This window comes from Gorilla gorilla, chromosome 21, assembly GCF_029281585.2.
Source record: "Gorilla gorilla gorilla isolate KB3781 chromosome 21, NHGRI_mGorGor1-v2.1_pri, whole genome shotgun sequence".
Lineage (NCBI taxonomy): Eukaryota > Metazoa > Chordata > Mammalia > Primates > Hominidae > Gorilla > Gorilla gorilla.
Window position 1 is genome coordinate 57387056 of NC_073245.2, and position 52580 is coordinate 57439635.

Consider the following 52580-nt stretch of genomic DNA (forward strand, 5'->3'; position numbering starts at 1 on the left):
TGTCCACACTGAAATCTCATCTTGAATGGTTGTTCCCATAATCCCCATGTGTAGTGGAAGTGATCAACTGGTAGGTAATTGAATCATGGGGACAGTTACCTCCATGCTGTTCTCATGATAGTGAGTGAGTTCTCATGAGATCTGATTGTTTTATAAGGGGCTTTCCCTGCTTTTGCTCTGCACTTCTCCTTCCTGCCATCATGTGAATTAGGACATGTTTGCTTCCCCTTCCACCATGATTGTAAGTTTCCTGAGGCCTCCCCAGCCATGTGGAACTGTGAGTCATTTAAATCTCTTTCCTTTATAAGTTACCCAGTCCCAGGCAGTCCCTTATAGCAGCATGAGAATGGCCTAATACAGTACATTGGTACCAAGTAGTCAGATGCTGCTGTAAAGATACCCCAAAATGTGGAAGTGACTTTGGAATGGGGTAACAGGCAGAGATTGGAACAGTTTGGAGGGCTCAGAAGAAGACAGGAAGATGTGGGAAAGTTTGGAACTTCCTAGAGACTTGTTGAATGGCTTTGACCAAAATGCTGACAGTGATATGGACAATGAAGTCCAGGCTGAGGTGGTCTCAGATGGAGATGAAGAACTTGTTGGAAACTGGAAGAAAGGTGACTCTTGCTATGTTTTAGCAAAGAGACTGTTGACATTTTGCCCCTGACCTAGAGATCTGTGTGAACTTTGAACTTGAGAGGGATGATTTAGGGTATCTGGCAGAAGAAATTTCTAACCACAAAGCATTCATGATGTGAATTGGTGTTGTTAAAAGCATTCAGTTTTATGTATTAACAAAGATACGGCTTGGAATTGGAACTTATATTTAAAAGGGAAGCAGAGAATAAAAGTTCAGAAAATTTTCAGCCTGATGATGTGCTAAGAAAGAAAAACCCATTTTTGGTGGAGAAATTGAAGCTACTGCAGAAATTTGTGTAAGTAACGAGAAGCCAAATGTTAATTGCCCAGACACTGGGGAAAATGTCTCCAGGGCATGTCAGAGGATTTCACAGCAGCCCCTCCCATCACAGGCCTGGAAGCCTAGGAGGAAAAAGTGGTTTTATAGGCTGGGTCCAGGGCTTGCTGCTTTGTGCAGTCTTGGGACTTGGTGCCCTGCATCCTGGCCATGGCTAAAAGGGGCTAAGATACAGCTCAGGCCATGGCTTCAGAGGCTGCCAGCTCCAAGCCTGGGGAGCTTCCTTGTGGTGTTGAGCCTGTGGGTGCACAGAACTCAAGAATTGAGATTTGGGAACCCTTGCCTAGATTTCAGAGGATGTATGGAAATGTCTGGATGTCCAGGCAGAAGTTTGCTTCAGGAGCAGGGCCATCATGGAGAACCTCTGATAGGGCAGTGTGGAAGGGAAATATGGGATCAGAGTCCCCACACAGAGTCCCCACTGGGTCACTGCCTAATGGAGCTCTGAGAAGAGGGCCATCATCCTGCAGACCCCAGAATGGTAGATCCACTGACAGCTTGCACTGTGCACCTGGAAAAGCCACAGACAATGCCAGCCCATGAAAGCAGCCTGGAGGGGGGCTGTACCCTGCAAAGCCACAGGGACAGAGCTACCCAAGGCTGTGCAGCTCACCTCTTCCATCAGCATGACCTGGATGTGAGACATGGAGTCAAAAGAGATTATTTTGGAATTTGAAGATTTAATGACTGCCTCATTGGATCTTGGACTCGCATGGAGCCTGTAGCCCCTTTGTTTTGGCCAACTCATCCCATTTCCAATGGGTGTATTTACCCAATACCTGTACCCCCATTGTATCTAGGAAGTAACTAAGTTGCTTTTGATTTTACAGGCTGATAGGTGGAAGGGACTTAATTTGTCTCAGATGAAACTTCGGACTTGGACTTTTGGGTTAATGCTAGAATAAATCAAGATGTTGGGGGACTATTGGGATGGCATAATTGTGTTTTGACATGTGAGGACATGAGATTTGGGAGGGGCCGGGGCAGAATGCTATGGTTGGCTGTGTCCCCACCCAAATCTTATCTTGAACTGTAGTTCCCATAATCGCCACGTGTCAAGGGAGGAACCCAGTGGGAGGTAATTGGATCACGGGGGTGGTTACTTCCAGGCTGGTCTCATGATAGTGAGTGAGTTCTCATGAAATCTGACAGTTTCATAAGGGACTTTTCCCCCTTTTGTTTGGCACTTCTCCTTCCTGCCAACGGAAGTGCCATCCTTTTTTTTTGGCACTTCCCCTTCCTGTGGAAGGGGAAGGATGTGTTTACTTCCCCTTCCACAATGATTGTAAGTTTCCTGAGGCCTCCCCAGTCATGCAAAATGGTGAGTCAATTAAATCGCTTTCTTTATAAATTCCCCAGTCATTGGCAGTCCTTTATGGCAGTGTGAGAACAGACTAATACAGAATCAATTCAGAAATGTATGAGAAAATGTTAACAGAGAGATTGAATATAATTTTTGAAGATCAAACAGAATACTAGACCTGAAAAATGCAATGAATAAAATGAAAAAGATACAATTAAGAATGTCAAAGGCAGACTTAATCAAATAAAACAAATAAGAAAGAAAGGAAGAAAAAAGGCAAACAACAATAACAACAATAAAAATGCAGCTTCTTTTTCTTTTTTCCTTGGAAGGGGTTTATGACACACTCTTCCAGTGGCTACTTAGTGGCCTGGCTTCTAACTAACTTGCATTGGGGAGTTAAAGAGGCAGACAAGTGTTAACCTGAGAAGTAGATAGCCACTTTTCAAGCTTTCTTCTCCAGCTCACTCCAGTGATAATTAAGTCTATTAATTCCACCTGGAAGGAATTTTGTCACACATTTCACACATCAAGTGCCCCAACTTTTACAATTTCCACCTGAGGGACTATATACTAACCCTCCTAGTTCTGGGAGTAGAGGAGACTGGAATGCATGTCTCTTCAAACCACAGTTAAAAAAAGTGACAGTTTTATATGGGCATGTGAGCACATCCGGGGTTACATCACCCAGGAAGAGTAAGGAGAAGAGGTATAGAAAAACCCTGTCCCATTTTTCCCCAGAAGGTGTTTATGCCATGTATCGGTTGCCCCAAATCAGACAGTTACCTCCTGAAGGACTCCTTCTTAAACTTCTTAGCTCTGTGAACAGGGGGACAAGCATATTCTAATCTTTCTAGATCATGGAACAAAAAAGTTGGTTTTAAATGGGAGTGCAACAAATTCCAGGGGCTACTCCCCCTTGAAGAAGTATAGAAAAGGAGCAAGAATGTGCAGCTCTTATTTTCTCTCCAGAAAGGGCTTATGGCACACTCTTCCAGTGGCTTAGTGATGGCCTAGTTATTAATGAACTTGCATTTGGGAGTTAATGGGGTAAACAAACAAGAGCCCTCTGACAGCCAGAGCAAGGGTTTGGCACTTCTTGAGCCTTCCATCCAGCTTGCCCAGTGATAAATCTAGGCTTACTCATTCTTCCTGGAAGGAGTTTGGCTATGGAACAAGTACTGCAAGTTTTATAGCTCTCACCAAATGGACTATCTCTTTAACAACCTAGCTGTGAGAGTCAATGGGGCTTTGTATTCCTGAGCTGCCCTAGACTACAGAAAACAAAGAAGTGGTTTTACAACAAGTTCGTTCCAGAAGCTGTCTATAGCAGAGGGTGTTATGATCAGAGGGTGCAGCATCAGTGTGAGCACAGCATTTCCCACGATCAGAGGGTGCAGCCTGAACATGAGCACAGCATTTGCCACAGATTATCTCCCTGGCTTAATGCAAAGAGTTTTGGACCATAATGCCCATGCTCAGCTTCAACGTGAAGATAGATGAAACTGGAACACACATTCAGCATCCCAATCCTTTCAGTTACATCTAGAGAGTCAGGCTTCTACCTTACCAGTCTCTGGGTACAGATAGGAGGAGGCACATCCTAAGCTCTATGGAGACATCAAAAACAGAGCAAGCAGTCTGAAAAAACACAAATATTTGAGAAGCATCTTAAAATCTCTGACCAGGTGGATTGGTGGAATTCTTTTCCTACAAAATCACAGTTTGACAGGACTGGAAGTTGTAGTTGTCTTATCTAATATGCAGAAATCAACACAAAGAGTCAAGAAAGACAAAGAAACATGGGAATATATAAGAACAAAACAAAACAAATAAATAAACGGAACAAAATCAGGAAGCCAGCCCAAATGAAATGGGGATATATTATTTACCCAAAAGAGAATTAAAAATAATGATTATAAAGATGCTCAGTGAGGTCAGAAGAGGAATGCAAGAAGAAACTCAGAATTTCAACAAAGAGATAGTATAAAAAAGTAGCAAACAGAAATCATGGATCTGAAGAATACTATAACTGAACTGAAATATTCAATAGAGAGGTTCAATAGCAGACTAAATCAAGGAGAAGGAAAAACCAGTGAATTAGAATACAGGCCACTGGAAATCATCCAATCTAAGGAGAAAAAAAAAAACAAAAAACAAGAAAACAAAAGCAAGAGTGAAAAAGGGTGAAGGTAGCCTAAGTGACTTCCAGGACACTACCAAGAGGAAAAACCTATGCATTATTGGCATGTCAGAAGTAGAGGAAGGAGAAAAGGGAACAGAAAACACATCTGAAGAAATGATGGCAAAAACTTCATAAGCCAAAGGAAAAAAAAAGCCTGATCCTAGTAGTAAGCCTAAATGACACCAACTAAGATGAATCCAAGGAGACTCAAACCAGGAAGCATTATAATCATATTGTTAAAAGTTTAAGACAAAAATGGAATGTTTAAAGCAGCAAAAGAGATACAAATCACCATGTATAAGGGAACCCTCATAGACTAACAGCAGATTTCTCAGCAGAAAACTTGCAGGCCAAAAAGAAATAGAATAACTTATTCAAGGTCCTGAAAGGCAAAATTGCCAACCAAGAATACAGTACCCAGAAGACCTATCTTACAAAACATGCTAAAGAGAGTTTTCAAGCTGAACAAAAAGGATGCTGATAAGATTCACGAAATAAAATGAAAATATAAAACTCATTGGTAAAAGTAAGCACACTGTCAAATTGTAAACACTTTAATACTGTAATGGTGGTGGGCAAATCATTTATACCTCCAGTACAAAGATTAAAAAGAAAATATATTAAAAACAAATAGAGGTACTATAATTTGTTGAGGGATACAAATTATAAAAAGATATAAATTGTGACTTCAAAAATATAAACATGGGAATAGAGGGAGCAAAAACTAGAGGTTGTATATGTTATCAAAATAAAGTTGTTATCAATTTAAAATAGGCTGTAATAAGTATGTCTTATGCAAACATCAGGGCAACCCCAAGCCACACCTTAAAATAGCTGTAAAATAAATAAAAAAGAAAAGATCCAAAGAATACCACTAGAGAAAGTCATCAAACCACAAAGGAAGAAAACAAAAGAGGAAGAAAGGAACAAAGGATCTACAATTGAACCAGAAGACAATTAACAAAATGGCAATAGTAACCCTTTACCTATCAATAATTACTTTAAGTGTAAATGCATAAAATTATCCAATTAAAAGTCATAGAGTGTATGAATAGATGAAACAAAGACTCAATTCTATGTTGCCTACAAAAGACTTATTTTACCTTAAGGGAGACTCATAGACTGAAGGTAACATCTTTTTATTATAAAAACTTGCAAGAAATGAGGTATAGAAGAAATGTTCCTCAATGCAATAAAGGCCATATATGACAAGCCAGAACTAAAATCAAGATGGTGAAAGGCTTTTCCACTAAGATCAGGAACAAGACAAGAATGCACTCTCCCACCACTTGTCAACATAGTATTGGAAGTCCTAGTCAGAGAAATTAGGGACCAGAAAAAATAAAAGGCATCCAAATAGGAAAGGATGAAGCGAAATAGTCTCTGTTTGCTGATGTCATTATCTTATATATAAAAAAATCCAAAAATACTACAAAAATCAGTTGGAACTGATAAATAAATCCAGTAATGTTGCAGGATACAAAATCAACTTACAAAATTCAGTAGTGTCTCTAAACACAGTTCAATGTTTAAAACTGTCTGAAAAAGAAATTTAAAAAACAATCCCATTTATAATAGCATAAATACTTAGGAGTAAATTTAACAAAAAATAAAATATCTGTATATTGAAAACTAGAAAACATTGATTAAAAAAACTGAAGATGACACAAGTATATGGAAACATATACCATATTCATTAATCAAAATAATTGTGTTAAAATGTTCATTCTTAAAGTGATCTACAGATTCACTGCTATCAATATCAAAATTCATGTCATTCTTTACCAAAATAAAAAATACGATCTTAAAGTGTGAATGGAACTAAAGGAGCCCCCCATAACCAAAAGAATCTTGAACAAGAAGAACAAAGCAGGAGGCATCACACTGCCAGATTTCAAAATATATTGCACAGCAAAGTAATCAAAACATCATAGTATTGGCATTAAAAACAGACATTTTGGCTAATGAAATAGCATGAGGAATAACCCCACATATCTACAGTAAATTGATTTCTGACAAAGGTACCAATAACACACAATGAAGAAATGGGAGTCTCTTCAATAAATGGTGTTGGGAAAATGGAATATCTACATACAGAAGAGTGAAAATGGACTCTTATCTCATCCCTTACACAAGCATCAATTTTAAATGTATTACAAACCTAAATGTAAGACCTGAAACTATAAAACTATGAGAAGGGACAAATACTGTAAAAGAAAAACTCCATGACATTGATCTGAATGGAGATGTATTGAATATGATGCCAAAAACACAGACAATGAAGACAAAGATACACAAAGTGTTAGTTTTTAGAGAAAAGCTCTCACTCTGTCACTCCATTGCCTATGCTGGAGTGAAGTGGCATGCTCACAGCTCACTGCAGTCTTGACCCCTGGGCCTGAGGGATTCTCCTGCCTCAGCCTCCCTAGTAGCTGGGATAATGTCTAGCTAAGTAAAAAAAAAAAAAAAAAAAAAAAAAATTAGTAGACAGAGGGTCTTGATATGTTGCCCAGGCTACTCTCTAACTGTGAGACCCCATCCCCCAACCTGGTCAATGACCACTGCCTTGGCCTACAAAGGGCTGAAATTACAGGTATGAGCCACTGCTCTAAGTCAAGACTTAACTTTTTGATGGGCTGGTGGATTCAGTTTGCTAGTAATTATATTGAGGATTTTTGGGTATATGTTCATCAGGAATACTGGCTGGAAGTTTTCTTTTTCTACATGTCTCTGCCAGATTTTGGGATCAGAATGATGCTGGCTTCATAGAAAGAGTTAGGGAAGAGTTGTCCTAGATTTTTTTGGAATAGTTTCACTAGGATTGGTAGGACCTCTTCTTTGTATTTTTGTTAGAATTTGGCTGTGAATCCACCTGGTCTAGGGCTTTCATTGGTAGGTAGGGTTTTTTTAAAAATTACTGATTCAATTTCTGAACTAGTCTTTGGTCTATTTAAGTTTTCACTTTCTTCCTTATTCAATCTTGGGAGGTCATTTGTTTCCAGAAATTTACCCATTTTCTCTAGATTCTCTAATTTATTTGCATATGTTTATAACAGTCTTTGAGGATATTTTCTATTCTCGTGGGATCAGTTTTAATATCATCTTGGTCATTTCTGATTGTGTTTATTTGGATATTCTCTTTTTGTCTTTGTAATCTAGCTAATGGTCTATCAATCTAGTTTATTCTTTCAAAGAACCAACTTTTGGTTTTGTTGGCTTTTGTATGACTTTTTACATCCTAATTTTATTCAGATCTACTTATTTTAGTTATTTCTTTTCTTCTGCTAGCTTTGGGTTTGGTTTGCTCTTGTTTTCCACGTTTCTCTCAGTGTGATGTTATATTGTTAATTTGAGATCTTTCTAACCTTTTGGTTTAGGTCTTCAGTGCTATAAACTTTCCTCTTAACACTGCTTTAGCTGCCTCCCAAATTATTTTAATAATGTTGTTTTTGTCTATTTTCATCAATTTCAAAGAATTTTTAAATTTCTCACTTAATGTTGGGAAAATGGAATATCTACATAGAGAAGAGTGAAAACGGACTCTTATCTCACCCCTTATACAAGCATCAATTTTAAATCTATTACAAACCTAAATGTAAGACCTGAAACTATAAAACTATAGCTTTTTTCATTCAGGAGCAAGTTGTTTAATTTCTGTGTAATTATTGACATCTTGACTGTGTAAAGTCTTACTATTTAGGATCATGATACATGTTTATTCAAGCATTTTTAATGTACCTCTGAAAACAGGACATTGGCCAGTAGACCTCATGTTTTTCTGGATATGATGGCAAAGGCCAGAAAGCTAAGGTGTGGGCTCCAGTGCTGCCTATTTCTCCAGAAGTGCCACCTGTCTTGACCCAGGAGACTCCAGAGAGACTATTGTTTGTCCAACCCAGTCCCATCAGGACATCTGTTCACTCATCTCCCATTACAGCTGCCTCTACTGCCAGTGTCCTAAGGATGAGGACCACCATTGGGACCAAGAAGCTGCTGGCTTTCATATTGTCAGTAAGGTGCTTGACAAAGAGCTGAGACCAAATCTGTCTTTATGCAGTCCCAGCTTGGCCTGGCTCCAGGGGTGGGTCTGGTATCTACAAGGAACAAGACATAGCCTTAGCTCTATCAGGAAATATCCACCCCTTTATGGAGGGCCCTGGAATCTTTACCCAAAAATTATTCACGGGGATAAGCGACAGACATTACATTACATCACATCACCACTGATTCTCCCAAGAGCTTTTCTACTTTCTTGCAGAGAAGAAGTGCTGGCTCACTTCTCAGGCAACATTGCAATCAAATTCTTAATATTTTGAAACACTCTGAGACCCAAGAATAGAAGAGAGTTACCCAAGGTCATTCAGCTACTCACTGGGAAATCCAGTCTTGATTATAAAGCCAGGGTGTTTCCCTATTATGCCCTCATCCTACAAACCCCACCCAGATCTACCCTATCATTTTACTCCTCCCAGTATCAAACTGGGCTTTTCTTTCCTTCTTCTCTGGTCTTGAGAAAAACTTTGTAAGGAAGTTTGTTTTAAAAGCTTAATGGCTAATCATTGTGAAACTCTAAGCACAAGAGAAAGAAAAAATGTACTAATGAGATTCAAAATATTTGGGAAGGCAAGAGAAAGTATCAGTAAACTTCAAGATATGTCTTTTGAAATGATCCCATCTGTAGAACAAAGGAAAAAGGAAGAAAAAAGAACATGCCTGAGAATACTGTGGGACATCATCAAGCTTACCTACATAGGCATAGTGGAAGTCCCAGAACAAGAAAAAAACAAAGGGGAAGAAAAAATATTTGAAGTAATAATGGCAATAGTCACATTCTTGATGATATATGTGACTCTATATTTCCACGAATCTCAAAGAACTCCAAGCAGGATAAACTTAAAGAAACCTACATTTATGCATATTATATCCAATTGCGGAAACTCGAAGACAAAGGGAGAAGCCATAAAGCAGCAAGAGAGAAGTAACTCACTACATACAATAGATTCTTAAGATATTAGCTTCAGATTTCTTACCAGAAACCATGTTTGTCAGAAGGCAATGAGAAAACATTTTCAAAGTGCTGAAAAAAAAAACCTATCAGCCAAGAATTCTGTATGTAGCATAATTATCCTTCAAAAAAGAAGGAGAGATGAAAACATTCCTAGTATAAAAAAGTGAGAGTTTGTAGTTAGGAGACTTACTCTATAAGAAATGCTAAAGGGAGTTCTTCAGGCTGAAATGAAAAGAAACTAGACACTATTCAAAGTCATACAAAGAAAGAAAGAACACTGGTAAAAGTAACTACATAGGTAAATATAGAAGCCAACCTTATGAATTACTTGTAACTTCCCACTTTTCTATAAGATTTAAAGGCAAATGCATGAGAATATTTTTATAAAGCTCATTAATGGGTACATGATGTGACAATAAAAACATATAGAAGGTTATACTAATGTGTGAGTGAGCATGAATCCCACTGCCACTGCTTAATGAAGTGCTTTGGCCAGTACCACACATTGGAATATTATGGCCAGAGGACTGGGAACACCTCAGCAATCCAGAGCAGCAGGTTTCTAACTTTGAGGGGCCCAAGAATAAAGCCAGGGGCCTGTTACCACCCCCACTCCAGAGTTAGAGCATGCAGTCCAGGGGTCCTGAACTGAGCCTTGGGCCTTAAAATCATTCCAGAAATGAACCCAGTTGACTGAACTCAACTTATAGCAAAATCAACCACCCAAGGGCATCGAAGAAGATAAAAGCAAACAAAACAAAAAACAACTCATCCAAAGGACAGCAACTTCAAATGTTGAAGGAACGTTGCCTGCAAAGATGAGAAAGAACCAACGCAAGAACTCTGGCAACTCAAAAGGTGGCAGTGTGTTTTTACCTCCAAATGACCACATTAGTTTTCCAGAAATGGTTCTTAACCAGGCTTAAATGGCTGAAATGGCAGAAATAGAATTCAGAATATGGATAGGAATGAAGATGATTGAGATTCAGGAGAAACTAAAAACCCATTCCATGAAATCTTAGGAATACAATAAAATGATACCAGGAATAAAGATATAGTGGCCATTTCAAGAAAGAACAAAACTGATCTGATAGAACTGAAAATCTGACTTCAAGGTTTTCAGAATACAATTGCAAGTATTAACAGCAGAATCAACCAAGATGAGGAAAGAATCTCAGAGCTTAAGACCTCAAAGCTATTTTGGTTCTTCAAAATAACTCAGTCAGACAAAAATAAAGCAAAAACGATTATGAAAAATGAGGAAAACCTCCAAGAAATATGGGAATATGTAAAGAGACCAAATCTGTGACTCACTGGTGTTCCCGAAAGGAGGGAGAGAAAGTGAGGAACTTGGAAAACATATTTGAGAATATTACCCATGAAAATTTGCCCAACCTCATTAGAGAGGCCAAGATTCAAATTCAGGACATGCAGAGAACCCCTGCAAAATATCATACTAGATGACCAACCCCAAGATGCATAATCATCAGATTCTCCAAGGTCAAAATAAAACAAAAAATGTTAAGGGCAGCTAGAAAGAAGAGGCAGGTCACCTACAAAGGGAAGCCCATCAGGCTAATGACAAACCTGTCAGCAGAAACCGTACAAGCCAGGAGAAATTGGGGGCCTATATTCAGCATTTTTAAAGAAAAGAAATTCCAACCGAGAATTTAATATCCAGCCAAACTAAGCTTCATAAGTCAAGGAGAAATACAATCTTTTCCAAGGAAGGAAATGCAAAGAGAATTCATTACCACCAGACCTGCCTTACAAAAGGCCCTAAAGGGAGTCCTGAATATGGAAAGGAAAGACCATTACCAGCCACTAAAAAAACACACTTAAGTACACAAACCACTGACACTATAAAGCAACCACACAACCAAATTTTGTATCAACCAGGTAACAATACAATGACAGGATCAAAACCACACCTATCTATATTAACCTTGAATGTAAAAAGGCTAAATGTCCCAATTAAAAGGCACAGAGTGGTAAGTTGGATAGAGAATCAAGAGCCAACTCTATGCTGTCTTCAAGAGTCCATCTCACATGCAATGACACCTATAGGCTCAAAGTAAAGGGATGCAGAAAAATCTACCAAACAGACACAACACAGAAAAAGCCAGGTGTTCCTATTCTAATTTCAGGCAAAACAGACTTTAAACCAATAGAGATTAAAAACACACACACACACAAAGAAGGGCATTAGAGAATGGTGAAAGGCTTAGTTCAGCATGAAGACCTAGCTATCTTAAATATATATGCATCTAGCACAGGAGCACCCAGATTCTTAAGTCAAGCTCCTAAAGACCTATGAAGAAACTTAGATAACCACACAATAATAGTGGGAGACTTTAACACCCCACTGACAGAATTAGACAGATCTTTGAGGCAGAAAATAACAAAGATATTTGGGACCTGAACTCAACGCTGAACCAAATGGACCTAACAGATATCTACAGAACTCCCCACCCAAAACCAACATAATACTCACTCTTCTCATTTGCACATGCCACATACTCTAAAATTGACCTCACAATTTGACATAAAACAATCTTCAGCAAATTCAAAAATACCACATTCATACCAACCACACTCTTGGACCACAGCACAATAAAAATAGAAATCAATGCAAAGAAAATTGCTCAAAGCCATGCAATTACACGGAAATTAAACAACCAGCTTCTTAATGACGTCTCAGTAAATAATGAAATTAAGGCAGAAATCAAGAAATTCTTTGAAACTAGTGAAAAAAAAATACAGCATACCAGAATCTGTGGGACATAGCCAAAGCAGTGTTAAGAGAAAAGTTTATAACACTAAATGCCCACATTAAAAAATTAGAAAGATCTCAAATTAGCAACTTAAGATTACAACTAGAGGAACTAGAGAAACCAGAGTAAACCAACACCAAATCTAGCAGAAGACAAGAAGTAACAAAAGTAAGAGCTGAACTGAGGGAAACTGAGACACAAAAAAAACACGCAAAAAATCAATGAATCCAGAAGCTGTTTCCTTAAAAGAATAAAGAAGATTGATATATTATTAGCTAGGGGGATAAAGAAAAAAAGAGAGAAGATCCAAGTAAACACAACCAGAAATCACAAAGGGGATGTTATCACTAACCCCACAGAAATACAAACAACTCTCGGAGACTACTTGGAACACTCTGCAGACAAATTAGAAAACCTAAAGGAAATGGATAATATTCTAGAATTGTACAACCTCAAGATTCAATCAGAAAGAAATTGAATCCCAAAAGCAATGGCAACAAAAGCCAAAATTGACAAATGGGATCTAATTAAACTAAAGAGCTGCTGCACAGCAAGAGAAACTACCAACAGAGTGAACAGAGTGAACAGGCAACCTACGGAATGGGAGAAAATTTTTGCAATCTACTCATCTGACAAAGGGCTAATATCCAGAATCTACAAAGAACTCAAACAAATTTACAAGAAAAAAACAAACAACCCCATCAAAAAGTGGGCAAAGGATATGAACAGACACTTCTAAAAAGAAGACATTTATGCAGCCAACAGACACATGAAAAAATGCTGATCATCACTGGCCATCAGAGAAATGCAGATCAAAACCACAATGAGATACCATCTCACACCAGTTAGAATGGTGATCATTAAAAAGTCAGGAAACAACAGGTACTGGAGATGATGTGGAGAAATAGGAACACTTTTACACTGTTGGTGGGACTGTAAACTAGTTCAACCATTGTGGAAGACAGTGTGGCGATTCCTCAAGGATCTAGAACTAGAAATACTATTTGACCCAGCCATCCCATTACTGGGTATATACCCAAAGGATTATAAATCATGTGGCTATAAAGACACATGCACACGTATGTTTATTGCAGCACTATTCACAATAGCAAAGACTTGGAACCAACCCAAAATTCCATCAATGATAGACTGGATTAAGAAAAGGTGGCACATATACATCATGGAATACTATGCAGCTATAAAAAAGGATGAGTTCGTGTCCTTTGTAGGGACATGGATGAAGCTGGAAACCATCATTCTCAGCAAACTATCACAAGGACAAAAAACCAAACACCACATGTTCTCACTCATAGGTGGGAATTGAACAATGAGAACACTTGGACACAGGAAGGGGAACATCACACACCAGGGCCTGTCATGGGGAGCGGGGAGGGATAGCATTAGGAGATATACCTAATGTAAATGACGAGTTAATGGGTGCAGCACACCAGCATGGCACATGTATACATATGTAACAAACCTGCATGTTGTGTACATGTACCCTAGAACTTAAAGTATAATAAAAATATATACATAAAAAAATTAAAAGGCTATTAACTTCAAAAAAAAAAAGGCTACCAACAAGAAAAAGCTCAGGACCAAACAATTCACAGTCAAATTTATAACATGTATAAAGAAAAGCTCATATTGCTCCTACTGAAACTATTCCAAAAAACTGGAGAGGAGGGACTCCTCCCCAACTCATTCTATTAGGCATCATCCTGATACCAAAACCTGGCAGAGACACAACAACAAAAAAAACTTCAGGCCATTGTCCTTGGCAAACACTGATGCAAAACTCCTTAACAAATTACTAGCAAATCAAATCCAACAACACATCAAGAAGCGAATCCACCATGATCAAGTAGGCTTTAACTTTGGGATGCAAGGTTGGTTCAACACTTGTGAATTAATAATTGTGATTCACTACATACACAGAACTGAAAACAAAAATGTGATTATCACAACAGATGCAGAAAAAGGTTTTGATAATGTTCAGTGTTCCTTCATGTTAAAAACCCTCAATAAACTAGGCATTGAAGGAACATACTTGAAAGTAATGAGTCATTTCTGAAAATCCTACAGCCAAGATAATAGTAAATGGGCAAAAGCTGGAAGCATTTCCCTTGAATAACAGAACAAGACAAGGATTCCCTCTCTCACCTCTCCTATTCAACATAGCACTGGAAGTCCTAGCTAGAGGAATCAGGAAAGAGAAAGAAATAAGAAGTTTCCAAATAGGAAGAGAGGAAGTTAAACTATCCCTGTTTGTAGGCAATATGATTCTATACCTAGAAAACCCCATAGTTTCTGTCTAAAAGCTTCTTGATCTGATAAACCACTTCAGAAAAGTTTCAGGATACAAACTTAATGCACAAAAGTCAGCAGCATTCCTATATACCAACAAATCTAAGCTGAGATAAATCAGAAATGCAATCTCATTAACAATAGCCAAATAAGAAAAAAATTCCTAGGAATATAGCTAACCCAGGAAGTGAAACATCTCTACAACAAGAATTACAAACCACTACTCAAAGAAATAAGAGATGACACAAATAAATGGAAAAACATTCCTATGCTCATGGTAAGGAAGAATCAATATTGTCAAAATGGCCATACTACCCAAAACAATTTACAGATTCAATTCTATTCCTATGAAACTACCAATGACATTCTTCACAAAAGTAGAAAAAACTATTTTAAAATTTATATGGAACCAAAAAAGAGCCTGAATAGCTGAGTCAATCCTAAGCAAAAAGACAAAGTGGGAGGCGACACATTACTTGACTGCAAACTATACTTCAAGGCTACAGTAACCAAAACTGCATGGTACTGGTACAAAAACAGATACCTAGAACAATGGAACATTACAGAGCCCAGAAATAATTAATGCTGCAAACCTACAACTATCTAATCTTCAACAAAATCAACAAAAAAAGAAACAATGGGGGAAGGGACTTCCTATTAAATAAATGATTCTGGAATAACTGGCTAGCCATATGCAGAAGATTGAAATTGTACCCCTTCCTTAAACCATATACAAAAATCTACTCAAGATGTATTAAAGACTTAAATGTAAAACATAAAACTATAAAACCCTGCAAGGTAACCTAGGAAATATGATTCTGGACGTAGAACTTGGTAAATATTTCATGATGAAGATGCCAAAAGCAATAGCAACAAAAACAAAACTTGACAAATAGGACCTAGTTAAACTAAAAAGCTTCTGCACAGCAAAAGAAACTATCAGCACAGTAAACCAACAACCTACAGAATAGAAGAAAATATTTGTGAGCTATGTGTCCAACAAAGGTCTAATATCCAGAATCTATAAGGAACTTAAACCAGTTAACAAGCAAAAAACAGACAACCCCATTAGAAAGTGGGCAAAGGACATGAACAGAAACTTCTCAAAAGAAAACATACACATGGCCAACAAACAAATGAAAAAATGCTCAACATCACAGATCATTAGAGAAATGAAAATCCAAACAGCAATTGAGATAGCATCTCACACCAGTCGTTATAACATAACATATGCTTCAAGGTTGTAGAGAAAAGGGAACATTTATATACTGCTGGTGGGAATGTAAATTAGTTCAGCCAGCATGGAAAGCAGTATGGCAATTTCTCAAAGAACTTAAAACAGAATTACCATTCAACCCAAGATATTCCATTAATGGTTATATACCCAAAGGAATATAAATCATTCTATCATAAAGACACATCCATGTAGTATGTGCATCACAGCACTATTCACAATGTCAAAGACATAGAATCAACCTAATTGCTCATCAATGATAGACTGGATAAAGAAAATGTGGTACATAAACACCATAGAATACTATGAGTCATAAAAAAGAACAAGATCACGTCCTTTGCAGCAACATGGATGGAGCTGGAGGCCATTATCCTAAGCAAACTAACACAAGAACAGAAAAGCAAATACCACATTTTCTCACGTATAAATGAAAACTGAACATTGAGTACATATGGACACAAAGAAGGGAACAATGGACACTAGGGCCTACTTGAGGGTAGAGAATGGGAGGAGGGTGAGGATCAAAAAACGAATCGAGTACTATGCTGATTACCTGGTGATGAAATACTTCTGCACACGGACCACCCCATGACATGAAATTTACCTATACAACAAACCTGCACATGTACCCCTGAAACTAAAATAAAAGTTAAAAATAAAACCCCAAAATTAGACACACAGTCTGTTCATGAGGCTTGATGGAAGCAGCAGGCAAGTTTATCCACTACTGGTGGGATTACAATATGGTACAACCCCTATCAAGGGAAATATGGCAATATTATCAAAATTTCAAATGCATTTCACCTTTGTATAAGCAAATATACTTCTGGGAATCTGGTTCACAAGAAAGAAAGCTAAGAAAGGCCACATGTGGTATAGTTTGTAATGGCAAAATATTGGAAACAACTTGCGAGGGTAGTAATGTGGGTTTATTGAAAGCTAAGGTAGTCTATAAATGATTCGCTCTGCAGCTTTCTCTCTCTCTCTCTCTCTCTCTCTCTCTCTCTCCAAGCAATCAAAGAACTAGAACATTACTAATAACCAACAACTTAAATCAACCCGTGTCCTTCTCACCCATCCAGAAGGTTTTCTTCTCTCATTTCCAGAGTTAGCCACTACCTTGTATGTCATTTTTATAGTTTTTTCATTTTTTATGTATCCCTTTTTGAGCTTTGCTTCATATGTAAATATGCCTAGGCAATATATTTCCCAGTTTTCCTTCATTTTGAGTTTTATGACAAGTGGGTAATTCTAAATATTGTCACTGTGGACTTGTGTTGTTTATTCAACATTATTTTAATTATAGTCATATTGTGCATGGCTGTAATTCAGTTATTTTCACAATTGTATAATACTTCCTTGCATTAATATGTCATGACATATTTATGCATTAATATGTCATGAGGTATTTATCCAGTATTTTAGTATTGGTAATATGGACTGTTTCCAGGATGTTGTTGTTAAAAACAGTACTTTTATGAACATTATTGTGCATGTTTCTTGGTAAACATGTGGAAATATTTTCCTTAATTAAATCTTTAGGAGTGCAATTGCTGAATTATAGATTGTGTACACATTCAATTTTACTAGCTGATGTCAAAGTATTTTCAAATAAGTTTCACCAATATAGACTCTTATTAGTAATGCATGAAAGTTTCTTTTCTACTGCAAATCAATAAGAAAAGATAAACAACCCATTCAAATCTAAAATAAAAGTTGAAATTAAATAAATAAGTAAATAAAAGGTAAGATACTTGAATTGGCACTTCACAAAACAGGATAGCCAAATGGATAATAGAAATATTAAAAATGGGCCGGGCACAGTGGCTCATGTCTGTAATCCTAGTACTTTGGGAGGCCAAGGCAGGTGGATCATCTGAGGTCAGGAGTTCGAGACAAGCCTGACCAACATGGTGAAACTGCAAAATATAAAAATTAGCTGGGCATGGTGGCATGTGCCTGTAATCCCAGCTACTTGGGAGGCTGAGGCAAGAGAATCACTTGAACCTGGGAGGTGGAGGTTGCAGTGAGCTGAGATTGTGCCATTGAACTCCAGCCTGGGCGACAAGAGCGAAATTCCATCTCAAAAAAAAAAAAAAAAAGGAATATTAAAAATGGGTCAGCTTCGCCAGTTATTAGGAAAGTGTAAATTCAAATCACAGGAAATCCCACAAGATGTTCACCTGAATGGCTAATGGAAAGGCAAATCATATCAAGCATTGGTGAGATTATGGAGCAAATGGAATGCTCACACATTGCTGATAGCAGTGTGAATTGGTACAATGATGTTGGAAAATTGATTGCAGTATTTATGACAGCTGGATATATCTATACTCTGTGATCTGTACTCTGTGATCCAGCAATTCCATTCCTAACCATATATCCAAAATAAATGCATACCTATGTTCTGCAAGAGATACGTACAAGAATATTCATAGCAACACTATAATAGCTAAAACCTAGAAATATCCAATGTATATTGACAGTAGAATGAATATATAACATTTTTGGTATTTTTCATATAATAGAATACTGTACAGCAGTGAAAATGATGAACTATAGGTGTAGGCTTCAAAATGGATGACTCTCAAAAATATAATGTTGAGCAACATAAGCAGGACATATGAACACTATACCTTAGATTTCATACAAATTGAAAAAGTATACTAAACTGAATATATATTTCAGAATACGGACAGAAGTGGCATAACTATAAAGGAAAGCAAGGGCTAATTACCATAAAATCTTAGGAAGCAGTTATCTCTGGGGAGGAAGGAGAATGAAGCAATTGAGGAGAGGCATGGAGCATAGATATAGCAAATTTCTCCTCCTTTACCTGGCAGCTCATTTTAATGCTATTCTTTAAAGAATACAGGTATTTTCTGTGAGCTTTTTATTTGTTTGTATGGCTTATTGTACAATGAGCTTTTGTGTAAGGTAGCCAAAGGCTTCAACAGTCTGACATTCGTTTATGTCTCCCTCAGTTTCAGGCTTGGTGGGCATGTGGTCAGAGTCTAAATCGACAAGGGGTGGGGATTTCACCAGCTGAATTAGTGTCCAATAATTAGTTTGTTACCTTCCCTGCCTTAACTCCACCTCAACTCGGTGACTTTCTTAACTCAGATTCTGTCCCTGACAATACCCAACTTCAGGATATTCATTTCTATTACTCAGAACTTTTGGTAACAATGACAGAATAGTAAGTCAGACTAGCTGAAGCAGAGGGCTAATTTATTGCCTCATAACCCAACCATGAGAAGGGTGTGTGAAGAACTGCTCTCAAGGTAAAGGAGGGAAGCCTGGCTGTGTCATCTGAATCTTCTCTCACCATCACTTCTCTCCTTGTCTCAGTGTATTAGGGTCATTTTTCTCAGACAGTTGATCTCCACCCCCAGACTTAGATAACCACTTCTGGAATTCCCTGGTTCATATATATCACCTTTTCCAGAAGAAAGAACCCCCTTTTTCCCCTTTCATTACTCATTCAAATAAAATATGTTAATAGACCAGACCAAGCCTCACACACAACACACACACACACACACACACACACACACACACACACACACACTCCTACCTGTGGTCAGGGGTCAGGCTTTCAATGATTAGCAGTCCCCATTAGACTCACAAGTTGATGGTTCAAAGAGACAACAATTCTTCACAAGAAACAGGGTGCTGTTCAAAGAAGTGGGGAGGCATGCTGGACACACACACTGTAGATGTCCAATGTATACATGATACGTGTTTTCTACTCTTCTGATTATTTTCTCGCTACCACTGTGATTTCAAGGGCATCATCCCTCTTCAGACCTAGAATTCCACCTTCCAATTACTTTCTTGATGCATCTGAAAGGCCATCTCTGAAACAGCAAAGTGCAATAATTAGTCATTATGTATTCAAGGCAAATTTGTCTTACAGAGTTTTTTGCAGGACCAGGGAAGAAGGAAGGAAATGCCCAGTTTGATGCTGGGAGTGGTAAAATGATAAAGTAGATCTGGGTGGGGTTTATAGCACCAGAGCATAATGGGGAAACACCTTGGTTTTGTAATCAAGACTGGATCTACCAGTGACTTGCTGAATAACCTTCGGTGATTCCTGTCTCTTCTTGGGTCTCACTGTATTTCAAAACATGAAGAATTTCATTGTAATGTTACCTAATAAGTGACAGCACTTCTACTCTGTGAGAAAGTAGGAAAACTCTTGGGACAATCAGAGATGATGTGACGTAATGTCCATTAGTTCTTCCTGTGACTAATCCTGAGGGAAAGCCCCCAGGTCCCTCCCAGAATGGGATGGATATTTCCCAATACAGCTGAGGAACTATCCCTTGTAAATACCACAGACCTGCCCCTGGAGCCAGGCCAAGCTGGACTGCATAAAGATTGGTATGGCCTTAGCTCTTAGCCAAACACCTTCCTGACACCATGAGGGCCAGCAGCTTCTTGATCGTGGTGGTGTTCCTCATCGCTGGGACGCTGGTTCTAGAGGCAGCTGTCACGGGAGGTGAGTGAACAGGTGACCTGCTGGGCTGGGATGGACTAAGGGGAGACCCTCTGGGACACCCTGGGCCAGGACAGGGAGCACTTCTGAAGCAGTAGGCAGCACTGGAGCCCAGATTTCAGCTTTCTGTTCTTTGCCATCATATTCAGAAAAAATAGGACTTTGGCTGGTGGACTCCACGTGCTTTCCACCTCAGTGACTGAGATATCAGGACTGTTTGTGGAAATAATGTTGGTATGTGGCCTTGGCCTCAGATGTCAATACCTGTGCAGAATGTGCAATAAAATAATGAACTCCAGGATTTTAAACCTTGGGGGTGGACACAGTCCCCTGTTTCTCTGCCCCATAAAAGCACTGGAGTAATCAGTACTCTAAAAGGAGGTTAAGAAACAACAAGCCTTCAGGAATCATGCTGTTTGAGGACCCCCATTTTATAAGGAGGGAACCAAAATGTAGAAATGAGTGAGCAATTGCCAAGGTAATTCCCAGAGCCAGGATGGGGCTCAAGTCTCCTAGTATGTGGCTCAGGGTTCTTTCCTACTCCAATGCGCTTCCTAACAAATGACAATGTGTCCTCTTCACTGCTGGGTGTCACCCCAGTCTGACCACTGCTCCTGAGAGACTTGGAGTAGAGGAAGGGGGAAGAAACAAATACTCAAGGGAACTCTGGTCCTGTAGACCCCCCCAAAAAAGGAAGAGCCTTCCAAGAGTGTAGCTCCCCCAGGTGTACCTTCCCTACTCAGGTCATGGTTTGAGGATGCTGCAGTAAGCAGTGGATGGACCCAGACCCAGAGGAAAGACATGGCAGCTGAAGCAGGGGCTTACTGGGTATAAATGTGGGCTCGTTTCTTCTTTTAACAGTTCCTGTTAAAGGTCAAGACACTGTCAAAGGCCGTGTTCCATTCAATGGACAAGATCCCGTTAAAGGACAAGTTTCAGTTAAAGGTCAAGATAAAGTCAAAGCGCAAGAGCCAATCAAAGGTCCAGTCTCCACTAAGCCTGGCTCCTGCCCCGTTATCTTGATCCGGTGCGCCATGTTGAATCCCCCTAACCGCTGCTTGAAAGATACTGACTGCCCAGGAATCAAGAAGTGCTGTGAAGGCTCTTGCGGGATGGCCTGTTTCGTTCCCCAGTGAGGTGAGCACTAGCTGGAGAAAGAGGAGACCCCTGAAGACACAAAAGAAGGCTGAGCGGTGGGGAAGCATCCCAGGTTGGTGGGAGGGAGGTTGTGGGAGGTGACAGAAAGACTGGGAGACTGAGGGGTCTGAGAGGCTATAACCAGAGTGCCTAGAAGGATGATCTGTCTTCCTCACTGCCTCTGAGTGCTTTGATGTGCTGACTCTCATCTCTGATACTCTTCTCTTCCACAGATGGAGCCTGTCCTTGCTGCACCTGTGCCGTCCCCAGAGCTACAGGCCCCATCTGGTCCTAAGTCCCTGCTGCCCTTCCCCTTCCCACACTGTCCATTCTTCCTCCCATTCAGGATTCCCAAGCCTGGAGCTGCCTCTCTCATCCACTTTCCAATAAAGAGTTCCTTCTGCTCCACTTGTTTCTGGTTCCTATGACTTCTGGGCTCCTGGATGCTTTGGGGAAATGGATGTAGAATTGGGACTTCTTCTCTCCAGTGAAGAGGGGAAAGGGTCCCATGGTGAAAGAGAGCAGGGCGGGGGGAGGAAACAGGAGGCCTATTGCTAGGGTTTCATATTACAAATCCAATAATCAGCCCCAGTGCTGCCAGCTCCTTTTCACCAGGAAATGGAAATATGGAAATCTTGCCTTTGGCCAAGGACCAGGAAAAACACAAAACACAAAAAATAAATAAACATTACATAAACCATAAGCAGGTCTTTTTTTTCCAATCCACCATCAGTCCTGACCTGGCTACTGTCGGCCTTGCCAGTGTGACCAGCCAACCCTTATGGCTGCAACTACAGCTCCCCACTTCCTTCTCATTAATGTTTTCCAGGAATCTATGTCTTTCCAACACCACATAGAAAGGATGATGTTACAGATGCTGCAAAATTCCTGCTCTTTAGAATTTCACTGGTTTATGCCTGAGATTCCTCCATGATGTAGCATTCCTTTAGGTTAAGCAATATTCTCTTCCAGATTTCTGTTTTAAGATGTGAATGAGGAGGCAAGATACACTAAGTCCTTCATACTATGGTGTCAGAGATTTGGGTGAATAGCATTCTCTGGAGACATACATGTTGGGGGCAGGGCAGACTTGAGTAGTGGAGAAAGGGGCAGGAATATGAACAACCTCATGGCTCTCCTGTTGACCCACTCGTCCCACTGCGATTGCACAAGGAAACTCTCAGAGAAGGCCACAGCCCCCAGGAGGGGAGCAGCCTGGGTGAAGGGGAATAAGCACAGGCTTGACAGTCAGGTGATCTGAGCACTGGCTTTGCCTCCCCACGTATTGGGTGACCTCTGGCAAATGTATGTCCCCCTTCCAGGCCTCAGAGGTCTATTTCAGTTGAGGGGGTAACGTATAATTATTCTGCAAAGGAAGGTCTAATCCTGCCACTCTGGGATATGAAACAGCTCTTCTTTGTGTATTGGGTTCTTGCTCTGAGATGACACGGGGAGCAGAGGCTTGGGGTGAGACAATGTGGATCCCTGCACCACTTTGCCCCATCCACGAGCATCTGAGCCATGATTTTTCCCTACTGTTCAGGGGCTAGTCCGAACAACTGTAGGGCTTTGACACTAGGGTGTCTTGGAGTACAGGTGACAGCAGTACCCAAACTTCTGGCTTGACAAATACAAAATACATCATTGGAGGAAATAATGGTTTCTGTTTTTTAATATTTACTCTATTTCCTATACCTAGTAGATTACATGTATTGTCACTTATTTTTCATAAGTCCCTTTCAGATGGCCATTATACATATTTTATTTTCTAATTTTGTAAAAAGATTGAAGCTAAGAGAGATTAAGTAACCATTAAAAGCCACAAGGTTAGTAAGTGATAGTAAATGATATTTTTATTATATGCTAGCAACAATCAGTTAGACACGCTGCATTTTCTATTATTAATATCAACAAAATCACACAATTGCTATAAATAAACAAGAGAGAGGCAGAGCTTTAGAAAAGAAATCTATGTAACTTTTCAGAGGCATATAAAAATGTTTGAATATACACAAACTCACACTACATGAATATGCACATATCACAATACATGAAGACTATGTGGTGAAGATGTCACTATTTACTCAATATTTAATATTTATTTAATTTATCCCTAAGGTGTATTATATCCAAAATCCATTTTTAATATGGTGTGGTTATGGAGGTTAAGGGAACTTGAAACCATACTTAAGTTTATGGGGAAGCATAAATTCTTGTGAATAGGCAAAGATGTTTACAAATGAAGATTAACCCTAGGGCACTGGAACCTCCTAGACTTAAAAAAAAGTTGTGCAAAGTAACAATAATCAATATGTTGTTTTTGTTAGAAGAATAGTAAGGTTGAGAAATCAATAGAAAACAAAAGAAAACCCAGAATCAGGCCTCATTATATCTAATTCAGGTAAAGATCAATGTCAAGTTCCAAAACAATGAAGAAAACTTGAATTTTTTAAGAAACAAGATTCAGACGGTAGGTTCACTATTTACAAAAACAAAAGAACTAACTCTGGTCTGAATTCAGACAAAGATTAAGCCACTGAGAGAGAAAAATTGAAAGGTTCCAAAAAGACACTTTCTTTTCGCTCAGGAAGCAGGCCAGGATGACAGTCCATGCCTAGCAAGGTAGCTGAGCAACTCAAGATCTCACAGAGACCAGTGGTTTCTTCCATCCAGGATTTGCTGTGGAACAGAGACTGTAATTCCTTTCATGTTCAATCAGGCAGGGACACATCTCCCAGGAAGACCCTGCCATTTGGAATAGTCCTCTGACTGCAGTAGGAGAGGGTGGACCTGATACTGGGCCCCTCAGGATCTGCTGTGGCGCAGTGGCTGGAGATCCCGGTCTCACTGGCTTAGAAGGAGGGCACATCTTCCAGCAAGTTCCTGCGGAGACGTAGTAGTTTCCTGATTCCAGCAGAAGGAGCTGAAGCTGGGAATGGCCCCCCCTTGGGATCTGCTGTGTGATGGAGGCTGGAGAGTCCATCTTGTTGGCCAAGACAAGTACATATCTCCCTGCAAGTCTCAGCACCGAAAGGATAGTTCAATTACAGCAGGAAGTGTCAGAGCTGAGACTGGATCCTATCTCGACCTGCTGTGCAACAGAGGTTGGCAAGCCTGTCAGGGAGGCTTAGGATCTTAGGCTATGAGATTTGTGTGAGTCTCCCTCTGGGTTGTTGTGTGAGCAGCTCTGAGCTCGGACCTCAGCTGATGGGGGCTGGAGCTGAATCACAAGGCAACTTTCAGATTCACTGCCCAGTCAGTGAGCAGAAGGGCCTTTCTGCCAAAGCCCTAGTGTATGTGATTCATTCTGGACCCCACAGCAGATGGGTTTGATTGCAGACTCAAGGCCAAATGTAACCAAACCCCTGAATGGGCCATTTCTGGGATTGAACTCTGGAGCCAGCTCAGTGGATCAGCCACGTGGGTGTTGGTCTGCACTCTCAATATGACCCTCCAAGGTCTTGGGCTCCACCAGAGTTTCACAAACTTCCCCCTGAATCCAGATCCAGAGGCTCCCACAGAGAGACTTTGGACTGTGGATGAGTGTAGAATTCTTGTCATTCTGGTGGGACATGAGCAGGTGCCTTCTATTTCACCATCTTGGTTATGTCATTCCTTCCTCAGCAGTTTTTTTGGTCGATTTTGCAAAGCTTTCAGTTTTACAGTGGGGCTGGAAACAGCAGGAGAGTGCGAGTTCCAGCCCCGGGATTTGTTGTTTGCTCCCTTTTCACTGACAGGTATTTTGTATTTTTGGCATTCTTTGTTTTCAAGTTATGTTGAGGATGTGGTTTTGTTTAGAAATTTCTTGGTGGTGGTGTTATTTTATACCTCTTGGGGAGGAGATTGTGGAACTTACTTATTCTTCCTCTTCTGCCTTCTATTGTCTTCAACTACCCCAAAAAAATCTCCTGGAAACTACTCTCTGAAAGAAGTTGGAGAAAAATTATTAATGCACTTGAAAGAGATCAAGAAAAAAGAAAGCATGAGTAATGTTTTGGGTGAGTTGGAAAGAAGCTATTTTTCTTGCTTCCATTTCATTGCTTCCCTCTGCAATAATTCTGGGTGTGATCCATGCATTGGATGCGTCCTCTAGACTCAAACCAGATTTCAAAAGCAGATATGGGGTACCAGTTCTCCTAACTTCCCAAGCAATGAGAGGTGCTGTTACTAGGGAAGACAGCCTTGTCCAAGGAGTGCTGGAACCAGACAAGGGCTTGGAGACCCAAGACCTCAAAGAGAGGTACAAGGCCCCAACATGTTTCACTTTGCTGCCCCTGCATGGCCTCCCTAGAGATATTGACACCTGATTAACAAATCTTGAATGGCATAAGGGACAACAAAATGACTGTGGGGAGATGTCATTTCCCTCCTTACTTTATCATGATTGCACAGACCCCTGAAGGGAGAAATGCATTTCCTAATTTCACTCAGTAAGTCAAACCCAGAAAAGAACTGGTTCTCTGATTCCCAGACATGGGTTCGTTGTACAATTGTCTGAAAATAGCTGACCTGATCAAATTGTTTCAAATGTAATTTCTATAATTCCAATTGATGCCTCAGTATTTGTCTCCTAATACTTGGAGTCTTTCATTGTTTTCCAATTGTTTAGAATTCCAAAGGAAATTATTAGTTAATAGAAATAAGGAATTCACAGCATGATGAGGGCCCAATTTGGGAGATGCGACTTTGGGCCAAGTATCTTTTTTTTTTTTTGCCACATCTAAGCTTGGTCCTGCCCACCTAGGAGGCTGTGTAACTGGGCAGAGAAGGGAGTCTTTCTACCCACGTTAACTTATCCAGCTTCAAGTCCCTTCCAGGTACCCTCTGTCCTCCGATTCCCTTCTGGAATTCAGGAACAGGTAGTACTGTGTCACCTCCCAGACCTAAGTCTTACTCCTAACAGACCTGGATAAGTTCCCCGTTTTCACTAACCTCAGTAACACCATCTGGAAAAGAGAAGGCCTAAGCACGTGGAGTTTTTCAGCCCCTCTAACAGAGCCTCCAAACTACCTAGAGCAAGCCTGTCCAACTTGTGGCCTGCAGGCTGCATGTGGCCCAGGATGGCTTTGAATATGGCCCAACACAAATTCATAAACGAGTTTCTTTGTGATTTTTTTTCATCAGCTATCGTTAGTGTTAGTGTATTTTATGTGTGGCCAAAGATAATTCTTCCAATGTGGGCCAGGGAGGCCAAAAGATTGGACACCCCAGGCCAGGCGCAGTGGCTCATGCCTGTAATCCCAGCACTTTGGGAGGCCGAGGCGGGCCGATCATGAGGTCAGGAGATCGAGACCATCCTGGCTAACACAGTGAAACCCCGTCTCTACTAAAAATACAAAAAATTAGCCGGGCGTGGTGGTGGGCGCCTGTAGTCCCAGCTGCTTGGGAGGCTGAGGCAGGAGAATGGCGTGAACCCAGGAGGCGGAGTTTGCAGTGAGCCAAGATTGCACCACTGCACTCCTGCCTGGGCAACAGAGCAAGACTCCAGCTCAAAAAAAAAAAAAAAAAAAAAGATTGGACACCCCTGACTGAGAGCTTTCTAAGGAGAAATTTGAATATGTGGGTAACTTTTGGGAGGAAGTCAGAAGAAGGGGAAAAATGACTGGATTTGGGGTCCACCTGGCACATTTAAGTCCTCTAAAATGCCATTTGAGTGAGTCGCAGTGGCTTAATGAGCTTAGCAGACATCAAGTTTTCAATTACAAGAGAAGACATATATTCTCTGCTCTCCTCGCTTTGTTTCCACCATCTGGATCCAATAATCCAGAACCCAGCAGGGTTCTGGCTTCTTGTCTGAGGCCAGCAGCCCTCTGCTCGTCCCTGAGGCTTTACGGTGATTCCCAAGACGGAACGATAGAGCAGCCACTGGTCAGCTTCAGGAAAACTCAAGCCACTTCTCATGCCCTGTCTAGAACTGAGACAGAGAGACTCTCCTCCAACCAGTCATGTGGGTCAGCCATCTCAAGGGTAAGCAGGTGTCAGCCCTAGGAGGTAAAAACAGGCACCCAGTGTTTATCAGCTCTTAGCATGTCCCCTGATTACACAGCCTTCCATCCAATTTAGAACAGGAAGTACTCCTTGACATTATCACGAACCACCTTCTCACATTAAGGAGGAGAAAACAAAGAGAAGACACTGCAGATGGAAGCAATCTGGCTGAGATAATTTTCTACAACTCTGTGACAAGTCAGCTATTCTCAGTGGAATTTTCAGCACCCCCTTATTCTCTCATTTTAATTATCTTAACTTTCTGTATTTTTTATTCTTATCTCACACGTTTCAATAAAATAGCTTTATAGTATCTTTTAGCCTCTTTCATTGTGGAAAGGGCTGTAGGAGTTTTAGAGACAATCTTTCTACCTCATTCATTTATACGTTTGTTAGAACTGAATTCCAGAGATAGGAAAGAATTTGCCTAGTTTTTAGCAAATCCACTGTGACACCAAAAAAAAAAAAAAAAAAAAGCCATGGAAGTCCAGGCGTGGTGGCTCATGCCTGTAATCCCAGCACTTTGGGAGGCCAAGGTGGACGGATTACTTGAGGTCGGGAGTTTGAGACCATCCTGGCCAACATGGTGAAACCCTGTCTCTACTAAAAATACAAAAATTAGCCAGGCATGGTTGCAGGCGCCTGTAATCCCAACTACTCAGGAGGTTGAGGCAGGAGAATTGCTTGAACCTGGGAGGCGGAGGTTGCAGTGAGCTGAGATCGCGCCACTGTATTCCAGCCTGGTGACAGAGCGAGACTCCATCTCAAAAAGAAAAAAAAAATGCAAAGGAAACATGATGAATTCTGAACTTGTATTTAGTTTTCAGTGAGATGGTAGAGGTTTCATATTGATTCAGATGTTAACCTTTCCCCAGTGACTGCTTTTTAATACCCATTGCTTCCTTTCTTATTGGATTGTCCAGATTATTTCATTCTATTTGTAGGAGTGCTTATTATTTAAATACGATTCACTATTTGCTTTTATACATTAACAAATATTTTTCTGGTGAGTTGTTAACTACAGTCATGGGTCACTTAGTGACAAGTGATATGGTCTCAGAAATGGGTTGTTAGGTGATTTTGTGGCTTAGTTATGCAATGCATGATTGTATTCTTTTCCTTTGCTTATATCATATTTTCCCTTCCAAATATTATCAATTTTTATAAAGTCAAATTTTTATCATTCTCAGGAATTCCTCAAATCAGCATTTTACAAAAAAAACAAAGAAAAAACCAAAAACCTCACCAGACTTTTAGGACAACTGGAGTCTTGGTGGTCCACTCTATGATGTTCTTGTATGTTGCACCTTGCAAGAGCATCATAGGGTGGACTTACAGGAACCTAGATGTATAGCTTACTACACAGCTAGGCAATATGGTATAGCCTGTTGTTCCTAGGCTACAAACCTGTACACTATGTTATTGTACTGAACAGTGTAGTCAATTGCAACTCAATGGTAAGTACTTGTGTATCTAAACATATCTAAATGTAGAAAAGGTACAGTAAAAATATGGTATAAAATATTTAAAAATAGCATACCTATATAGAGGACTTACCATGAATGCAGCTTGAAGGTCTGCAAGTTGATTGGTCTTGTGAATCATTAAGTGAATGGTAAGTGAATGTCAAGAACTAGGACATTGCTGTCCGTTACTGTAGACGTAAACATTATACACTTAGACTACACCAAATTTATTTAAAAGTTTTCTTTCTGCAATAATAAATTAACCTTAACTTAGTATAAAATCTTTATACACTTTTTTATTTTTAATTTTTTCACTCTTTAGTAGTAAAATTTAGCTTAAAACACAAACACATTGTATAGCTACCCAAAAATATTTTTAAAAATATCCTTATTCTATAGGCTTTCTTCCTTTTAAATTATTTTTTCCTTTTAAAACTTTTTTGTTGGCCGGACGTGGTGGCTTATGCCTGTAATCCCAGCACTTTGGGAGGGTGAGGCAGGTGGATCACGAGGTCAGGAGGTCGAGACCATCCTGGCTAACACAGTGAAACCCCATCTCTACTAAAAAATACAAAAAATTTGCCGGGCGTGATGGTGGGCGCCTGTAGTCCCAGCTACTCAGGAGCCTGAGGCAGGAGAATGGCATGAACCTGGGAGGTGGAGCTTGCAGTGAGCCCAGATCCTGCCACTGCACTCCAGCCTGGGCGACAGAGCAAGACTCCACCTCCAAAAAAAAAAAAAATACAAAAAAAACTAAGACACAAATACATAATAGCCTAGGCCTGCACAGGGTCAGGATCATCACTATCACTGTCTTCCACCTCTACATCTTGCCAGGATCGTCAATATCACTGTCTTCCACCTCTACATCTTGCCAGGATCATCAATATCACTGTCTTCCACCTCTACATCTTGCCACACTGGAAGGTCTTCGGGAGCAATAACACACATAGAGTTGTCACCTCCGGTTATAACAATGACTTCCTCTGGAATACAGACTGAAGAAACTGCCTGGGACTGTTTTACAGTTGACTTATTTTTTAATAAGTAGAGGATGGACACTATAATAATGATAAAAAGTATAGTATAGTAATTATAGTAACATAGTCGTTTACTATCATTCTGAAGTATTATGTACTGTGCATGATTGCATGCTATATGTTTATATGACTGGCAGTGGAGTACACTTGTTTACTCCAGCATCACCTCAAACATGTGAGTAGTGCCTTGTACTGTGACATTACCACAGCTATGACATTACTAAGTGATAGGAATTTTTCAGCTCCAATATAGTTTTATGAGAGCACCGTCACATATGCGGTTCGTTGCTGACCAAAACATTGCCTCATGCTGGAGAAGAGTATCCGAGCATAGTTGCTGCTTCGAGTCACTCCAGGGAGATCTAAAATTCCAGGTGGGAGCATTGTGTCTACTGAGCATGTTTAGAGATGGGAAATAATTTGCCTAAATTTGTGATACAGGAAATGAAATGATAACATGATGATTTTTAATTTGTGTTTAATGATGAACAAGGTGGTACACTTTTCATATTGATTCATGTGTTAACATTATTTTTCCCTGTTTACTGTCTTTTCATACCCTTTGCTCTTTTTTCTACTAGGTGTCCATAATATTTCAGTTGATTTGTAAGAGTGATTCTCATACAAAGAAAACCCACCTCTTGCTCTCATACATTTAAAACTTTTTTTCTGGTTGGTTGTTAACCATTGTTTTAGCTAGATTATATATTTTAACCTTACAAAGTTTTTCAATTTCTATAAAGTCAAAAATTTTAAATATTCTTACAAAAATATTCTCCAGTTGGGTATTTTACCAGAAAAATAAAAATTCGCCAGACTTTGAGGGTAGCTAGAGTTATGGTGTCCTTGTGAATGTAAATCTCCCAAGGTATTCTTATAAAGCCATATCATTACACAGAAGAATGAGAAAACCTCAGAAACATCATTTCTTCAACAAAATCTGAAGTCAGAGAACAGTAAAAACTTCAAATTATACAGAAAGAACATCTGATTTTCAATGGAGAGTTCTCTTGAACTTCTGCCTCTGCCCTTTTCAAAGGAAACAGTGGGGTCCAGAAATATGTATGTAAAGAATAGGAGAGCCTATGATTGAAATAAACTCATTCCCAGAAGGAGGATGTCCACATATGAAAATACAGAGAAAGAGTCCTGGAGGCTCAGAGCATTTGCTAGACTTTCTGTGTGCCGGCGTGCAGTCTTTGCTGCTGTTAACACTTTACTAGGGTGCATTTGTCACAAGGAATGAACCAGTAATGATACATTATTAACTGAAGTCCAGACTTTGTTCATATTGCCTTTGCTGTTACCAGGGTTCTTTTCGTTTCAGGAGCCCATCCAGGACAATGTGGATTATAATTAGTGGTCATGTCTTCTTAGGCTCCTCTTGGTTGTGACAGTTGCACACATTTTCCTTGTTTTTGAAGACCTTGACAGTTTTGAGGAGTACTGCTTAAGCATTTTATAGAATGTCCCTCAACTGAGATTTGTCTGATGTTTTTCTCATACTGGGGTTGTGGTTTTTTGGAGGAAAACATCAGAGGTAAAGTGCCCTTCTTATCATGTAATATCCAGGGTACTGACTTCAACATGATTTACTATTGATGATGTTGACCTAGATGGCCAGGCTGAGGCAGTATTCGTCAAGTTTCTACACTGAAAAGTCAACTTTTCCCCCTATCCTTGCATACTATACTCTTTGAAAGGAAGTCACTGCACAACCACATGTAAGATATTCCTTAAAGGGGAAGTATCTAAATAAATTGTTTGGAATTATTCTATAAAAATGATAGATAATTATAATTATTGATGTCAGATAATTGTTCATTATCCCTCATTTATTTACTTACTCAATTGTTTATTTATATCAGCGTGGATTCATAGATATTTATCACATACATTGGTTATAACTTGTTTTGTTGCTGAAACAGTAAGAAGGACACTTTTGAACATTAAAAGCCACAATTCTCAGTAAAGATATTAGTTATAAGTATTAGCTATAACTATAAGTTATAGTTATAAGCACTATATAGCACAGAAAACACTTTATAAAGAAGAAAATATGAGATACACCAAGGAGATATAGATAAAAACACAGTAACAGTAGGAGAATTGAACACACTGTATTGGTACAAGACAAACCAAGGGGACAAAAAAGTAAGCAAGGATACAGAGGACACACCCAGGCCTTAAATACTTTTATCAACAAAAATGAAATAAGAAGTGTAAATAAATCAAATTTTCAACAAAAAAAGAAAAAGAGAGAATAAGGCCAAAAAACACAATAATAAAGATAAAAGCAAATTTTTGAGGTCAAGAAGAGACAAACAGTAGCTCTAATTAATAGATTTAAATGTTGTTTTTGAAAAAATTACAAAATAGGCGAACCATTTGCTGCTATAGTCAAGATGAAAAGGAGTGAAGAACAGCTAAATAAAATCAAGTATAATGGAGGGAATCACCACCAAAAGAGGGAAAAAAGAAAGCCCTGAGACTCCTTTGTAGACCAGGTTCCTTTCTCACCTCCTGGCTGCTGTGCTGACCCCCAAGGTCCTGAGGATGAGGAGGCTGGGCAAGGGACAAGGCCACTGGTTGTCATCTGCCTGGGCATTGGGTAAGGGCTCCTATTCTGTATCTTCCCTAACATACAGCAGGGGCTGTGGATTTCAAGGATCATGGTGAATAATGTTTTAGCTTTACTAAGCAGGGCTCCAGACAAACATCATAATAATTAAAGGGCAGACTCTCTAAGTAGCACGTCTGCTTAGTCAAAAGAAGAGATTTATTCTAAAATTTTAGCAGGATACCCTGTCCTGAGTAGGGCATAGTTACACCCAGGAATGAGAATGTGATTCCTACCACCAGGTAAGCCACTGACATCAGCAGTGATCGTAGCTGAAGGTGGAAGACTTTAAAATGAGAATACAGGAGGGTGATGATGAGAACCAGCTGCCACCCACACAACAACTGCAGAGGCCACAGCTGTTGTGTACCCCCTTCCCTTCCACCTTCTTATGGTTTATCTCAGAGGGAGAGCCCATCAGAGCCTGGGAGAAGCTTCCCAAAGTGTGTGGAGCCTGGATCCCAGCAGTGCCAGGGGTGCACTGTGGCTGACAGAGGTACTGCTTGGATCCCCCTTCAAGGAGCACCTTGTTGCCCAGCTGCATGGAGTGTGGTTAGCTAATTGCTGCCAGCCACTGCTCGACCTCAGGCACAACCTCAGTGTTTGAGCTGAGATCACACAGAACCAGGGCCCTCCAGCCAAAGGCAAAGTAAGGCTGTAGTATGAGATTCTACCCTTCATGCCCGATGTTGAACTTCTCTTATAAAAAATTCTTGCTCTTGCTCCAGAGCTTCCTGTTGGGCTGACAGAGATGTTGTCAGGACAGTTTGGCAATGGCATCCTTTGCCTAATCCTGCTTCCTCACCTTTACTTTCACAGGTGTGACCTCACAAGGCAACTTGCATTCTTAACTCTGTGTCAGCCCCTGAGAACCCTGAGCTTGTTGGATAACCCAACCTGCAAAACACAGCTCACAGATTTCTGAGAAGCCTGAAGATTCAGGATCAGGACCATAGTAAGATATGAGTGTCTAGGTAGCATGACAACAGCCAGAACCACTTCTCAACAATTGTGTGATGTGTACACAGCTGCTGCAGTCCTGGACACTCATCACTGCCACCCATGACTCTGGAATTGGGTATTGCTGTGGACAACAATACTACTTTGTTCTGGGAAAGAATGCCCCTTCATCCTTGCTTCTTTGAGTCACTCAATGGAGATCCAAGGTGACATATGGGAGCATTACATTTGCTGAGCATGTTTGTGCAGCCCTAGGCCTCAGGGGTGAAGGAAAGTGCCCCGTTTTGTTCTGTTTTTGCAGTACGAACCCAGCTCTGTCACTCAGCAAGTCTCAAAGATGGCCTTAAATAGGGAGATCCCACAACATAACAAGGGAGTTCCACATAGTGGACAGTCAAAAGCATGGACACATCTCCCATACCGTGGACCTTCCTAGGGTTCCAAACTCCCCCTTGAAACTTACACATTGGCAGGTATAAAGTGAACAGCACAATTGTTCACCTCTGGAAATAGAAGGGACACTCCCTAATCACCATGGAAATATTCCTAAGAATGTGCCTTTTCTTATTGGGCAGAAGGCCAGATATCTTTTTTTATTAGTTTCTTCAATGGCAGTAATTTATTTCACAAGGTCACCTTTAATGGGCCTGACCCATTTTTCTGCCTATATTTTAATCACAGTCTGCATCTTCAGCTTCTCCACATTAGATGATACCTTATCCTTCCAGCCTACTGTTTAGTGTTTTTATGGGCACACCCATTCCTCAACAATACTGGTCCCACAGTCTTTTTCTCTCCAATCACAACAGAGCACACCACTGCTGCCTCCAGGCATGGCAACACCATGTCTGACCACCAACATTGCCAAATTGGACACCACTTCCACTCTCCTCCCTGGAAATAGATGCTGTAGCCATTTATGCCACTGCTGCCGGAGCAAACTCTCACTTCCTACCACCTCCATGTCTGCTTTTTTCTATCACCAATTCTCAGTCCATTGCAGTGTATACCTCTGACTGTGTGAACCGGTGCATATGCACATGTGGAGGCTGCCAAGAAGTCAGAGAAACAGGCATGTGGACTTTGCAGCTTCTGCTGGGAATGGTGTTTGTAGGCTTAGAGGCTAAGACAGGAAAGTTGCCCACACAACAATTCTCATCCCATTGTGAGCACTGGAGCACCTACTATGCCCCTCCTTTCCTTCACTCTGTGTTCTAGCCTCAGCTTATGACCTACAGTTTTAATCAACTGTAAAAAGGAAATGGAGATTGGCAATAGTAGGGACTTCACCGCCTCTTGCCTGGATTCTCTAATCCACTTACTTCCTTGAAAAGGCATTTACAATTCTGTAATCATGAGGGGAGATCAAGAATTACGAGAAAGATGAGAAGTTCAGGGGCTGCATGATATTACTGAAATTACACAGAGACTCTAAAATGGTAAATCACTGCTCAGAATTTGCATTGCAGTCAGAAAAGATATGGTTATTCTGGGATAGCTCCACTGCTACCATGTTCCTCCTAGAGGCATAATGTTCTCTTACAAAACAGTTTTTGCTGAGACTGGAAACACTGATAATATATTTGCAGGCTCTGTGTGCTCCATGGGGGTTGAAAGCGGGGATCACTAATGATAATTTTTGAACAACCTTCTTAGGCCTTCCTTGTCCAGTACCTCCTGGGATGGGGACACTCTGTTCTAGCTAGCCATGTGTGTCTGTCTTTTGGAGTCCAGAGTGATAAGCATCATGCACAAGTACCAGGTGCTTCTCAGCTTGTAACAGATTCCAACTTTTCTTGAATTTGAAGTTGGAAAGTCCCTTTGAAATATCCAGACAAAACCCCCCATCTTGTGGATGGGAAAACCGGAATCCAGGGATCCATCAAAGTTTAATCTAGAAATCAGGGGCAGAGCTGGGGCTGGGAACTATCTGTTCTAATATGATGTCATTCCGTTTGGTAGAATGTTGAAAAAACAGGAGGATTCATTAGCCTTTCAAAAAAGACTAGTTGAGGGGTTAATTTGCCAAAAAGCACAGTGACAATAGGAATTCCAGGAAAATAGAATAATCCAAGCCAAAGTGTGGAATCAAAGAAAAATATAGATTTGAGGAGACCCCAAAGAAGTCAGCAATTCAAGTATAAAGTAACCCTCCACAATATGCTAATTCTGCCACCATCCAGGTCTTCCACATCACCTTGGTGTTCTCACTTGCGGTGTGCCCACTGCACGAGCTTTCTGCTATTCTACTGCACATTCACAGCTCACTTGGAAGAAACTTTAGTAAGATTCTTGGAATCTTTCTCACAGCAGGAAGAGTCCTAAGAGACCGAGATACTCCTTTTACAATAATTGAGACACAGACCGCTGGCAAATGAAATTTGCCCCAAATTTGGAAGACAATCTCATAGGAATGACAACAAAAGACTCATGTGTTTGTTTTAACCTGGTGTGGTTTTATTTAATTATGGGGGTAGTTTTATTTATTTTCAAATATGTAGTAGCTACTTGCATTACTTTTTAATAAACCACATGTTCATGGTCTATGTTTATTTTTCTATGAGAAGATCTATTTTCCTTATTGTGTTTTAAAAATTCTTTCAATATATTATAGAATATCTCTATTCCCACCATATGTGTTTATACATTTTAAAAATTTCTGTTTTCTTACTGTATGCATGATTTTCCCTGTAAAACTTTTTATTCGCTTGTAGTTAATGATATTAATTTACTTCAGAAAATCATTCACGTGTAAATATTCTACAAAACTTGTCTCATGTTTACTTTGAATACTTTTATAGTTCGATCTTTACGTTTAAATCCTTGACCACCTAAAACGTACTTTGAAATAATGGGTGGAGTGGAAATCCAGTATTTACTCCTTGAATTGCCGGTAATCAGTCTAAACATCATTCGCTGAATTACTAACATTTCTTAAGTGATGTGGAATTCTGCCCTTATCATTTGTAAAATTCTCAAAGGCATTGAGTTTATCTTTTATTCCATTGAGATGTGTGCATTTTCTCACCATTACTGTATGTTCTAATTATGTTGACATATTTTTGTGATAATTTTGGTGGAATTAAAATGTGTCATGGGTAACTCTCCCATGAAAATTTATCATCAATATTTTCCTGGAAAACCTCAAATGCTTACTTTATCAGTTGGTATGTTCAATTTCATTAATCATTGTATTTTTATCTCATGGGCTTCCAACTTACTCTTCATTGTTTATCACTAAAACCCACTAAAATCTCCATTTTTTTTTTTTTTTTTTTTGAGACAGAATCTCGCTCTGTCGCCAGGCTGGAGTGCAGTGGCGAAATCTTGGCTCACTGCAACCTCTGCCTCCTGGGTTCAAGTGATTCTTCTGCATCAGCCTTCTGAGTAGCTGGGACTACAGTTGCATGCCACCATGCCCAGCTAATTTTTGTATTTTTAATAGAGACAGGGTTTCACCATGTTAGCCAGGATGGTCTTGATCTCTTGACCTCGTGATCCGCCTGCCTTGGCCTCCCAAAGTGCTGGGATTACAGGTGTGAGCCACCACACCCAGTCTCCATAGTTTTTAAGAGCGCCGTTAGGCTGGATATTCCTTATACTCTGTTCCTAATACTGTCAGTTCCTTAGGGAGGACTTTGGAGCTCTCTATTCTTATAGCCTGCCTCTCACTTTTGGAAAATCACTGAGTTCCTTCTAAGGAGCTGTTTTGGAAAGAGTGGTTCACTTTTCTCAGAGTGACAGCCCTGCTTTACCAACTGGGCTCTGACCATGAGCCAGAACATCCTCTGATGTTGTTGGCAGGCATTCACTGGCATGAAAACTCTGCCTGGCAAATGAGCTGTGCCGAGGGCTATGGGGGTCTCAGCGTTCTTGACCTACAATGCCTGGGATAGAACCTCTCCACTACAAGTAGTGTTGGGTGGAAGAATGGAGCTCTGTACCTCTTCATCACACTCACCTGGAATCTCTGCAATACAACCTTGGAATGGGTTTGAGAGATGCTGGCAACCTTTTGCCTCTGGTGAGATATCATAACCCTTTAAAGGGAAGTGAGAGGAAAGAGACTCTCCCATTTCTTGGCTAGATGCGCCCTGAGTGAAGCTTCCCTCATATTGAGCTAGGATATAGAAAGTATAGAGTGGGTTATGACTCAAATGCTGTAGACACTCCGTGTTCTTTCAAGGTTTAGTAGAGTTTTAAAAATAAATGTATGCACTTAAGACAATTCCCGAAGACTTCAAGTGGCTGTTTTAAAAAATAACTTTTATCAAGTATGATTGTTTGGTTTGAGGGTATTTCCATGGATCTCCTTACACTGCTATTCCAGAGGAGAAGTCACCAGGTCACTCAACTCTTAGTATCATCTACTGGAAACTGGCTAAGACAGTATTTATGTGCTTCTCTCACAATAACAGAAAGATAACTACATCACACAATGGATATGGCAGTTGGCCTGACTGCAGTGATCATTTAACTATGTATATGTATATCAAAACATCATGTTATATACCTTAAATATGTACAATACAAATAAAAATTAAAAGAAATAAAATAAAAATAACTTTCACCAGCTGTGGTTGTTGGTTTGGAGTAATCCAAGGAACTCTTCACACCATTCCCTAGCAAGACTTGCCCAATTATTTTCTTCTTAATTTCAAAGAAGTCTATTTGGCTCTGTGAAAATACAAGTATCTGACTGGTTCACAAAACCACTAGGAAACCTAGAAATTCAAGTTAAAAGAAAAGGCAAAAACAAAGAAGTCATTGAATGCAGAATCACAGTCAAAATTAGTCAGATATTGGCCTTTGTGGAGCTCATTGGTGCTACCTCAGAGTAGATGGAGGTTACACCTCTCTCAGCCAATATGCCAAAGCCAGATGCTCTTCAATGCATGGGCCATCATTTCCATTTCTCTTCTGAGAAGTCAAATACAGCTGCCATTGCTGTAACTGCCCCAGAAATGAATCTTCACCTCCTACTATCACTAGCTCCCAAGTGCAGCCCAGAGTTTGTGCATCTGATGATCTGAACACGGCATGTACTCACATAAGGTTGTCTCTCAGTGGAGGCAGGGAAAACAAGTGTCCAGACTTTCCTATTCTGTTATAAAAAGTGGCAGAGCCTCTGGATTTCAGGGCTCATGTGGTTAATTCCCCCAAAATAGGAATGACATTCTTATGCTTAGAAGCCAAGAAATGTCTACAACACCCACACTCATTACATCTTGAGTCCTGGAGCAAGGAACACTTTGTATTTTCTTCTCGCAGATTATATTCTATGTAGCCCCATCTGTGCTACCAACTTCCTGTAGGATCTTGGACAATCACTGTCTGCTTCTGATGCTCAGAATACCTGCTAGAAAAAAAAATAAAATAATAAACAAAAAAAAAATAAGAAGGGCTTTGAGGTTAGTGGGCCCTCTGTGCATTCATGACTATGATATTCCTTGATTATACAGACACTTATGCCTCATGCAACTATGGATTCTTTGTTGAGGACAGATGAAGAAGGGAAAGAAAGATGAAGGGCTCTGGGACCACAAAAACTGTTTTAAATTACCGAGAGAAAGCAGCTGCAGTATTCTATGAGATTTGTGAGTAGAGAAGCCAGAAAGTATTATTTTAGGCACAACTCAACTGATACCACCCTCCAACAAATACCTGGAGTCCTCTGGCAACACAGAGCTTTACTGAACCAAGGATCCCAGATAGCATCTCTCCAGGCTCCGGATGCACCCCAGGGATAGAGCAGTGAACGTCACAGATGACCTCAGGTACATTGGAGCCGCTCTCCAGGGCCTTGCAGACTCAGTTCTAGCCAGCCATGTGTGTCTGTCCCTAGGATCACAGAGTGTCTAGGAGTCAGGCCAAGCCAGGCCCTGAATTCTTTCCAGATTGTAATAAATGTCCTGAGTCATAATCTTCCATTGAATTTGGAGTCGAAATACCTGCTGACTTATAGAAAACTGCCCTCATCTAACAAAGGGGAATATTGCTTAGGATTGAGGAGTAAAGCTGAAAATGAAAAAAATCAGTCCTGATTTCAAGTCATTTTTCTTTCCATAGGATGTAGACTAAGACAGGAAGATGCAAGCGTCTTGCTCATAAAACCATTGTTCCATCAGTTTGGCCTGACGCTGGGTGAGAGGGGTAGGGTTATAATAGAAATTCCAGACCAACAGAACAATATAAGTCAAAGTGTGGAATTACAGTAAACATATTAATTTCAGCATTATTTATGACCGCAAAATGTTGGGAACAACCAAAATACCCATACAGAAAAGAGTGGTTGTATAAATGATAGTACAACTATAAAATGAAGTACTGTATAGCTATTCAAAGGAACACGGAAGATGTCCATGAACTGATGTATGTTAATTATAAATACATTGTGGAATGATAAATTTAAAGTGTCTTGTAACAATAAATACAAAATAAGAAAATATCCATTTACCTACTCATTGCAGGAAAAAAGAAAAAAGAAAGGAAAAACCCAGAGACCAATGAGAGTGGTCACCTGTGTGGTCAGGAATTGGTAGAAAGGAAAGAGAGAATGGAGATGGATATCTGATTCTTCTCTGAATGTACCTTTATGCACAGATCTGACTGGGGAGCCATGTGAAAATTTCACATACTCGGATGAATAAATAAATGAATAAACTCCATAGGATTGGGAGATAATTTGTAATGAAATACAAACTATTTGTTTGACAAACCAACCAACAAACAAATAAACCATAGATATGAGAGGACCATGAAGATTAAAGAAACTTCCATTTGCGAAACCATTATAAAACGTAATGAAGATGAATAAAAACTCATTACAGAATATCAAATCAACCATTATCATGAGGTTTTCTTTTTTTTCTTTTTTTATTTTATTATTATTATACTTTAAATTTTAGGGTACATGTGCACAATGTGCAGGTTAGTTACATATGTATACATGTGCCATTCTGGTGTGCTGCACCCATTAACTCGTCATTTAGCATTAGGTATATCTCCTAATGCTATCCCTCCCCCCTCCCCCCACCCCACAACAGTCCCCAGAGTGTCATGTTCCCCTTCCTGTGTCCATGTGTTCTCATTGTTCAATTCCCACCTATTAGTGAGAATATGCGGTGTTCGGTTTTTTGTTCTTGTGATAGTTTACTGAGAATGATGATTTCCAATTTCATCCATGTCCCTACAAAGGACATGAACTCATCATTTTTTATGGCTGCATAGCATTCCATGGTGTATATGTGCCACATTTTCTTAATCCAGTCTATCATTGTTGGACATTTGGGTTGGTTCCAAGTCTTTGCTATTGTGAATAGTGCCGCAATAAACATACGTGTGCATGTGTCTTTATAGCAGCATGATTTATAGTCCTTTGGGTATATACCCAGTAATGGGATGGCTGGGTCAAAAGGTATTTCTAGTTCTAGATCCCTGAGGAATCGCCACACTGACTTCCACAATGGTTGAACTAGTTTACAGTCCCACCAACAGTGTAAAAGTGTTCCTATTTCTCCACATCCTCTCCAGCACCTGTTGTTTCCTGACTTTTGAATGATTGCAATTCTAACTGGTGTGAGATGGTATCTCATTGTGGTTTTGATTTGCATTTCTCTGATGGCCAGTGATGGTGAGCATTCTTTCATGTGTTTTTTGGCTGCATAAATGTCTTCTTTTGAGAAGTGTCTGTTCAGGTCCTTCGCCCACTTTTTGATGGGGTTGTTTTTTTTTTCTTGTAAATTTGTTTGAGTTCTTTGTAGATTCTGGATATTAGCCCTTTGTCAGATGAGTAGGTTGTGAAAATTTTCTCCCATTTTGTAGGTTGCCTGTTCACTCTGATGGTAGTTTCTTTTGCTGTGCAGAAGCTCTTTAGTTTAATTAGATCCCATTTGTCAATTTTGGCTTTTGTTGCCATTGCTTTTGGTGTTTTAGACATGAAGTACTTGCCCATGCCTATGTCCTGAATGGTAATGCCTAGGTTTTCTTCTAGGTTTTTTATGGTTTTAGATCTAACGTTTAAGTCTTTAATCCATCTTGAATTAATTTTTGTATAAGGTGTAAGGAAGGGATCCAGTTTCAGCTTTCTACATATGGCTAGCCAGTTTTCCCAGCACCATTTATTAAATAGGGAATCCTTTCCCCATTGCTTGTTTTTCTCAGGTTTGTCAAAGATCAGATAGTTGTAGATAAGTGGTGTTATTTCTGAGGGCTCTGTTCTGTTCCATTGATCTATATATCTGTTTTGGTACCAGTACCATGCTGTTTTGGTTACTGTAGCCTTGTAGTATAGTTTGAAGTCGGGTAGCGTGATGCCTCCAGCTTTGTTCTTTTGGCTTAGGATTGACTTGGTGATGCGGGCTCTTTTTTGGTTCCATATGAACTTTAAAGTAGTTTTTTCCAATTCTGTGAAGAAAGTCATTGGTTATCATGAGGTTTTCTGTACCCCTTTGGTGTCTCCATGCACAGTGATCCCAACCTCATGTGCTTTGTGTTGTGCTCTTGCAAATTCTCTCTTCACCAGGCAGAGGGCTTTGCTTAATCTGCTAGTCCTTGCCACAGCAAGGACTTCAAGAGACTACATAGTCCCATTTTCTCATCTTACAATATCTAGAACTGAGGCTGGAGATAGAAGGAACTTGCCCAGAATCATTACTGGGTAATCAGCCTCATAAGTGAAAAGACAAATTATGCTTTATTTAACTTTCAGTCCTTGAACTACGAATGAAGCTATAATTGTTTTCATACATGCATTAACTGTTTGTATTATAATTGTCTAAATACCTGATGGAGCTCATATCTTACACTCTTTATTAGATGATGTGCTCTTCTTTATCACAGTGAAGAAATTTTTTCAATATGCTATGAAATTCACCCTTTATCTGATATATGTTTATTAATGTTTTCCATTTTCTGTTCATTACTTTTTCTTTATCTATGGCTGGTTTTGCCTCACAATTTAAACATTTTTGTGTAGTTTTAAATTTTTTTCAAATTTTATTTTAGATACAGGGGGTACATGTTCAGGTTTGTTACATGGGCATATTGTGTGATGCTAAGGTTTGGGGTATAGATCCCATCACCCAGGTAGTGAGCGTAGTATCCAATAGATAGTTTCTCAACCCATGCCCACTTCCCTCTCTCCTCCTTCTAGTAGTCTGCAGTGTCTGTTGTTCCCGTGTTTATGTCAGTGTGTGTTCAATGTTTAGCTCCCACTTATAAGTGAGAACATGTGGTATTTGGTTTTCTGTTCCTGCATTAATTTGCTTAGGATAATGACCTCCAGCTGCATCCATGTTCCTGCAAAGGATAGGATTTCATTCTTTTTATGGCTATGTAGTATTCTATGGTATATACATGTCATATTTTCTTTATCTAATCCACCATTTATGGGCACCTAGGTCGATTCCATATCTTTGCTATTGTGCATAGCAAAGCAATGAACATGAGTGCAGGTGTCCTTTTTGTAGAGTGATTTGTTTTCCTTTTGGGATATACCCAGTAGTGGAATTGCTGGGTCAAATGGTGGCTCTGTTTTAAGTTCTTTGAGAAATCTCCAAACTGCTCTCCACAGTGGGGCTGAATTAATTTACATACCAACTAACCAAAGGGGAAAGAAGATATAAGCATTCTCTTCTCTCCACAGCCTACAGCATCTGTTGTTTTTTGACTCTGAAATTATAGCCATTCTGCAACAGTCCCCTCTGGAACATCAACCCAGTGGCCTGAGAACTGTTCCTGTCCCCCAGCACCCACAGGGGCTGCTGCTTTCCCTGAATTGGAAGACTCAGAGTGCAAACCTGCCTGACCCAGCCCCCACCTGGCTTTCTTCTGCCACCTGCCCTGGTAGCTTAACACAAAAAACAGAAACTCTTGGAAGCTCTATGGCCCCAACTATTGCCTGAGAAACCAGAGGGCAATCGAAAGCAAGCAAAAATCCCACTGCTACTACCATAGCTGGTGCTCTTTTGCAAGCACCACCTCCTGGCTGGAGGCCAACCAACACAGTCCATTATAGCATCTCCCGGTAGAATAACACTGCACCTAGGAAGGAGAAAATGGCTGAGGAATCTCAGCTATCACCACTGCCTGTACCCCTCTGACTAACCAGGAGGTACTGATTCTGTCCAAGTGACCAGTTCAGTGCTACTATAACCAGTGTTCAAGAAAACCAACACACTAAGGCTATCAATAACCAAGGAATCTCACAGAGTCTGCATCACTCTCCTGCTACCCCCATGACTGGTGCGGCTACCCACTGCTGGGAGACTTGAGGACAGGCCACATCACCAGATCTCTTGCAGACATTCCCCAGTACTGGCCTGGAGTGTGGCAACTTCACTGGGCAGCTAGATCCAGAGGAGCATTTGAGAATTCTCAGTGCCCTACTCTAAAAACGTTTGCTGCTATAGTGGCATGACATTTTTAGGGGTGAGCTTGCAGCATTATTTCTCAGGTCAGGGTTGTGTGCATGCAGTTGGTGGATCACCCAGTTGTGGTCTGGCTCACTGGCATTGGAACCAGGGTGCCATGATACCGACAGGGAACATGGGTATATGTTTGCTGGGCCAGCCTGAGGCATGCCTACCAGGAGTGGCATGTGTAGCTGTTTCTCAGTCTCAGGACATGGATGCACAGCTGCTCAGATAGCCTGAGGTCACGTCTGTCAGGAGCAGCCCACTGGGCTGTTTCTCAGGCCCAAGACATGGGTACAAGGCTACTTGGGTAGCCTAGTGGCATGTCTGCTGGGGGAGGGAACAGGGCTGCCTCTTTGGCCTTTGACACAGCTGCATGGCTGCTAGGCTAGTCTTTGGGCATTTCAGTGAGGGGTGGCACAAGAAGTGGTTTTGTTGTCCCAGGGTCCAAGCATGGGGCTTCTTGTTAGGCCTTGGGGCATGCCCACCAAGGCAGACTGTGGAGTTCTTTCTCAATGGTGAGACAAAGGCCCATAGCTGCTTGGCTGGCCTGGGCATGTCCACCAGGGGTGGCCATTGGCTGTTTCTCAAGTTTGGGACATGGACTCTTTGCTACTTGGGCAGTCTGGGGTCATGCCCACTAAGGGTAGCTTGTGGGACTGTTTCTCAGGCCCTTATTTAAAAGATCGGGTCACTGGGCAAGCCATGGATGTATCTGTGGAGGGCAAGGGTGCTGCAGGGCTGTTTCTCAGGTATTGAGGGAGGACCATATCAGCTGCTTGGAGCTCAGGGGCCCCTCCTGCTTAGTAGAGGGTATGTGGCAGTTTGGCTAGTTCAAGGACAGGCTTACTTGGTGCGACTGGACAATTATTCCCCAGCTGAAATGCAGTGGCATGAGTTGGTTTCCCTGCTGTGCCAGAATAGAGTCACAGCCAATCCTGGGCTCGAACTCTGCACAGCTGGGGTTGTGGAGTTCAGCCACTATGTGACCTTGGCGTAATGAAGATGGAGCCCAAATGCTGGAGAAGTGTGGTTGTCAGAAGTTCCAGAGGAGGCTACACTCCAGAGGGGGCTCTGTTGTCAAGGTGGGACTGTGCTGCGGCAGCTTGGCCCAAGTGGGTGAGTGGGATGTGGGTAGTGCACACCTTGTGCCCCTAATGCAGGGCAATACAGCTGTGTGAATTCCCAGCAGCTCTCCAAACTGGGCTCAGGACTTTAAAGGACTGTGGGATTCTTCTCTTGTGAGGACAGTACATGTTTGCAGTCACAAGGTGACTGGTGGGGACCTTCTCCTTACATTTTCCCTGCAACAGGAAGACCCTCTTGGCTCTAGACAGATCTGATCCGAGTGGAGGGAGACAGGAATGCAAAAACCAGATGCCTCTGCACTGCCCTCCTGAACTTCTAATCACCACGGTTCATCTCCCTCCAGCACTCTCCCTTTGACACTCCAACCAAATCTTAGCTGTTTGTTACCTTGACCCTTTATTCTGGTGGGGATGAGCACCATGGGTCTCTAGTTATCCATCTTGCTGACTGCCAAATTTTCTATTTCTTCATAGTTAAATCTTGATAGCTTACAGGGGTCTAGGAATTTATCAGTTTCTTCTAGGTTATCTAATTGTTAGTATATAGTTGTTCATGAGTCTCTAACAATCTTTGCATTTCTGTGGTATCAGTTGTAATGTCTCCTTTTTCATCTCTGATTTTATTTAATTGAGTCTTCTTTTTTTTGTTTTACTTAGTCTAGCTAAAAGTTTGGTGATTTTGTTTGTCATTTCCAAAAACCAACTCTTTGTTTTATTGATCTTTGTATTGTGTTTCTGGTCTCCATTTTTATTATTTCTACTATATCCGTATGATTTCTTTCCTTCTAGTATTATTACGATTAGTTTTCTCTTTTGTTTTTCTTATTACTTGTGGTGCCACATTAGGTTGTTTATTTGAGATTTTTTTTCTTTTTTGTGTAGGCATTTATTGCTGTAACTTTCTGTCTTAGAACTATTTTTACTGTATCTCATAGCCTTTGATACATTGTGTTTCTACTTTAGCTTGTCTCGAAGAAATTTTTATTTCCTTTTTAATTTCTTCTTTAACCAGTTGGTTGTTCAGGAGCATGTAGTTTAATTTCCATGTATTTGTGTATTTTCCGAAGTTCCTTCTTTTATTAATTTCTAGTTTGATAGTAATGTGGTCAGAAAAGATACTTGATATGGTTTCAGTCTTCATAACAATGTTAAGACTTGTTTTGTGGCCTAACATATAATAATCTATTTTGGAGAATATTTCATGTGCAGTTGAGAAGAACATGTGTTCTGGAGTTGTTTAATAAACTTTTCTGTATACGCCCTTAAAGTCTATTTAGTCTAGAGTGCAGCTTATATCTCATATGTCTTTGTAGATTTTCTGTCTGGGTGATCTGTCCATTGCTATTACAGGGTTTTGAAATCCTCTAATGATATAGTTTGGATATCTGTCCCCTCCAAATCTCATGTTAAAATGTGACCATCAGTGTTGGAAGTGCAGCCTAGTGTGAGGTGTTTGGGTTATAGGGCTAGATCCCTCATGAATGGCCTGGTGCTGTCCCCGCAGTAATGAGTGAGTTCTCACTCTCTTAGTTCACATGAAGACTGCTTGTTTAAAAGACCCTGGCATCTTTCTTGCTCCCTCTCTCACTATGTGATACACTGGCTCCCATTCCCTTCCATCACGATTAAATACTTTCTGTGGCATCACCAGAAACTGAGCAGATGCTGGCACCAGGCATCTTAGCCTGCAGAACTTTGAGCCAAACAAACCGCTTTTCTGTATACATCCTCTAGTCTCAGGTATCGTTTTATAGTAATGCTAAATGCCCTAAAACACCTACTATTATAGTATGCAGTGATCTCTCTTCAGAATATTTGCTTTATATCTTTAGGTGCTTGGATTTGGGGTGCATACGTACTTACGATTTCTGTATTATCTTGCTGAATTGACCTCTTTAGCATTATATAATGATCTTCTTTATGTCTTTTTACATTTTTGACTTAAAGTCTACTTGATCTGATATAAGTGTTGCTACTCCTTCTCTCTTTTGGTTTCCACTTGTGTGGAATGTTTTTTCCATCCATTATCGTTCAGTCTATGTGTGTAATTACCAGTATGGTTGCCTCTTTTAGGAAGCCTATTGATGTATCTTATTTTTTCCCATTCATCCACTCTAGGCATTTAATTAGTGAATTTATTTACCTTCAAGATAATTACTCATAGGTAAGGACTTACTACTGCCACTTTTTCATTGTTTTCTAGTTGCTTTGGTGATTCTTTTTCTTTCTTTCTTTCTTTCTTTCTTTCTTTCTTTCTTTCTTTCTTTCTTATTGCCTTCCACTATGATTAAGTTAGTTTCTCTAGTAGTATATTTTGATACTTAGTTTTTATTTTTAGGGCTTCTATTAAAAATGTTGTCTTTGTGGCTAACATGAGGCCTTTAAAAAAAATCCTGTAGCTATCACAAGTGATTTTAACCTGATAATAATTTGTTTGATTACAAAACATAAAACTACACCTTACCACCACTTCCCTCCCCGCATTTTGATATTTTCATGTCACAATTAACAGCTTTTATATGCCATATACATTAACAATTTATTGTAGTTATTATTAATTTCAACAGTTTTATCTTTTAGCCTTCATACTAAAGATAGAAGTGATTTATACATCACCATTATAGTATCACAGTATTCTGAATTTTGACTGTGTAATTAATTTTATTAGTGAGTTCTACACTTTTAGATTATTTTGTATTACTCAGTAGCATCCTTTTCTTTCACCTTGAAGAACTCCTTTAGCATTTCTTGTAAAATAGGTCTGATGGTGACATACTTCCTCACCTTTGCATGTCTAGGAAAGTTTTCATTTCTCTGTCATTTCTGAAGAACAGCTTTGCTGAGTATAGTATGCTTGGATGGTTTTCTTTTTTTTCATTACTTTGATAATATTATTCCACTCTCCTCTGATCTTTAATGTTCCCTTTGAGAAATATGATTTGATTGCAGCACTATTCATACTAGCAAAAACATGGAATCAACTTAGGTGCCCATCAATGGTGGATTGGATAAAGAAAATATGGTGTATATACACCATGGAATACTACACAGTAATAAAAAATAAATAAAATCATGTATTTGCAGCAACATGGATGCAGTGGGAGGCCATTATCCTAAGTAGATTAATGCAGGAAGAGAAAACTATATACCACATGTTCTCAGTCATAGAGGGGAGCTAAATGTCAGATACTCATGAACATAAAGATGGAAATAATACACACTGAAGACTACTAGAGGAGAGAAGGAGAGAGGGAAGGGGACAAGGGTTGAAAAACTAAATGTTGGGTATTATACTCAGTATCAGAATGACAGGAAAATTCATACCCCAAGCTTCAGCATCATGCAATATACCCAGGTAACAAACTTGCACACTTGGCCCCTGAATGTAAAATAACAGTTGAAAAAGAAAAAAAAGGTCTGATGTGAAATGTATTGGAACTGTTTTGCATTTTATTTGCTTCTTTTCTTTTGCTGCTTCAGTATCATTTATTTGTCTTTGATCTTTCACAGTTTAATTATTATATGTCTAGTCTTTTTTGAATTGAATGTGATTGGTGACTGTTGACCATCCTGCACTTTGACTACATATATATATATATACACACACACACACATACATATATATATAATATATATGTATATATGTATATGTATATATATGGGCGTATATATGTATATATGTATGTGTGTGTGTGTGTATATATATATATATGAACTCCTCAGATTTGGAAAGTTTTCTGTTATTACTTATTTAATAAGCTTTCTTTACTTTTCCATTTATCTTTCTGTAACTTCTCTTGAATGCCAGTAAATTGTCCCTTTGCTCACTTAATGCTATTCCATACATCTCATAAGTTTCCTTCATTCTATTCTTTTTTCTTTTTTCCTTTTCTGAGTATATATTGTCAAATAACCTGTATTCAAGCTCACAGATTATTCCTTCTGCCTGATCATTTCTGGTGTTAATGCACTCTATTGCACTTTTCACACTTTTCATTTTATTCCTTGCATTCTTCAGCTCCTATATTAACATTAACATTAGATATATTGTTATCATTTTTACCCTTTGTTACATCTCTCTTTCTGGTCACTTATTGTTTTCATCATTTCATTTAATTATTTATCTGTATTTTATTAAAGTTCTTTGAGCTTCCTTAGAACAGCCATTTTAAATTCTCTTTCAGGCAGGTCATACATCTCCATGTCTTTGGGGCCAATCAATGGTATCTTATTTTGTTCATTTGGTACCTTATTTTGTTAATTTGGTGTCATCAGTTTTCCCCGATTGTTCTTGATCCTTGTGATTGTGCATTGATGTCTGCACATTGAAGAAGTAGGTACTTATTGAATTGCAGGTAGGTACTTGAATGCAGATATTGAATTTAAGGTAGGTACTTACTCCAGTTTGGCTTTGTCTGAGAATGTCCCTCAACTCTGTCCGGAAATTCTAGGCAGATCATCTGTTCTGGGTTTGTAAGCCTGTGACTGTTTCAGTCATTGCAGCACAAAGAGATGTCATAAACCCAGGACCACCATGGCCAGTTCTGCACCAGGCTGTAACCCATGGCTGCAGAGGCTGGCACAATGATGGAATGCATTCCCAACTCCTCCTCACTGATACCTACCTACGTATGTTGGTTATTCATAACCCAAGGCTGCTGTAGTTGGCTGCAAGTGGTACAGGTAAGAACGCAAGTCTATCTCACAGGAACTATGTGTTCCTCTCTGCTGCTGGGGCAGGTCTTGCTGCTTAGGCCACAGGTATTCACGCAGGGTCACTATGGGTGTCCTCCCAGTGCTGAATTTTACTATTATAGACTAGTATTTGGTTCTATGAAAAAGTCCAAGCCTTACTTCATTCCCTTCCCCCCAGAAGAAAGTAGCTCTCTCTGCACTGTGCTGCCTATGATTGGGTTAGGGGTGATACAGGAAACAAAATTGTCTTTCGTGCCCTCTTCAATGTGTATTTTTAATTATTATGCTATAATCAGGTTCTGTAATATCTCATCTGGCCTGTTTAGCTTTTGAGAAACTATTATCATATGTGGATAATTATTAAATTCGACGTTTTGGAGGGTTTAATCTCTGGGGAGTCCTACTCTAACAGGTTTTTCTGCCCATTCCCCAAAAATAACTATATTTGAATCTTTTCTAAGTTGTAAAGTGATTTCCCATAGAATTGAGCAAAATACATTTAAGTCCTCCTGTTTTCTTCTTTTCCTATGAGTATAAAACTTTCAGATTTTTGTGCCAATTTAGTGCACTCTAATATTTTTGCATTTTTTATTTGTCCAACAGGACAAATCATTTGATCACTTAATCTTTTCCCCCATCATAATTCCATATCTAAGATGTATGCATCACCATACCATTTTTATGCTTTCCAAATCACTGATTTCTGATTTCAACTTTATCAATACATTCCTTTATTATTTGGAAATGTTTTTTTCCACATTTCATTGAATTCAATTCTAATATGAATATAGTAACCACATGTTTTGCTTGGATTGCATTTTCCTGGTTTGTTTTTGCAAATATTGTGCCCTTTTGTTTTATCTGCATCTTTTGGACACTAGATGAGATGAAAGTTTTGTTCTTGATCTATAAGTAAGATTAATATTTCAGACTCTATTTTGTATCAGTAAGTTTGGAACAGAACAGTTTCTGGTATTTTCTTAAGGGAAGTGTGAGGAAGATTACAGTGGTTAGCAGACACAGTAATCAATTTTAGTTCAGGACAATATCACCCTACTCTGTTGGGGTTTCTGCAATAAGGAACTACTTACTGCCTTTGAGGCAAAGAGATAAATTTGGTAAGATCTCAGAGTGGCTCATAGAGAAACCATGCAGCTCACATGATTTATGTTTGATAGCATAGCACTTTTTTTCTGTGGTTGGCCCTTCTCTTTTCCCCTTCCATAGAGCATTGCCTACAGGAAGGTTAAGATTCTAAGACAGAATAATTGAAAGTAAGTTTTCAAGCTATCCTTTCCCCAGCACTACCCTCCAAGGTGTTCTGAATGTACACAGGGACACTGTTGGGATGCTTTCTTCTTCTCCTGTGGTCTGCTCATAACAAAGTCTTTATGACTCAAAGTAAAGAAAGTTTCTTTAGACTTTTCAGGATGTCATCACAATTGGAAAAATCTATGCTTCTACCAAAGGTGGGAATTTTAGCTTCATGTCCACTCACAAAACATTATTCAATTCATTGATGGTGGCAAATATTTCTCACAGCCTGTTTGGGGATTCAGCTGTTTACTACTGAAGTAGAAACTTCTTTTAATTAAAAAGAAAATTCTGCTGTTTAGGTAGATTTCATGAAAAGAACCCAATCTAGAAACCAGCGTTTTTACTTTTTTTCCAACAGTTGTTCCTATCACCATGAAAGCATATTAAAATTCTTTCATCCTTTGAAAACACATCTGGAACTTACCTCACCCTCCAGATACAGCCTCAGCTCTCACTCCACCATGAATTCAGACTTTCTGAGAAGGTTGCAGCCGGTCTCCATCCTTCAACCGACAACCCAACACAATTGTATTCATCTGTCATTAAAGTTACTAGCAACAACTAAGAAAAACTTTGGATACATGTCAGTCTTTATTGTGTTGAACTTGACAGACATATTTGACATTGGTGTGCCCCATTTACTTGTTTAAAATTTCTTCCTTTGGATTCCATAATGTTTCATTATCTTCTATGTCATTGGACTTCTATGATTGCTCATTCTTAGGTAAAATAGAACGTGTCTCAAGATCATTTTTAAAACAAAAGGAAGTATGGAGTTCTATCTAAAATAGAGTATTTAAATTATTGCATCATGAAGGGAAACTCACATTTAGAATATAAAGGCATTCTCAGAAACCAATTGCTTTTGTAGCCTGAAGCCAGTCTCTTTCCTACTTTTGTCTATAATTCTGTAAAATTAAAGTGATCTGGCATGATGATCTAAAAGGACTGACAAAAATTTGCTGGGGCTGCCAGAAGGAAGAAAATGCCTTTGACATTATGTTGCTGGGGACATTGACTTTGTCCCACACTCAGCAGGAGTGAGGAAGTTGGCATTTACTGATAAGCTAAGAAAAGGCAGTGCCTTTTGTAATTTAAGCTCCACCCATGGCACACTCACTCAAGGAAGATATAAATGACAAGGTCCGCTCAGCTGTCAGACAAGGTTTTCCAAGCAAGATGAAGCCCAACATCATCTTCGTACTTTCCCTGCTCCTCATCTTGGAGAAGCAAGCAGCTGTGATGGGACAAAAAGGTGAGTGGAGAGGGTAAGCCTTGGGGAAAGCTGCTCAGACAGCTAATAATCTAAGATTATTTGGGGTGCAAACAGTAACCTGTTTACGCACAGATTCTTCTCGTTGAAGAGAATTGATTTTCTCCACCCAAAGCTTCAGCTTTTCTAGAAATATCAATAATTTGTTGGGGGAAAAGTGGGGGGTAAGAGTTGTAAGGGAGCTTTGGAGATAATGAATGCATACATTCTTATTATCAATTACCAGGTGGATCAAAAGGCTGATTACCAAGTGAATCTTCCCAATTTCCACATGGACAAAAGGGCCAGCACTA

The 52580-nt window shown here is 39.8% G+C and overlaps 2 protein-coding genes and 1 long non-coding RNA gene across 3 annotated transcripts in view; all 3 read left to right on the top strand.

Moving 5' to 3' along the window:
- Positions 1 to 20164: 20164 nt before the first annotated feature.
- PI3 (peptidase inhibitor 3) lies at positions 20165 to 21833 on the top strand. Its single transcript, XM_004062222.5, has 3 exons — positions 20165 to 20291; positions 21150 to 21425; positions 21659 to 21833. The coding sequence occupies exons 1-2, from the start codon at positions 20213 to 20215 to the stop codon at positions 21422 to 21424; spliced, it is 354 nt and encodes a 117-aa protein (XP_004062270.1). The 5' UTR covers positions 20165 to 20212; the 3' UTR covers position 21425; positions 21659 to 21833.
- A 3444-nt stretch (positions 21834 to 25277) lies between these two features.
- LOC134757773 (uncharacterized) lies at positions 25278 to 36041 on the top strand. The gene is made up of 4 exons (XR_010132214.1): positions 25278 to 25423; positions 30162 to 30293; positions 32299 to 32530; positions 33359 to 36041. It is a non-coding gene; the product is annotated as an uncharacterized lncRNA (long non-coding RNA).
- Positions 36042 to 51968: 15927 nt separating this feature from the next.
- LOC101137977 (semenogelin 1) overlaps positions 51969 to 52580 on the top strand; it is a 2400-nt gene continuing 1788 nt past the window's right edge. Inside the window, 2 exon segments of the mRNA XM_055373053.2 lie at positions 51969 to 52269; positions 52514 to 52580. The exon segment at positions 52514 to 52580 is cut by the window's right edge and continues 1788 nt beyond it. Coding sequence (XP_055229028.2) covers positions 52122 to 52269; positions 52514 to 52580 — 215 coding nt within the window. The 5' untranslated portion in view covers positions 51969 to 52121.

What these genes read in the sequence shown, in the direction of transcription:
- PI3 (XM_004062222.5), top strand. Translation starts at nt 20,213, where the DNA reads ATGAGGGCCAGCAGCTTCTTGATCGTGGTGGTGTTCCTCATCGCTGGG. An exon ending in AGAGGCAGCTGTCACGGGAG is followed by an intron (nt 20,292 to 21,149) that starts GTGAGTGAACAG and finishes TTCTTTTAACAG; the next exon opens with TTCCTGTTAAAGGTCAAGAC.